At 44.3% G+C, this 72,089-nt stretch overlaps 1 protein-coding gene across 1 annotated transcript; it reads right to left on the bottom strand.

Annotated features, from left to right (window-relative positions):
• Nucleotides 1-13,727: 13,727 nt before the first annotated feature.
• LBHD2 (LBH domain containing 2) lies at nt 13,728-63,290 on the bottom strand. The gene is made up of 4 exons (XM_029597998.1): nt 63,271-63,290; nt 50,882-50,969; nt 29,386-29,584; nt 13,728-14,187 (listed from the first exon to the last, which is right to left on the bottom strand). Exons 2-4 carry the CDS (start codon nt 50,966-50,968, stop codon nt 14,111-14,113), a joined length of 363 nt encoding a protein of 120 aa, XP_029453858.1. The 5' UTR covers nt 50,969; nt 63,271-63,290; the 3' UTR covers nt 13,728-14,110.
• Nucleotides 63,291-72,089: the final 8,799 nt, after the last annotated feature.

Genomic DNA, 72,089 nt, shown 5'->3' with positions numbered 1-72,089 from the left:
CCTCTGAAGACTCGCCATTGCCTGGAAGCGATCGCAAGAGACGGACATTGTGAGTTCTTATTTCAGACTACAGACAGGAACCGGTACTCGCTCCTTGCGGACCTATGTTCCTGAACACTCTGAAGTTTCTCCTTGCCCAGAAGCCACCGCAGGTACAGACATTGTGAGTTACTATTTCAGATGGTATATAGGAACCGGTACTCGCTCCTCGAGGGCCTATGTTCCTGAACACTCTGAAGATTCTCTATTGACTAGAAGCTATTCCAGATACAGATTAGTGTGAGTGACCACCGCTTTCTCAGAGCTTCCCTGGAACCAGGTACTCACTCCTCGAGGGCCTAACCCCTTTCTAACTACTGAGCCATATCAAGACTTTGTGTGAGATATCATCTAGTACTGGCTATGTATATCTGCATATCCTGTCTATTCACTATCTACAGTCTCTTTGCAGCTCAGCAACCTGGGAATCACAGTTCTAGTATCTGAGGGACTTCAGCCCTGCCGGGCATACCAGCTCACTACTGCTACCTCTGGTGGTTATACTATTAATCAATTTTAATCAATTTTACTTAGGGAATAGCCACAGCTATTAATTGCATCAGTAGCATGGGATCTTCTTAGTGTTTGGGTAATTGCCAGGTTCTAGTGGCCTGGATTTGGCCTCTGTTGGAAACAGGATGCTGGGCTTGATGGACCCTTGGTCTGACACAGCATGGCAATTTCTTATGTTCTTATGTAATAAAGAACTATCTGTGTCTGTCTCCATACTCCAGCCTAGCCGGTGGTCCATCTTGGGACTCCCTCCTAGGGCACTGTCATCTGCCATCGGCCCAAGGATTCACCTATTTACTTTCTGTCCAGCTGAGCACCATCTCCAGTACTCCGCTAGTAGAGATTGCAAACTCTACAGTCTACATTTACATTGCCATTCCTTAGCAGACCCATAGGAGGCAGTTCACTACAGATTGCTATTCCTCCCTTAGGGGAGGGACTTCCATCAGACTGCTATTCGCATCTGCTCGCTCCTCCCATCCGCATCGCAGACCCTGCAACAGATTGCTAACCGCTTAGCAGTATTACAACTGATTGCTGGCTCCTCCCCTTGTGGAAGTGTCCAGCAGCAGGATCCTATCCGATTGCTCTCTCTAGCAGCCAATCCCACAACAGATTGCTAACTCCTCCCTTTACAGAAGCATCCAGCAGCAGTTCGCTAATAGATTTCTAAATCAAGCAGCAGATCCCTAACAAGTATATCCAGTGCTTTTGGCAGCTAATGGATAATGATTGAATTTGGTGCCTCTGACAATCAATTAGATGCCATTTCTGAAGACTAGTGTTCATCCAAGAGTATCTTGGTGCTCCACTAAAGGAGGAAATGTAATTTATACATTTGAAGCAGATGCCTATGGGTCGAAACACACAAGATATTCTTTGGCTCAGTGTGCTGCAGCAGTCAAAAAAGCAAACAGAATGATAGGAATTATTAGGAAGGGAATGGTTAACAAAACGGAAAATGTCATAATGCCTCTGTATCGCTCCATGGTGAGACCACACCTTGAATACTGTGTACAATTCTGGTCGCCGCATCTCAAAAAAGATATAGTTACGATGGAGAAGATACAGAGAAGGGCAACCAAAATGATAAAGGGGATGGAACAGCTCCCCTATGAGGAAAGGCTGAAGAGGTTAGGGCTGTTCAGCTTGGAGAAGAGACGGCTGAGGGGGGATATGATAGAGGTCTTTAAGATTATGAGAGGTCTTGAACGAGTAGATGTGACTCTGTTATTTACACTTTCAAATAATAGAAGGACTAGGGGGCATTCCATGAAGTTAGCAAGTAGCACATTTAAGACTAATCGGAGAAAATTCTTTTTCACTCAACGCACAATAAAGCTCTGGAATTTGTTGCCAGAGGATGTGGTTAGTGCAGTTAGTGTAGCTGGGTTCAAAAAAGTTTTGGATAAGTTCTTGGAGGAGAAGTCCATTAATCAAGTTTACTTAGGGAATAGCCACTGCTATTAATTGCATCAGTAGCATGGGATCTTCTTAGATTTTAGATAATTGCCAGGTTCCTGTGGCCTGGTTTGGCCTCTGTTGGAAACAGGATGCTGGGCTTGATGGACCCTTGGTCTGACCCAGCATGGCATGTTTTTATGTTCTTATGATTAGTTAGTGAATTCAGAGACCTTAAATATCCGGTGCGGATGACGTCATCTCAGGGGACGCCCCTGAGGTTCGCACCTCTGCTGGTACTTAAGTCGGGGCCGCGCCACGCGTGCGCGCCCTTAGGCTTCTGGGAAACATGGCGGAATGCAGCGTCTTGCCGGTCCGGGGACGCCGGAGGAGGGCGGCAAGATGACGCCGCGGCAGCCAAACATCCAATAAGCACAGAGGGAGTCGCCACAGAGGTAAGGTGGGCGGGGTGGAGACGACGGGCAGCGACGGTCGCAACAATTCTTTCTTGTGTCATTTCTGTTTTCCTATTTCCTTTCCCTTTTCAAAGGTTTTATGCTGAACGTTCCTACGCCTGTTTTTCACAGCAGGAAAGATGTGCAGGCTAAGCACACCCCCTTGTCCTGCTCTTTTTAAATATTCTGATTTTCATGAGGCACAGCATCACGCGCAGATCTTTTTTTTTTGCCGCCTTGCTGTAAACTCGTCTTTCCTGGCCATTTCTTCTGCTGCTGAGGTGGATACAAAAGTTGTTGCCCAGTTTTCTAAAGAACTGTGCTTTCAAGAAGGTCATTTTTAAAGGGATTTTGGCAGGGAAGGCGGTGCTTCGCCTGCAGAAACAACGCTTTAGAAACCTGCGTGACTGATAAACACATGAAATGACTTCCATGCAAACCATGTGCGTGCACTTTGCCATGCATAGGGGAGCGGTTCAGAGTATGGAGTCTGGGCAGGCTTGGGCCTTCCACATGTAGATTTTGATTTTAAAAAAGCATGCGCCTAAATTCTCTCTGCAAAACTACTCACACCAAATTTTTTATTTATTTTCATTTTTGAATTTACATCTCAAGAACCATCTTGAATACAGAATGTTGTATAATGTGATACAGAAAGTACAAACCTCTTACAAAAAAAGAAAATCAGGCAAAATAATTAAATACACTTCTACATTTTAAGTCCAAAATGTGGAGGATCCAAGTCGTGAATTGCTAACATAAGTAAAGAATAAAAAAGAATAGGAAATTCATCGGTAGCAAGCTATGGGGTCATCCCATAAGAGAGAAAGAACAATCCCAGACATATTGGGAGATTCAGAAAAATTACATTAAGCGATACTTCTCTTAACTTTTACTTTTATCACACAAAAAATTGCATTAATTGAGAAGGAGAATAGAAAAGGTAGGAATTCTCTTTATATTTAATATAGCATTTACAAAGGAATTTTAACAAAAAGCAGGCCCCAGTTTGTAAAACCCTGGGTCTAAGCAACAGGAATTACTTTTGTGTTATCTTAAGAATACGTCAGGAAAAATCCTAACCTGCATACCCATGAAATATTCTAACCGATGTTTAAAAAAAGAGTTTTAACACCCATTCTTTATCCGGTTCCAATGCAAAAGTCACTATCATAGTTGCTGGCGTTGCTTGCGCTGCATCTGATGTTTCTAGGACTTCGGTAATATTCAAACCGGGGGTAGCCATTTCTGCCCCTGGATCTTCTGGAGGTTCTGGAATATTACTCTTTTCTACCCCGTCAAGATTTTCTCTTTGTGACTTTTTCCCAAGAGGTATATAAAACGCCCGTACTAACAGTGGTATAATTTCTTCCCTTACTTTCAGTATCTCCGTTAGATATTTATTAAACATATCTTTAGGTGGTATATGTATTATTCTTGGAAAGTTCACATAACGGAGATTCCTTCCTTTCAGGGTGTTTTCAATATTTTCCATTTTACGCAACAAAATTGCATTATCTTTAACATAAGAGTCCTGTATAATTTTACTGGAGCTCACGACAGTCTTAATCTCAGTTATTTGCTGACTGGATGCTTTAACTGTATTTTCCAAAATTTTTATACGGCTATCATGATCCTCCAGCCTTTCTGTTAAAGGATTAAATTGATTAATGATCATATTTCCCAAACCCTCGATTGCTTCCCAAAGCGATTCAAACGTTACCTGAGTCGGTTTTGCAAGGGAAAATCTTAGACTTAGCTTTGAAGGTGATGAAGACCCGCCAAATGTTTTCAGACTGAACTCTCCCACGTCAGGGCTGCCGGTCAACTCATCGTGCCCCAACGGCACGGAGTCCGTGCTCTCTCCTCCCGGGGACGAACTCCCAGCCTGGTGCCTCCGTCCGTCTGCAACTTTGGCAGGCGACTCCACCAGGTTCACATCTGGGAATCTGAGCGTGGCAGGGTTCATCGGTGCCTCTCTCACCACCGGGGACAGAGATATTTCTGAGTCTGGCAGGGAACTCTGCTCCTCTTCTGTGGTTCCCTGCCCCTGCGACTCCACTCCCGATGTCAAAACCCCTCGAAAGACGTGGGCATCCATTGGGCCAGTCAAAGGTGTCTCCAGAGCAGCCCAGGGTAAGCTTTCTCCCTCACTCGCCTTTTTTCTAGCCGAATGGGGCATTTTCAACAATTAATTCCAGGAAAAACCTCTGAGGTAGTGTCTCCACGGCATTCAGTGCTTCCGTACCGTCGCCATCTTGGATCCCCCTCCCGTAAGTTCACTTTGAAAACTGATGTAACTTATGCGTGTTGGTTCAAATTTACCCCTTAACGGGCTAATCTTTAAACCCTGGAGCGCACCAATACCGGGAGATATGTGCGCGGGCGGCTGCTCGCACATCGTGTGCATTTTCAATGCAACCTGACCACGCTCGCATCTCCTGGTACGCACGGAAGAGCTGGGTTTCAAAAAAAAGGGGCGGGGTGTGGGAGGGCCGGTATAGCGCCATTAGGTGCTGACCTGGTGAAGCGCGTGCTGGCAGCCGGACAGCGCGCGGAACTTACTGCTGCTCGAGAGAGCAGCAGTAAGTTCAAAAACTTTTAAAAATTAGGTTAGATGGGGAGGGGGGGGGGTTTAGGGGTCGGGGCAGGGGGGAAAAGGGAGGAAGGTTAGCTAGGGGGTTAAGGAAGTTCCCCTCCCAGTTCGCTTTTTTATCGGAGCAGACTGGGAGAGAACTGGGGAAGGCCCGATCGTGTCACCGCGCGCTTCTAAAATCCCCCCTTGAGCGTGAGAGTCGGCACCCGCCTGCACAGGCGTGTCGATATAAAATCGGGTGCATGTGCGTACATGTGTGTGCAGATTATGCAGTGACGCGCACATGTTATAAAATTGGTGCTTCCCTTTTAAAATTTACCCCTCTTTTCTGAAGATGTAAAGTTACAGCAACTTGTTCTCTGAGAGAATTTAGACTGGAGCAATTGGAAAGTGTGAATCTTTCACTTTGATTGCCTTCTGTTGTCAAGTCTAATCTATTTCCCTCCCCTGTAGAGGATAAGCCAGGAAAGCCTGCCTGCTCTGTTTCATGTGTAACAGATTTCCTTGAGGAGGAACTGGCTCCACATTGCCTTTTTGATACCAGGGTCTGACTCTCTTTCCAGAGAGAGCACAGGGGCCCGCCATAACCTTTTTATTTAAACACAAAATAAAGGAGGGGGTCTAGGGAGGGAGCAGGTTTCTCATCACCGTTGAGCTACATCTTCAACACCTGCTACACTTTCCTGAGAATCAGAGATTCCTTATGGAGAGACATCTCTCACATAAAATACAGAACCCCTCCCTGCCCCCCAACACCTCTGATGGCTGAAAACGAGCTACACAATCAATGCAATGATGTCTTCTTGAGGTTTTCGCTTTCTCGGCCATTATAAAACAGATGTTTGGTGTTTTTCTGTCAAGGAGGACAAGGTTTTTCCCAGGCCCCAGCCACGATGGCAGCTAGCCGACCGAGACCCGTGACGTTGCGTGAGGACCGCTGGGCAGGGATGCAGCTCCGCTCCGTCCACGCCAAAACCCAGAAGCAGCGGTTCATGGAATTCACCTGCCACTATGCAGTCTTCATGCTCTGTACGCGAGCTGCTGCAGAAACTTGCTGTAATGAGTGTGAAATGAGTCGTCTGACCATCCCAGAGAGCAATGAAAAGCGTTGAGTGCCGAACAGAGCTATCGCCGTCCTCAGCCAATAGTGCTTTACAGTCCAAAACAGTGCACAGCGATCTGTACTGCGAGCAGCAGCAAAATAGCAATGGGACAGCATTGAGAGCAAGACAGAACAAACACCTACGTCATCCATACAATGTTATCCCGGAAGATAAAATATTAAAATTGTGTGCCCTGGATGGTGAAAGTGGTAAAGCTCAAATTCCATCTTAAGACTTGGTGGAGACCAAACTCTATTTTGCCTCAAAGCAAAACATGCACAATTGCTCTCACAGAAAATATTGTATATGATGATAAGTACCATTTTACTTACTGCTAATATAGGGCCGGATTTTAAGAACTAGGCGCGGGCGTAGATTTGTGCGTGCAACCCGGCGCGCACAAATCTATGCCCGATTTTATAACATGCGCGCGCATGTTATAAAATCCAGGGTCGGCGCACACATGGGGGTGCACAATTGTGCACCTTGCGCGCGCCGAGCCCTAGGGGAGCCCCGATGGCTTTCCCCGTTCCCTCCGCCCCCACCTTCCCCTACCTAACCCACCCCCCAGTCCTATCTGAAACCCCCACTTACCTTTGTTAAATAAGTTGCACCTGCCTCTGGGCAGGCATAGGTTGACGTGCCGGCCAATTGCTGGCGTGCGATCCCCCGGCCTAGAGGGCCTTCGGAGCCCTCTGGCCACGCCCTACCCCACCCATGCCCTGCCCCCTTTTTCCGAGCCCTGGTACATACGTGCGTCCCGGGGCTTGTGTGCGTCGCCGAGCCTATGCAAAATAGGCCCGGTGCGCGCAGGAGCGGGTTTTTGGGGTTACACGCGGAATATACGCGCGGAACCCTTTGAAAATCCGCCCCAATGTTTCTTCAGAAACGTGGAATTTAGTTGCTTTTTACTCAGCATTTATCTGCAGTACCGAGGTTCATAGAACTGCTGGGGACTATTGGTCTAGGCTGAAATTGTAAATGGTAGCTCTAAGGCCAGGGACTTGCTCTGCTCCCCTTTATTAATCAGGGCAACATACGTGACTGAAGCTTCTTCACATTATTTTGTCTTCCTTTAAATTAATACAACCAAATAAATAATTGTCCAAATGCTTAAGAAACGTCAGCTTGACAGACTGATGTCCTCTCTCAACCAGACTAACACAGGACCATCTGCTGAAACAGGAATTGGCAATGCACCCTGCTATTAATAGGGATCTTTTGTGAAAGGAAGAAAGGGCTCTGCTAGTAAAAGTTGCATTGTGTCAGTACAAAAAGCAGCGCTGAACATCCACAACTGTGAGGAAATATGACATTACTAGTGAGGGCTGACAGGCAAATTAAACAGGAAGATAGTGGGGGGCATAATTAGATCGGGGCGATATTATTAGAAAAATATACACAGCATCAGGTTATTACAGACGTGCTCCTTTCACCCTTATAATCAGGACAATGATTACCAAATATCAACTTCCCCTTTGGTGATCAGCAGATTTGGGATTACAATTGTTGTCAAATGGTCTGTAATCAGAGTCAGTACATACGGCTCCTTTTTATCTCTTCATATGGAACTGGGGACCGGGGGCGATTAAAGAAAACCGTGCAGGGTCTACATGCTGAGGTTTAGTGTGCATGTGCAGGTCGTTTGGCATGCAGGAGACACGGCGTGCTGTATGCTATCGGCTTAGCGTGCGTGCTAATCCGAGCCCCCAACGTAACGACAGGAATGTTCTGTAACTTGCAAATTAAACAGGGCTTTAGCATCTGCAAAGGAAATACGCAGTCCTCCACTTGTCACCTCACGAATAAAATGTAAAACTTGCCTCAGACCAGGTGTTACGTTTTTAGGGGCAGATTTTAAAAGGGCGCGCGCACATGGACGTGCCGATTTTATAACATGCGCGCGAGGCACACATACGCGCCAGATTTTATAATCTGCGTGCGTGTGTGCGGACCTTGTGTGCAAGGGGGGAGGGTAATATTTTGCAAATTAGTGTGGCAACTAGATCGGGGCTCCCCCAATTCGCTCCAATTTAGGAGCGGACTGGGAGAGAACTTTCCTACCCCCTACCCTAACTTCCCTTCCCCTCTCCTCCCCACCTTCTAAATCCCCATTTTTTTTTACCATTTCTCCTTCAAGTTACTTCAGGGCCCGATGAATAGCATTGTCCCAGCCACCCCGCTCCACCCCCCTGGACCGCCCATTCCCGTCCTCGGCCCGCCCACTTGTCAGGACCCAGCACTTACGCGCGTATTGCCAGTTACGTGCGTGGCCGGGCTCTTTTTAAAATGCACGCAGCGCACGCAGGGCCCGGCCACTCGCATAAGTGCCGCTTTTTACGCGCCCAGCAGATTTAGAATCCGTCCGCCGGTGCACATGCTGCATCTCGAAATCCCAAGAGAAAGAGCCAGTTATAACAGGAGATTAAATCCCCTAACCCTTAGCACAAGCAGTAAGGAGCCTGCAGCCCCAACGTAGCACCCGAGTCCCCCAACGCACACACACAAATGAAGATCGGGTTTTGTATACAGTGGTTACCAAAAGCCTACATCCCCTTGAATAATTTTTCACATTTTGTTTTGTCAGACTTGCATGCATTTAAAGGAGCAGGGGTTTTTTTCCCCACCTACCAGCAAACTATACATATCTTTTGAGGCCAAATATGTTTTATTGGGTTACAAAGCATATAAGTATCCAAAAAACAAAACAACTAGATAGGTTTGCCCTCCCTTGAATCAATACTTGGTGGAAGCACCATTGGTAGCAATTACAGCTGCAAGGCTGCTGGGAGAGGACTTCACCAACTTTGTACACCTAAGGTTCTCAATATTCTTCTTTACAAACCTGTTTGAGCTTTGTCAGATTTCTTGAGGGCACCGACGGTCAGCAATCTTCAAGCCCTGACACTGATTTTCGATTGGCTCGAGGTGGGTGCTGTGACTAGGCCACTCCAGGACATTTATCTTTTGTCCCTTAGCCACTCCAACCTAGCTTGGGCCGTGCGCTTCAGGTCACTGTCATGCCATAAGGTGACCTTCTATCCCAGTTTCAGCTTTCTTGCAGAAGGCAGCAAGTTTTCCCTCAAGAACCTTCCTGTGGCTTTCTCCCTTCGTTGTCTCTCCTGTTCCGTCAAGCATTCCAGCCCCTGCTGATGAGAAACATCTCCATGACGCGACGCTGCCGCCCGCCATCAGGCTTCGCCGCAGGGACGGCGGTTTGCGGGCGATGCGCTGTGTTCAGTTTGTGCTAAACGTAAGGCTTTGCATTCAGACCAAAATGTTCTCTTTTAGTTTCATCAGACCACAAAACATTTTATCAACATGGCTACAGCGCCCTTTACATACTTCAAAATGGGATTCAAAGTGGGAATTGTTTTGAGTAATGGTTTCCTTCGTGGCAAAATCCTACCATTCAGGCCAGATTTGGTGCGTGCCTGGGATATTGTTGTTACTTACACACACACACAAACACACACACACACACACACACACACACACACAGTCTTTGAGTAGCTTTGGCCACAGAAACCTGTAGTTCTTTCGAAATTGCCGTTGACCTCTTGGTTGCCTCCCTGATCAGTCTCCTTGCTTGGTCAGCCAATTTGGGAGGACGATCTGAGTTAGGCAGGGTCTTGGTGTTACCATTCATTTTCCACTTCTTAATTATCATCTTGACCATGCTCTGAGGGATATTCAAGGATTTTGCCATTGTTTTATCCCCATCCCCAGATCTGTACCTTTCCACAACTTTGAACCATCCTTTCGACAGCAACCTGGTGCTCATGGTTGAGTCTTTGCACTGCTCAGCAAAGAAAACTGAGAGGAATTGCAGAATTTATCCTTTCATCGTGTGAATCAGTACAATTTGCTGTGTGTTCCTGAAGGCCATTGGTTACACCAGAGGTTTAAGAATTTAGTATTGCTACAGAAATACAAGGGGTGCGTACACTTATTCAGCTAAGTCATTTCATGTTTTATTTCTACCTCATTTTCTAAGGAATTCTGGGATATATTTTTCACTTGGCAGTTGGGGGGGATAGGATTTGTGGATATGGAACAAACACTGTTTTAATGCATTTTACTTCCGGGATATATGGCAATGTAAAGCAAATATTTTGGAAGGGGTTTTAGACTTATATTAACTGCTGTATACACACACACATGAGAACAAGTGGGCTTGGCAGCCCCTCAATAACATTGCACACACACACATACACGAATGACAGGGGCTCAGCAGCCCCAACATAACACTCTCTCCCTGGCAAACAAGGACAATGACAGGGGCTTAGGACCCCCACTATAACACCTTCCACCTCCCCCGAACCAGAGATCAAGAGACCTCCCCACCCACTCCTACAGCAGATCCCTCTCCCCCTCCACCTTGTCCTAGCCCTTCCAATGAGCTCCCAGTGGAGACGGGGGCAGAACAAGCCTCCTTTTGCCCCCATGGCAGCTAATCTAACAAATGGCACCAGAGGAGCCTCTCCCATTCCTTCGCCCTGTGCACACAAAGTAGCGTGCGAGCCCGGCTGTCACCGTTTCTGAGGTCAGCCACGGCAGGTTGGGAGGGGAGGGCTTGCCGTCTTGTACTCCAGCCTCCACTGGCGCCTCACTGGAAGGCACAGGATATAGGGGGAGGGGACATACCAGATGGAAAAGAGTGAGGGGCACAGGAGGGGTGACGCGTGCCCCGACTCTTGTGTTTGAGCTTAATCCTGGGGTTTGGGACAAGGGCTGCTGTGAGTGTGGGGAGTGGAGTGTTATAATGTGGCGGCTGAGTTCCTTAACATATTTTACCTGGGGTTAAGGGGAATGAAAACCCCCATGCAAACCATACACTTCACTTTGGACAGGGGGGTTCTGGGATCCTTTGTGTGAGCGCTAATCATTAATTTTTCTGCAGGTGTGCATCGGAATTTAGTGCATCACCCATTAAGTGGCATTTTAATGTGCATGTTCTGTCAAATGTTTAATGCACTCACACAAGAAGCTTTCCAGCTCGAGTTGGAACAAAGGGGCCCTTTAGCTTTAAACTTAAATAAGGAGGATATTCAAAGGCACAAGATCTAAAGAATAAAAAGGCAGCGGTGAATATGGAATCATCTTCCTGAGAAGCAGTCCTAGTTAGCAGAGAAAATGGGCAGAACGTATTTGAAGCAGTTTAGGAAACAGGAAATTAACAAATTAATTAATTAGGTGCTTGGATCAGTTTGCACAAAGTAAAACAGACCACTGGCAGTACCAGGCCTTTGACTGAGAGGACAGATTGCAGCTCCCTTCAGAACCCAGAAGCTGTATGTCCTCCAGTCTGCCAGTAGGTGTCACTGTTTGCACGATGGCAAGGATTACCTCCCACTCTCCTCCCAGGGTCTGTGAATGCTGCCCAGCTGGCCCAAATCACAGATGACAGGTTTGGGAATCAAACCCAGGATTCCTGGTCAGCAGCACCGCGGAGCCATTGGGCTGACCTCGGCCCCTCCTCCAACACCTCCATCTTAAGCAAATGCCATCAAAACTGTAGTAGAGGATAATGCTGTCACTTTTAATTAGGAAGACTGAATAAATAGCTGTGGTGAAGTGGCAAAGAGTCTGCTTCAATCAGCTGGTAAAAAAAAAAAAAAGTACTTTATAAATATCAAAGTGAGTACAGTGAGTTCTATTAGCTCTTTAAACCTGTCTTGGCCTTTCAGTAGTCTCAGAGTGTTTTCAAATAGATGTAATTTGGTGCCAGGCACAAATAAGACAACTGCTAACATAGCAAGAAAAAAAAGAGCCAAAATACTGAGCAAAATGAAGCAAAGGTCTTATTTCAGAAAGCTTTGTTCATCTACAGACAACATGAATGAAATACAGATTTGATATACTTCAAGCTAGCCTAGAAAAATATTGCTATTAATAACTTTTTAATAGTTCTATAAAGGTTTGTTTTTTTTCATCCAGAATAAAAATACTGAAAACAAAGGATGGATTTCAGATTGACACCACTAATGCCAGATATATATATATAGAAAAACCGATCACATCTTCAGATTTGCAACATAAATAGGGTTTGTACGTATGAGAACTCTCATTCATCCTCTTTCTCTGCCTCATTTGTTCTTTTCGCTGCTTTCGTACATTTTTAAGTACAGGTTTACTTTTTGGCTTTAAACGAATGACAATCTGATGGCACCAAGGTTTTATGGACAAAAAAAAAATAACTTTACATAATTTTCAGTATATTTAAATTCAATTAAAATTCTTAGGGGAGCAATACAAAAAGAAAGAGAAAACTCAGAGAAAAAAACATTTGTAGAAAGTTCAGAAAACAATACTTAATCAAGACATCGGTAAAGAGCTGGACACTGTTTACAGTGCCTCCATGCAACAAAGGCAAATTTTTTTTTTTTTAAATAAAAATGCTGTACAGTATTTTACCAAAACCCCACTAACCTGTCTTGTCTTTTTTACTTTTCCTTGCCCTGAGCTCTCTCCTTTATAGTAAATCATTTTCTCAAACGTCCCAACTACAAATTCTGGCTTGGGAAGGGATCCAATCAAAGAGGAGTCCACAGATGTCCCAGGGTGAAAGCCCTAATTCTGTCCTTCTGATATTTAAATGAAAAAATGAAAGTAAAAGCGAAAATTAGAAATTCTTCTAAAGGCAGCTGAGTTAATCAGCTCTAAGTGAAATAAACATTAATCTACAGCCACCCACTACACAGCTATGCCCCTAACTCTAGTTTAGGATACACATAGATATATATATGCACACAAACACACACACATACATACACATAAACAATCACACACACACACACACACACACACACACACACATATATATATATATATATATATATATATATATATATACACACACACATACATACACATATACACATTTATACATGCATACACACACGCATATATATATACATACACACGCATACACATACATATATGCATTCACACACATACATACACATATAGCATACACATATAGCATACACACATACATACACATATATGCATACATACAAACACATATATGCATAAACACATACACATATACACATACATACATACATACATAAACATATACGCACACACACATACACACACACACACAGTATCCATGAAGCATTCTCAGCACATTATGATGGAGAGGAACTAGTTAGTCATATTGGTCCGGGAGAAATCTGAAGCCTTGGTGGGTTGTGATACCTTTCAAAGGACCAACAAAGACATATTGAAATATGTAAGATCTTTCAGGCCCCTTTCTTCTCCAGCTCTGCCGTCACATCTGAAGGGATCGGTGTGAACTCTCAGAAATTCATGTACTATAACAATTTTTTTGTTGGTCCTTCAAACGTTTTCACAAACTAGAAAGACTCCAGAGCATTATAAAGGCAGGCAAGACTAGGGAGGCATCAGACTGGTAGGAAGCTGACCAGGGCAAAACAAATGAAAATAGAAGATTCATTACATTACAGTCTTGGGGGGAAGGGAAGGGGAGGGGAGGGTTTGTAAAAATTGCTGTTTCTTGTTGACTTATGTGTTTATTTTTATTTTGCTCATGTACAAATGGTTGTAAATTTATTGTATAATGAGAGCACTATATAAATTTTTTCTCCATAAAACATGTGAAAAAAATCTTTATTGTACACCTAGTCAAAAACATCACAGTGCTATTTTTAAGTAGCTAAGGAAAAAGCAAAGGGGTCAGGGAGCGGAGGGAGGAAGTCGTGAACTTTGTCAAGATGCATTTTTTTTCTGTAGTTACTACAAACTGCTTTCAACATCCGACCACTGAAGCCGAGTCAGAACATTTTTTGCGATTTCATTATCACTGGAATGTAATTCTGTACTTTTGTTATATCTCGGTAGTTTTCTAAGTGAAACTAAACTAACCTATATACAGTAAGGATCCCGTTCCCAAAGCTTAAAACATGAAAAAGGAACAGCATTATAGTCCCCGAACCTCCTAGCATTTGCTAACACCGTGACCCTCCTGGGTTTTCCTAGTCGTCATCTCCGGCTGTTCTGCTCCCAGCGCCGCCTGTTTTATCTTCCCCGTGAAATGGGTGTGGCAAAGCACCTGAAGGCAGAGAGAGAGAGAGAGAAAAAAAAAGAAGATTATGCACATTACTCACATTAAAAACATTTCTCTGGGGAAGATTGTGAACTTTTCCTGCTCTCTGGTTATGCCTTCGGAGATCTTAAACCTGCAATGGAAGTCACACCCCCACTTTGAAGACCAAGGTGCTCATTTATGCACAAAAGACTTCCTAGGTAATTGGGTATGCACAGCACAGAAGTGTGAATCCTAGGGATTCTGATTTTATCCTCCCCCCCCTCCCCCCATCGTGTTGCTGAATCCCTCCGCGCTCCAACGCTATACTGCGAAACTCTTTCGGCAGAAACCTTGTCAGCATATTGCTTTCGCTTGTTCAGTACGGTGCACAACGACAGCAAACTTCGACACAGCGGCAGAATTGCTAGGTGCCAACAGCAAAAATGGGAAAGCAAAGGGAATAAGGCGAAGCAACAAGCATTATTCATGTTGTGCACGTGTAGGAATACCAGGTTATATGTCACTGACCAAACAGCGGTGCCGTGTCAGGCAAGCAGAAGATCCCAAGCCTGCTGCTCCCTGTGAGGAACAATCCAGATGCAAGGTGTACTGCACGAGTCTTGGGACAGCTGGAATGACCAAAATCGAGGCAATAGAATGCAGTCAGCTGTTAATTATTAGGGATGTGCAGTCACGTGGCCATTCATTAATTCATTTCGCGGCTAAGCTCGTATCTAACGAACGGACAAAATGGACACACAAAATGAATGGCATGCGTGTATGTGGGGGCCCATAGACGTAAGCGCCCACCATTTGTTTTGTGTGCCTAGCGACTATTTGTTAAATACATGCTTAGCACGCGAATGGACGCACAAATGCACATCCCCATTAATTATGTCTCAGTAGTTATCATAATTTGCCCCAGGCACCAAAGCCTACATCTAATAGATCGCTTGCTTTATACTGTTTTATAATTTTAATGTTGTATTTATTTTTTAATTTTATTCGGTCTTATGGATTTATGCTTAGACATACTGATAGGCGGTATAAAAATCTATTAAATAAATACATGAGAAGGTACAGAGAAGGGTGACCAAAATGATAAAGGGGATGGAACAGCTCCCCTATGAGGAAAGACTAAAGAGGTTAGGACTTTTCAGCTTGGAGAAGAGACGGCTGAGGGGGGGGGATATGATAGAGATGTTTAAAATCATGAGAGGTCTAGAATGGGTAAATGTGAATCGGTTATTTACTCTTTCAGATAATAGAAAGACTAGGGGGCACTCCATGAAGTTAGCATGTGGCACATTTAAAACTAATCGGAGAAAGTTCTTTTTCACTCAATGCACAATTAAACTCTGGAATTTGTTGCCAGAGGATGTGGTTAGTGCAGTTAGTGTAGCTGTGTTTAAAAAAGGATTGGATACGTTCTTGGAGGAGAAGTCCATTACCTGCTATTAATTAAGTTGACTTAGAAAATAGCCACTGCTATTACTAGCAATAGTTACATGGAATAGACTTAGTTTTTGGGTACTTGCCAGGTTCTTATGGCCTGGATTGGCCACTGTTGGAAACAGGATGCTGGGCTTGATGGACCCTTGGTCTGACCCAGTATGGCATGTTCTTATGGACATTTTTAAAAACTCAGAATCTAAAATTCCATATGGCCTTTTTTAAATTAAATCTGGAGAAAGCAGGAATGATAACATTGTCCTGATTTCTTTTTTTTAATGAACAGGCAAAGCTAATGCCAGGACTCCAGGTACAGCATTAACTAGGCTCTGAGAAACTGCCAGCAGCCTGCGGTGGTATCTCTCATTAAACCCCTGTGTTGCTCTCTCTCAGCTCTTCCTTGATGTGGGATAAGAGGCGCAGTTGCCACTGTGGAATTTCTGAAGGCTCCGCCTCTTGACCAATCATTGAGGAGGAGCTCAGACAGAGAGATGCAGCTGCCAGACTCCTACTGCACTTCCAGCTCAGTTAATTCTGCAACTGGACTCCGGGGTTTTAATTTTGCAGTTCCATTTTTTTTTTTTAAAATAAAATAGACTTAGCATGTTGATTATAAAATCTCTACGTGTGCCGCAGCCGGGAGACTTGCGTTGACTCGGCGCGGCACGCACCGTGCGGATTAAAAAACCCACGTGAGTACGCGCGTATCTCCCACTATGCGCACAAATGATAAAAACAAAAACGGGGGTGGGGCATGGTCAGGGCGGGGCTTGGGTGGGGAATGGGCGGGTCGGGTATGACGCATGAATTCTGCAGGAAAGGATTTGGTGCGCCGGGGTCCTGTGCCGTGTAAATTTACTTCTGCTTTGGACAGCATGTAAGTAATAAAATAAAATAAAAACAGGCTAGTTAGCGAAATTTAGATGGCCTGGGCTAACAGGGTAAAAGGTAGGCAAACTAATGGGGGGGTGAGGAAGGCTGATTGGTTAACTGGGCAAACTGGAAACGAACTGGGAAAATGGGCTCTAGCATCAGCCGCTCGAGGCGGCATTTGCGCACACATGTGCGCGTCATTATAAAATCGTGTGCACATGTCCGCATGTACGGTCAATTTTATAACACATGCGCTCATATGTTCTAAAACTGCGGTGTCCATGTGAGCGCCCCGGCAAACGCGTGCAGAAATGAGCCCACGCGCGGGTCTTATAATTCACCTCTAGATGTTTTCATTATTCTCTTTCCTGTTCTCAGTTCTCTTATTTGCTGCAAATTTAATTCTGGAGTTGATAAGGAGGTACTGGCTGCTTTACCTACTAAAATGAACGTTTCAGTGAATTGTTTATATTCTGAAATAATCATACCCCTTGTCTAATATAAATTTTCAGACTTTCAAGTCTGAATTTGGAGCTTTGCATATTTTAGAGCCTGCAACGGAAATAAGACCTGGGATCAGTTGCTACCTGTCAATGAGAGTTCCCACAGTTTTAACTTTACAGAATCAGCATTTTTCTACTCTCTCCTGGAAAAAAACAGAAATATCATCCAGTCCATTACATTTCAGGGAGGCTTTATGATTTGACCCATGACATTAGCCATATCTGTCTGGCAGGCTATATGGGGAAGGGGAGGATCTAGGAGGCCAGATATTTGGGCAATGGTCACACCACATTAGTAATGGTAGCTATTTGGATTATTACAAGGCATTGTGGTTAGACATGGGAAGAAAGGATATGAACTAAGCAGGGGATCTTTTATGTTCATCTGCCAAAATTAGAGTACACATGAAGACAAAAAATCTCCCTGGATACAAAGAAATATCTCGCAGGCGGTCATGCTCTATGGCTGACAGCTGAGATATATCCTTAGCAGTGTGGACAGAGGAATAACAGAGCAGAAAGGATGGGCCGGCTAGTCATTGTTTGCTGTCATCTAACATACTACTAAGCTATGATGCTCCAAAAAAATGCACTATAAAACAGCTTTTGAAGTTTGTCAATCCACCATATATATATAAAATGAGATTTCTGGGAAGCTCACTGTGGGCCCAATGTACTGTGCTCTTTCCCTATAGACACAGAATGGGAAAAGGCCTTAGTAAATCAGGCCGTGTATGTAACAAAGCTAAATGCATATTAGTCTTTAATTTGTTGTATAATGTGATTTGTGCCTCGCACAAAATTGTAGATCCCTCCCTCGTCACCATTGCCTTCAAGGACAAGAATATTACATTTGAAGCAAGGAATATTGGATGTTTACGTATGTGTTGATTTAAACTATGCATTTTATTATAGAGGATATGCTCAACAGAATTCTCAGGCTGATTCCAAGTAATCTGATTTCTTGGAACTGAAGACATTAATGCTTTGGAATAGGAATACGCAACCTGAGGCTCAGAATCCACGTGCAGCTCTGAAGGACCCTAATGTGGCTCCTTTACATACATGCATTTTTTTTTAAGAAAAAACAAACAACACAGCAACAAATGGAATTTATACTTAAAATATTAAAGATCAGAAACAAAATAGCCTTGCAATGTCTCGCTGAGATAGCAGGTCTCATGGATAACAAAAGCTCACATTTACAACTCTAGAAATGCCTTTTTTCAATTGATTCAAAATGTTGGTATTGTTGGGTATTGTTTTCTAAAAACTGCCATGGAATGAGCCTAAAAATTAAGATATTTTCAGTTAGGGTACATTGCCAGTGATCCCCCTCAGCAAAGGCAACTTACAATCAGCTGCTAATCTCTGTTGAACTTCTTTGGCTTTGCTTGGGCCTATTGGCAGGGCCGGCGCTTCCATTAGGCAAACTAGGCGGTCACCTAGAGCGCCAAGATTTTGGGGGTGACAAAGTCCTGCCAGTAGGATATCTAGAAGGGTGCTGTACCAAAGTCAATATGTATTTATTTATTTATTTGTTGAGTTTCATATACCGTCATTCGGTGAAGCCATCACAACGATTTACAAGATTCAAAAGGTATTTTCTTAACAATTGTGAATTAAGGTATAACAGGATGGAGAGTTGTACTGGCGCCACTGCTGCCAGTAGTTGAGTTAGGGGAGACGGGAATGAATGACTGAAGATTTGCCTAGGGCATCAAATATGCTTGCACCAGTCCTGCCTACTGCTTTTTTCATACAAGGCATTAACTGGCAGAAAAAAGCTCTGTTAACTGGGGATTACTGCTTAATTAAACAGTCAATAAGTTGCTGACCTCATTTGACTAGCTTCCTAGTGTTAAATTGTTAATTACATTGTATGAGTGTTCTCATTAAATATCTATTTGTCGTACACAGAGACTGCCGGGTGATAAGTAGTTTTTTTTCTCATACATTGTGTCCCTTCCTGACTTCTCCCACACAGGAAGAATGAACGGGGGTAAAAGTCAGCAGGCTGCAGGCCTGCATACTTGTTTTACCTCTGGATATGGTGCAGAATTATTTCGTGGTAGGCACCGGTGAGTCTACGTAACAAGAAAACCAGTGTGGAACTAAAGGACCTAGTCCAGTGCTCCCCTCTTCCGTTAGCTGTACAGTGAAATGGCCCCCATGCTGTTTGCTAAGTTTCCTGCTGGGGGTGCAGGAAGCTAGCAAAAGGCTAGCAAGATAAAACCAAGGATCTCCGAGGTACAAGGAGGACAGAAACAAAGGAGTTTATACATTATTTCAAATCTTCCAGAATTGAAATGAAATCCTGAAATGAATGCCATGAAACACCCCCCCCCCCCTCACACACACACACTCTCTCTCTGATGTGGGTTTTGATGGTATTTCGTTTTGCGATACTGTAAGTCCCGGGATTGTGTCAAATCTCCAATGGTTCTGGAATAGAGAGAGGCCTGGCAAGCACAGCCGTAGACTAAAGAAAACATTTTGGGGTAGATTTTATAAATGTACGTCCGCGCAAACAAAAGTATGCCGGATTTTAATAGATACGTGCGTAGCCGTATCTACGGCTTCTAGAATAGAAGAGAGTCTGTAAAGGATTCCAGGAACATGGGCCCTCGTGAAACGAGTACCGGTTCCTAGCTGTAATCTTGCAAAATGTAACTCACAATCTCCTATACCTGCGATAATGTCTAGGACGGAAGGGAGTCTTCAGAGCTAAAGGAACGTAGGCCCTCGTGGAGCGAGTACCGATTCCTATCTGCAATAGAACTCACTGTGTTCACGTCTGCGATCACCTCCAGGCAATGAAGAGTCTTCAGAGTATTCTGGCAATCTGATATCAAGAAGAGAAAGTGGAGCCCCCCCGTGGAGCAGGTACTCCTGGTAAGTTTGAAAAGGCCGAACAGTGGGGAAAGATTCTCCTTGCTGACTCGGATCGTTGTTGCAAGTATCGTGGACTGCCTAAGCCAGTCCTGTTGGAGTTCCTTGCTAACTCGTTAGAGGTTAGCAAACAAAGACCTTTTAAAGTGGAAATGGATGACGTCACTATGGGGGGACGCCCCCGAGGTTCGCGCCCTTGCTGGTACAAATTCTGGAGCACACGCGCGCGCCCTTACGTCATCAGGAACATGGCGGATCCGTACCATCAAGCCAGCCCGGGGACACCGGGACCAAGAGGCAGAGAAAAGCCGCGGCTGCAACTGTCCATCAGAGCCGAAGGGAGTCAATCCCAAGGTAGAGAGGGTGGAGCGAGGGGCAAGAAGAGGCACGAATGCAACAAGCCCTAATGGAATGAGCCCTAACCTGACTAGGTAACAGCTTTTCAGATCCACATATGTAGCTGTGACTACCTCCTTAATCCAGCGAGCTATTGTAGCCCGCGATGCCGGTTTGCCCTGTTTCCTTCCACCATGAAGAAGTAGCCTAGTGCTTAGAGCAGTGGGTTATGAACCAGGAGAGCAGCATTCAAGTCCCACTGTTGCTCCTTGTGACCTTGGGCAAGTCACTTTACCCTCCATTGCCTTGGGTACAAACTTAGATTGTAAGCCCTCTGGGGACAGGGAAATACTGACAGTACCTGAATGTAATCCTGAAAAAAGTGTGAAAAGTGGAATATAAAATATCTAAAAAAAATAAATAAAATAAACAGGTGATCCATCCAAGTAGTATTCCTCCACATCTCTTTCCTTATCCAAGGACAGCAAGGAAATGGCTGTACCACTCCTGGAGCCACCTGAAGGAATGGCTCCCGGCAAGACAAGGCCTGCAGCTTGGAAATCCAAAGCACAGAACAAATCGCCAGCAGAAACACCATTTAGCCACAAGGAAAAGCTACGCAATGGTTTTGATATAGGGCCCGCCAGGAAATTGAACACCAGGTTAAGACTCCACAAAAGAACTGGTAACTGCAAGGGAGGACGAAAATGTTTCACTTCCCTCAAGACACAGGCCACATCAGGATGAGATGATAAGGATTCCCATTCACCTGCCCCCTGAAACAGGTAAAAGCCACAACCTGTACGTTCAAGGAATTATGGGCAAACCCTTTATTTAACCCATCCTGCAAAGATTCCAAAAGGAGCAGGAACTTAACTGAATGAGAAAGAACACCTCAACCTTCACACCAAACCTCAAACACTCGCCAAACCCACACATAGGCAAAGGAAGTTGAGAACTTTCATGACTGTAGCAAGGTGGCAATCATCGCAGTAGAATATCCATGCTTCAACAAGCGAGCCTTCTCAAGGGCCATACTGTAAGACAAAACTGAGTCGGATCTTCATGAAGGACGGTTCCCTGCTGCAATAGATTCCTGTGCAGCACAAGACAAAGGAGGGTTTCTACCAGGAGACTTCACAGATCTGCATACCATGGTCTTTTGGACTAATCTGGTGCTACCAGAAGCACTGTCCTCCTGTGGTCTTCAATCCTTGGAACTATTCTTCCCACCATGGGCCACAGGGGAAAGGCATACAGCAGCTTGTCTTCCAGCCCGACCTGCATGCCAGCATCGATACCCAAGTACTTTGGATCTCTCCTGTGACGGAAGAATCGAGGAACTTTTGCACTGCAAGAAGTCGCCAGCATGTGTAGAAACAGAAGGCCCCATTGATCCACTATCAGCTGGAACGCCTCCTCTGACAATACCCATTCTCCTGGATCCAGACTCTCCCTGCTGAGCAAGTCTGCTCTGACATTGTCTTTCCCTGCAATGTGCGAAGCTCAGCTCTCCTAAAGATACTCTTCTGCTCATTCCATAAGTTGGTCTATCTCCTGCGATACTTGCTGGCTCTTGGTTCCTCTCTGCTGATTGATGTAATCCACCATTGTTGCATTGTCAGAGATTATTTGGACCACTCGACCCTGTAGCCTACTGCTAAACTGCAAGCATGCCAACTGGACAGCTCGGGCTTCCAGCCAATTGATGTTCCAAAGAGACTCCTCTGTATTCCAGCGCCCTTGTGCCGTTAGTTCCTGACAGTGAGCTCCCCAACTTTGGAGGATTGAATCTGTCGTGAGTACCAACCAGCCAGCGATGTCAGGGAAACTCCCTTCCTCAGATGATCCACTTGCAACCACCACTTGAGGTGAGAGTAGACTTCCGTCAGCTGGTGGAGCTGAATCGAATAATCCTGATATTGCAGATTCCATTGCGACTGCAGGAACTACTGAAGTGGACACATATGCATCCTCACCCACAGTACCACTTCCAGGATTGTCGCCATCAACTCGAGTACCTGGAGATAGGACCACACTGTTGGGCATATAGTGCTCACCAAGAGACACACCTGAGACATCAACTTTAGAATATGAGCTCCTGGAAGAAAAACTTTGTCCTGAGGTAGCCAACTGAGCTCCTGTAACAAAGAGATCATCTTGCGGGTCACCAGATGACTCTCTTCCAGAGACTTGGCCTGAACCAACCAGTAGTATAAATACGGGTGTACCAGGATCCCATCCTTTCTCAGAGTCCAATTGGATAGGAATATGGAGGAATGCTTCAGACAGATCCAAGGAAGACAGAAATTCCCCTGACTGGTACTGCCCTTATCACTGAGCGTATTGTTTCCATGCGAAAATGAGTCACCCGCAAATGATAGTTGACCCCTTTGAGATCTAGAATGGGGCAAAAGGAGACCTCCTTCTTGGGCACAATGAAATAAATGGAATATTGATCAGTATTTTCTTGAGATGTGGGTAGTAAAACCACAGCCCTCAGACTGAGGAGCCTTGACAGTGTACACTCCACCACCTGCTTCTTCTGCAGGGAGGGGCAGGGAAACACCATGAATAAATCCTGAGGAACACTGCAAAATTTCAGCACATATCCTTTTCGTATCACTTCCAGGACCCATTAATTTGATGTGATCTTGACCCACTCTGATAAAAGAGAGAGAGAGGCATCCCCCTATCTCTTCTTTCCAGGGTGGGTTGGCAAACTTTCATTGGAAAGGTTAGGAGGTTGTACTACTCAAGCCCCTGCCTTGCTTGTGCTGTTTGGGATGAAAGGATTGAGATCTTCCAAAAGGCTGAGTCCTCTGAAAGGTTGTCCCTCTGTAGGGATGAAAATGCTTGGCACCTCTAAGTTAACTCCTCATACCAAAGGGGCACAGCAACTGCTTCTTATCCTCCGGCAACCATAGGAAACAGAAATTCACCCTACTTACTGGCCAGCTTCTCCAATTCGCTCCCAAACAAGAGCGAACCTTTAAAAGGTAATTTCATAAGATTAGTTGTGGATGTCGCATCAGCCGACCAATTCCTTATCCATAATTGGTGTCTGGCTGCTATTACCAAAGCCGCTCCTCTGGCCAAAGTGCGGACAAAATTGCAGCCCACATCTGCTAAGAAGGCAGCGGCAGAGGGTTCCATAACTGCCTTGAAGTCACTAGAGTCATTAACCTCCTGAGAAAGAAGTAAACAAGAGCAGCCACCAGGGAACAGCAGGAAGCTATCTGCAAGATCATTCCCACTGCTTCACATGCTTGCTTAAGGATGGTCTCAATTCTCCTATCGTGCACATTCTTCAAGGCCGCTCCTCCCTCTATAGGGATAGTAGTTCACTTAAAAACGGCACAGCAAGCGCACCCACTTTCGGGAAACGCAGATGCTCTCTCGCCACTGGATCCAGGGGGTACAGGCCTTCCAAGGTCTGACCCCCTTTAAAATTTGCCTCCGGGGTATCGCTCCTTGTGACCTTGGGCAAGTCACTTTACCCTCCATTACCTCCGGTACAAAATGAGATTGTAAGACCTGTGAGAATAGGGAAATACCTACAGTACCTGAATGTAATCTGCTTTGATGTACACTTTGAAGTGCCGAAAAGTGGAATAAAAAAAGAAAAAAATCAATCAATTCTTGAATGGCCTCCATAACCAGGAAAAAAGAAGAGGCTTTATGCAAAGAAACCAAGATGGGATTTTTCTTCGGCTCAGACATGATATCTGCTCCAGGAACTCCCAGCATCTTCAACGTCTGGGAAATCAGGCTTGGCAATTCAGCTCTATGAAAGAACTGCCACCAAGTTCTATACGGTTCTAATCCCGGAGGAATTTCATCATCCTCTAGAGAGTCAGGATCCGCCTCAGTAGCCTCCGGATGCCTGTCAGGGACACCTGCCACTCGAAGTGGGCCTTGGAGCTTAAATGCAATACCAGAGGAGGGAGAGGCCATCGCCTGAGGAACTGAGCTGACAGGATTAGATGGGGCTGAGGACTGAGCCTGAAGAAAGGATTGCAATCCCTGAAAACATTTTACCCAAGAAAAGGCAGAAGAATCCATACCAAAAACAGGAGGTACTTGTGCGGTGCCCACTGAGCTGCCATCCTCTGCTGAGGAACCAGTCAAAGGAGTTCCAATATCAGGCGTTTCTCCTGACACATCTTTAACCCATGAAATCATCAGGCTGGGAAGAACCAGGCTTAGTAAAATCAGAGAAAGATAATTCTCCCTGAGCCTCAAAACAGCGCTGGCGCAAGTTAGAAGGGACACCAGGCTGAGACGCCTAAATATGACAGGCGGCGCACAAGGCAAGGTGCTTAGCTTCTTAGCTATAGGCGCCATTATTATTATTATTATTTTATTTGCATCCAAAATTTAGAGATCCAAGAACTAGGCATCCAAAATGTAGGTGTCAAGCGCACACAAACGTACACCTAAATGTGCGCACAGTCGGGCGGATTTTAAAAGCCCTGCTCGCGTAAATCCGCCCGGATTTATGCGAGCAGGGCCTTGCGTACTGGCGCGCCTATTTTCCATAGGCCGCCGGCGCGCGCAGAGCCCCGGGACGCGCGTAGGTCCCGGGGTTTGTCGAAGGGGGCGTGTCGGAGGCATGTCTTGGGGCGGGACCCGATGACGCTGCGTTTCGGGGGTGGGATGCAGCGTTTCGAGGGCGGGACCGGGGGCGTGGCGCCGGCCCGGGGGCGTGGTCCAGGCCTCCGGACCAGCCCCCGGGTCGGAGGACGGCGCGCCAGCAGTCTGCTGGCGTGCGTAGATTACGTCTGCTTCTCTCAGGCGTAAATCTACGGACAAAGGTAAGGGGGGGGTTTAGATAGGGCCGGGGGGTGGGTTAGGTAGAGGAAGGGAGGGGAAGGTGAGGGGAGGGCGAAAGAGAGTTCCCTCCGAGGCCGCTCCGATTTCGGAGCGGCCTCGGAGGGAACGGAGGCAGACTGTGCGGCTCGGCGCGCGCAGGCTGCCCAAAATTGGCAGCCTTGCGCGCGCCGATCCAGGATTTTAGAGGATACTCGCGGCTAAGCGCGTATCTTATAAAATCCAGCATACTTTTGTTTGCGCCTGCTGCGCAAACAAAAGTACGCGATCGCGCTGTTTTTGAAAATCTACCCCAGTATAAGCACGCACAACCTTGATGCACATCAGGACACACCGCTGAAAAGACGTCCTCTAGAGGGCAGATGAACGCATAGGCAAATCACATGAAAAACACTGTTATGGTCTACCACATGGCATACTGTGAAAAAGCCTCGGAATGGGGCCTAGCCACAAGAGGCTGCTCAACCCACCAGGCTGCCCACTGTCCCTGGACCTCCCTCGGAGCGGAATGTCAGAACAGCAAGCTGAGCTTGGAGACCAGGAAACATCCCTCCTTCGCTGTCTCTGTAAGATATCTCTCTCTCTTTTTTTTTTTTTTTTTTTAAATCTTACCTGAGCTTAGCCCTTCCGAGCTGAGCACAGTCGATATCAGGCTGCAGGGGAAAAGGGCATATGCCGTCACCACCGTGCTCAGCTTCGTGCACCCGCTGCCTTTAAACTGTACAATCAGCTAAATCCATGCTGGCTGAAAAACCAACTACCAGACCAAGGCACACATCTTAGGGCTCACGGAAATCACCTCAGGAATTCTCAACTGGGGAGGAGGGACCATTGGGTATCACCACAGGAGAGCACGGCAATCAAGTTTCCTTTTAATTTCTCCTACATTCTCCTTCTAAAATCTGAAGCAATCCCCAGTAGGGAGATGCACGTCCACCATCTGCTGGAGACAGAGAATACTGGCAGGCTGATGTCACCACAGGAGTATTTATACTGTGATGTTAGTTTGCTCCGTCTCCATCTGCTGGTAGAAGTGTAAAAGAACATAAGAAATTGCCATGCTGGGTCAGACCAAGGGTCCATCAAGCCCAGCATCCTGTTTCCAACAGAGGCCAAACCAGGCCTCAAGAACCTGGCAAATACCCAAACACTAAGAAGATCCCATGCTACTGACGCAATTAATAGCAGTGGCTATTCCCTAAATAGAACTCACTGGTTCTGGATTCAACTGTCTGGACACTAAGAAAAATGACAGCAATAGCAGAGTTAAAGCTGCTGAGTAGATGTGCAACTCCCTCGCTAGTGCTCATTGGATCTTAGGGATGCAATCACAGTCACCCTTACATCTGCACCATTTGTTCAAGCCAGATATAGTGAGCAATCAATAATGTAGAGTACTAAAACCACTCAAAATTAGGTTTCATAAGGTGAGGGAGGGAGGGATCATCTCTCTCCTGCTTCTCTCTGCCGCAACCTAATAAATCTTCTTTTTTAAATTTTAGAGCAAATATTTTCAGAAGGAATTTATTCAGGTAAATAGGCACTTCCCTGGGTATCCCTGTATCCATCGCAACACGGATTTCGAAAACACTACAGCACGGAGACATTGCTCCTCTCTCTAACAGATAACATTCTAAGAGGCTTTGATAGCGGTAAACACTATATTCTAATAATGCTCGACCTATCGGCAGCCTTCGACACAGTTAACCACAAAATACTACTAAATAGACTAGAAGAAATCAGACTACAAGGCAAAACATTAAACTGGTTCAGCTCATATCTAAAAAACAGGTTTTTCCAAGTTCAGATCAATAACACATTATCAGAAAAAATCAACCTCAAAACAGGAGTTCCGCAGGGATCAGCCCTGTCTGTGACCCTTTTTAACATATACATGCTGCCATTATGCCACTTACTGGCAGGACTAGGAATTATACATTACATTTATGCTGACGATATCCAACTAATTCTACCTATAGATGACACAATAGAGAAAACATTAAATCTAGCTAACGTGTACCTAAGCTTATAAAACAACTACTAACACAAATGGAACTTGTTATTAATATTGATAAATCAGAATTTCTACACCTAGAACGGAAAAATACTGAAATCAGCCAAACCTCAATAATCCTCAAAGACAACCAGAAAATTGAACTAGCTGGAAAAGTACGTAACCTTGGAATAATAATGGACCCTGAAATCAATCTAAAACAGCACATATCACTAAAAGTAAAGGAAGGATATGCAAAACTCATGGTACTCAGAAAACTAAAACCACTACTAACTCAAAATGACTTCCGAACAATTCTACAGGCACTAATTTTCTCCAGCACGGATTACTGTAATGCCCTGCTGCTAGGACTACCAAATACTACGTTAAGACCACTTCAAATACTTCAGAACACAGCAGCTAGAATACTAACTGGAAAAAGGAAGAGGGACCATATAACCGAAACCCTAGTGGAACTTCATTGGTTACCGATTGAACACAGAATTAAATACAAAACCCTATGTACCATCCATAAACTAATTCATGATGAGAAATCAGACTGGCTAAACACAGCATTACGGGTACACGTCCCACACAGAAATCTTCAATCAGCAAATAAAGCACCCCTAACCATCCCTTCAGTTAAAACAGCAAGACTAACCCAAGTGAGGGAAAGGGCCTTATCATTAGCAGGACCCCCAATTTGGAACACAATGCCTCCAGAGATCAGATTACAAAGTGATCTCAAGGCATTTAAGAAAAGTTTTAAAACATGGCTTTTTAAACAAGCATTTAACAAGGCGACAGGAGAATAGAAATTATTCAGGAATAAGCAGATAAGCACCGACACACAGTACTTAGGACGATACAGTAGAGTAGTCTATGAACCCCACATCACAACTAGCATATTGATAACACTATGTATGATAAATTTACCCGTAAAAGTACCTTTAGTACACTCGGTCATGACCCACTTCTCTAAAAATTATTTTGTCTAATGATATATTGTAACCGAACCTTTGACGGCACCTGTTAGAATGTACTATAGTACACTTTTACCTACATTAAATATGGGCCTACATGTAAACCGTTGCGATGGTATATAACTTAGCGACGGTATAGAAAAGATTTTAAATAATAAATAAATAAATAAATAAATAGATTGTTCTGTTAAGAAATTGTCCCACCTCCTCCATTCAGAGTGACTATTTATTTGCGGGGACTTCTAGCCCACCATATTACCAATAACATGTTCATGGCAGATAACAGTTCATAAAAATTACTCAATACTCAAATAAAAAGTGTGCGTGAGCTATTAAAGCGATGTACTTTTAGCCAAATTAAAAAGAGGCGCTCTGGGCCAGCAGGTAGCTCGCAATTGTGCTGTGTGCTGCCAAGTCAAGAGCCATGAGTTGGATTCCTGACTCAGGTCTGGGCTAAGGATACTGGAACGGCAACGTTCACTGCCCTAGAGGGAGAGGGAATGATAGTCATCGTGCAATGGCGGCACCTAGTGGCCAGACTGAGGATCCATGATAGCAAGGCTTTGGCAATAGCCCCGGTGCATGGCCCCTGGTAAGGACTGTTGCTGTGGTGACTAGACTAAGTGAGTTGGGAGGGGGATAATAAAATGGGTGAGAAATTCCCAGATACTTGCAAATGAAGGCTCTTGGCATCACATCCTAGTTCTGGTTCCAATCCAGCTGGAAGCCTAAAAGAACAGGAGGAAATTGCCAGATGGGACAAAAAAGGGGAGGTCGAAGAGGATTTTGCGCAGCCTTGCGCGCGCCGACCCTGGATTTTATAAGATACGAGCGGCTACGCGCGTATCTTATAAAATCCGGTGTACTTTTGTTTGCGCCGGGCGCGCGTACTTATTTAAGATCTACCCCAAAGTGCCTAGAGAAGAAGTCCATAAACTGCTATTAGTCAATAAGGATTAGTAGCATGGGATCTATTCATTTAGTGTTTGGGTACTTGCCAGGTACTTGTGACTTGGTTGGCCACTGCTGGACACAGGATACTGGGCTTGATGGACCCTTGGTCTAACCCAGTATGACATATCTTACATTCTTATGTAAATGCACGTCAATGTGCTAGGCCAAGATTTGCTTTCCGCATCCCCTCTTTCAGGCTCACATATTAACACAAAAAGGTGATGTGGTGTCCCCTCCGGCTTGGCACCCAGGACAGTCACCTTTCTTACTCTGAGGTGCTCCGTATGCCCCCCCTATCATCCCAATAACCCTAAGTTCCCGCACGTAGTATTATATGTGGCTGAAAAGTTTATAGCTTGTTATTTCAGAAATGATAACCTTGGAAGAGCCCATGAGTGCATACTTTCCAGATCTGTTTGCTGCTGTTGAGCTGATGTCGATCCTCTTTGGACACCAGAAGGATTTTTGTCTTCCGATTTGAGGTCCTCTGGTGGCCACCGCAGTTCACCGCTTTCCACGTCTCCGGACTCCGTAGGTTCTACCACGATCGAAGGCAGTCTTTTGGTCAGCTTCGGGAACTTCTCACGTTTATCTGGAAAAGCCTAAGAAACTGTTCTGTTACACGTTTGTCAAAAATGTGCTTATTTATTTATTTATTTACATTTTTAAATGCAAGCTTTTCGAAATCTAGCAAGCTCTCCCAATGAACTGATGTCAGTCTTTAATCTTTTGGAGAAACAATTTCACACTGTTGAAATATTTTTTTTGTCTTTCGCTTACATTTTCTGCATTGGATATGTTATTGTTGATATCTGTTTGTCTTGACGACATCTGTAGCTCACTGTTTTTCATGAGTTATTTTTGACATGTATATTCCTATATTTATCCACTGTGACTGCAAAATAGCATTTGTGAAAATCAAGAATAGTCTGTATTTTATCAGAGTTTGGTAATATGGTTTTGATAAACATCAATAATGAAAAATATGTCATACCATCTGTTTCATTAAAAAAAAAAAAAAAAATCCATCACAAAAGCTCCTGTATCCTCCTGCAATGATCAGAACAGATGTATTTCACAGTGTTTAAGAAAGATTAAAAAGAAAATCTCCTTGCAATACAGTTGGAAGACCGCTAGCAGAGGGAAAACAGCTTCTCTTAAAAACTGGATGCAGAGAAAGGAGGCTTTCAGTAAACTGGAAAGCAGCGTAATGACTGGGATAACTTGAGCAGAATATTCAGCGAGACAAGTTACCTGCTATGAATACATTCAGCTAAATATATCCAGCTAATTTCTGCCACGGTGCTGAGAACAGAAAGCTAAAGTCACCCGGGTGAGTTTTAAGCTAATCAGCTACGTTCTGAATACAGCACATTAAAAAGCAAGTTAAAAAAAAACCAAACCATGATAGGCCAGCAGCAGCCCTGTCCCCAGCAAAAAAAATTATTCTCCTGGCCTCAGCGGCCCTAGGATGCCTCCTCCTGCTTTAAAATGAAGACCAACCCCCACCCCTCCCCCAAAGCTTTCTTTTCTCCCTACAGGAGGGGGAGAAGTTGGTACCTTCCACCCGTGATATAAAATAGTTATAGCAGAGGAGCCGCCAGCCCACCTGGCATCACCCCCTTGCAGTGCATGCCGGAAAGACATGTATGTCCCAGAGGAGCACCCTCTGCACATCCCCCCTCCCTCCCACTCGAAATGGGAATGGCATGCGGTGGCAACACCCTCCTACCCAGCCGAAATAAAAACCATTTTCAAACACACGCGCACAGGAGGCCGGTGCTAGCTTATTTGCTGCCCTGTGTGAACAAATACTGTGCTGCCAACCCCCCCCCCCGTTCATTCATTCTCTGTCCTGCAACCACCAAAAAAAACATTATATTTACATGCACTACTGTGATGTCAACCAGAAATCCCTGCAAAAAAGACACCTGGAACCCTTATGGTATTAGGCCTATTGTCGGGCCGATATAGTAAACTGCGCGGGAGAGCCGGCGAGCGCCCACTCTCCCGACGTGCGCCCAGGCCATTCTCCTGGGCGCGCGATTCACTAAGCAAAGGTATGCAAATTAGGGCCCACGGTAATAAGGAGGCGCTAGGGGCACTAGCACTTCCCTAGCGCCTCCTTATTGACAGAAGCGGCGGCTGTCAGCGGGTTTGACAGCCGACGCTTAATTTTCTGGCGTCAGTTGTCAAACCCGCTGACAGTCAAGGGTTCAGAAAACGGACGCCGGCAAAATTGAGCATCCGTTTTCTAACCAGTGGGCAGATTTTTTTTTTTTTTTAGATTTTTAAAATTTTTTTATTTTTGGGGCCTCCGACTTAATATTGCTATGATATTAAGTCGGAGGGTGTACAGAAAAGCAGTTTTTTCTGCTTTTCTGTACTCTTTCCCAGTGCCGGCCGAAATTAACTCCGTGGTATTAAAATTTGGGGGCTTCCAGTTCCTCTTTGCTGATCTCGTACATCGCGAGATCGGCATAGAGAAAGTGCTACTCTTGCACATTTCCAAAGATAATATATGCCAATCACTAAAAATTTAAAAAAGATTTTTTTTGTTTTACCTTTGCTGTCTGATCTTAGTTTTCTAATCAGTTGGTCACAAGCTTTTTTTTTCCCACCTTCCCTTCCCTTGGTTTTTTGCCAATTCCTTTTACAGGCTCTCTTTTTTTTTTCTGTTTCACCTCTATCCACCTGTCTTTTCCTCTTCTTCCTTAAAACACACACTCAGGTTCTCATTCTCACATTCTGTCTCTCTCTCTCACACATACACACACACAGGCACAAGCTCTCACTCTCACATGCTGTCTCACACATAGCTCTCACTCTCAAATGCTTTCTCTCATACATAAATACACACTCTCTCTTTCACATGCTCACTCTCACATACACCGGCTCTCTCACTCTCACATGCTCTTAGACAAACACAAGCTCTGTCACTCACATGCTGTCTCACACAAACACAGAGGCTCTCACATGCTGTCTCACACACACACACACATACAGAGGCTCTCAGGCTCTCACTCCCAAACACAATCTCTCAACTCACTCTCTTTCACACACAATCTCTCAACTCACTCTCATATACACACACACATATACATACACACACTCACACTCTATAGAGCCTCAGCTTCTCTCTCACCTTTGGGCCTCCTCTTTGTGGGTCGCTGCGGGATGGGCTCCTGTTTCCTCAGGCAACAAATTCCACAGCTTAATTGTGCTCTGAGTGAAAAAATTCCTTCTCCAATTTGTTTTGTATCTGCTACCTGTTCGTTTCATGGAGTGTCCCTTAGTCCTTGTACTATCTGAAAGAGTACAAGGACTTTTCCAGCCCGCTCAGGATTTTAGAAATCTCTATCACATCTCTTCTCTTCTCCAGGTTAGAGCCCCAGTGTCTTCATAAGACAGCCATTCCATCCCCTTTATCATTTTTATCATCTTTCTCTGTACCTTTTCCAGTTCCGCTATATCTCTTTTGAGACTGGGCAACCAGAAATGAGCGCAAGGTGTGGTTACACCACTGATCCATACCGGAGCATTATAATATTCTCAGTTCTACTCTCTATTCCTTTCCAGAGAATTCTTAATATTCTATTTGCATTTTTAACTGCTTCTGCACAAGGAGCTAAGAATTTCAACATATTTATTTACTTTATTTATCTTCTGCTGTTTGTCACTTCAAAGCAAACTACATTCAGGTACTTCCCTGTGCCCAGAGGGCTCACAATCTAAATTTGTACCTGGGGCAATGGAAGGTAAAGTGAACTGCCCAAGGTCACACGGAGCAGCCATGGGATTTGAACGCTGGTTTCCCAAAGACTCCAAGATCCTTATCCTGAGTGGTGACTCCTAATATGGATCCCAGCATTGTGTACTTTTAGTTTTTGAATTATTTTCTCCCTAGTGCACCTTTGCACCTGTCCACATTATTTGTAGTCTGCCATTCAGATGCCCACTTCTTGAGTCTGGTAAGGTCCTTATGCGGTTCCTTAAAGTCTGCTTGTGTTTCTTTACTACTTTGTTATCTGCAAATTTGATCACCTCACTCATTGCTCAGTTTTCCAGATTATTATTATTTATTTATTTATTTTTAATTTTTATATACCGAGGTTCTTATAGAGACTACAAATCACTCCGGTTTACATATAACGATAAACTGCCCAACAGAGATAAGGGGCTTTACATAGAACAGTGGCACATATGGAACAATATAACTGGATGACAATTTAACATAATGATAATAAATAATATAGTATAGTTTAACATTGTAATTAATAAAATTATGTAATATAATCTGTATAATTTAACTATTTAACTTGGATATAGTGACATATTAACCATGCCAAATATAAATAATAAGATAAAATGAATTTTTGAACTTAGAAATTGTAGTCCAGTTGCAGAGGAAAATATAAATAATAAGATTAATTTTATAATTAATATTAATGAATAAACTGAACACCCATCCCAGTACAGCTCCCTGGGGCACTCCACTGGTCTCTCCATTAGGAAACTGACCATTCAATCCTACTCTTTGTTTCCTATCTTTTAACCACTTACCTATCCACAGTAATACCCACATGAATATTTTGTTTCCTGAGATCCTCTTGTAAGGGGCTTTATTTATTTATTTATTTAAAAGTTCTTATATACTGTACCCTCCATACACTGTATTCCTACCTTCAAAGAATTCAAATACATTCTCCCTTTGATAAATCCATGCTTATCCATACGTCTAGTAACGACAAGGCACATATTCAGAAATATTTAGAAGATAATTCAGACGTTATCCAGCTAAATGAATATTTGGGCACTTAGCCGGCTAGAATTTAGTTGGCTAAGTTAGGGGCGTTGCAGAGGCATAACTGGGAGGGGCTGAGTTAGCCGGCTGAGAACCCCGCCTAACTCTGACATTCAGAGTGACCTGGCTAACTAACAGGGAGATGCATCAAGGTCATTATCGTGCACTAAAAGGTCCCAGTTTCTATTTTTTAAAGGATGCCTTTTTGGCCCCATTCAGCCATTGTAGCAGATGCTTATTTTTCTTTTGACCTTTTCTAATTTTTAACTGTTGTAACTTTTTGATTTCTTTCTAATAGTCTCCTCATTTTATCATAGTCACACTTTTAAAATCATATATTATTGCAGTAGTTTTATTTATCATTTTCCCTCTGGTTGTTATCTCGAAATTTGAGAGCATTATGGTCACTATTTCCAAATGGCTCCACCGCCATTAACCTTTGCACCAGATTCTGCATTCCACGGATAACTAGGTCTAAAGTTGCACCTCTTCTTGTTGGTTCTAGATCCAATTGTTCCATGAAGCAATCATTTACCGCATCTAGGTACATAACCTCCCTGACGTGCCCCAATGAGACATTCACCCAATTGATATTTGGGTAATTGAAATCTTGTTTGTTTAATTAAAAAATGTTCTCTCTCACAACTTTACAATATATGTCCATTTATTGTGTTTCCATATTTGTTATTCTATCTAATGCCCATTAGCATTTCACAATCTGTTTCACCATCCTGAACAGGGGGATGGTAGTAAATCCCCACTGTTATACTCCTCCCTGACACTCATGGAATTTCTATTCATAGAGATTCCAGAGAACAATTTGCTTCCTGCAGGATTTGTATACTATTCAACTCCATGAAATCCTTTACATATAGGGCCATGCTACCACTATTTCTGGCCACTCTGCACCCTGGTAACACTATGTTCCCTTAGTTGTCCTTTTTCCCCCAGGTCGCTAGAGCAACGCTAGACACTGGAAGGAATGTGTGCCCTTAGCCTCCCTTCTGTATTCTTTTATCTGACTTCAGTGAAAGGAAATGGATATTGCTTTTGAAACATACATACTATTTATGTCACTCTTGGTTTATCACTTGTGCTTCACATCTTTTTATCAGCCACCCAAATAGACTCCGAATCTAAGAAAGCTGCAAGAAGATCAGCTTATCATTCTTATTAATCAGTAAACCCCTGAGAAGCAAGGATTCTAACATTTCTCCAGAGCTTACTCACACCAGGAAAGAAATACACTCGCCATGAATTCCTGCCTCCTCTCCTCACCCAATAATTTGTTTTGAAACTGGGGGGGAGGGGGAAGAGGGGGCAGATGAGTGCACTTCTGCCCTGGCAAATGCACATTCCTACCCCCCCCCCCCCCAATCTCCATGATTAGGTATGGGAAATGCAGGGTACTGGAGGGCGCTAAGTGGGGATCTTATATGCCTTCCGACTCAAAAATGATAGAGTACAAAGAAAGAAGACAAAAAGACAGTACTGGGCAAGAAGAAATCTTGCAGGTAGTCACACTCTGTGGCTGGCAGCCGGAATGTATCATTGGCAGCGAGCACAGAATAACTGAGCAGACTGGGATGGGTTTTTTCTGTTGCCATCTACTGTGTTACTATGTTACAAGAAGGCCCCCCCCCCCCCTTCTCTCGCTCTCTCCTCCTCCATTCCCCCAACCTTCTCTTCTTCCAGTCTTCATCCTCCTCTTTCACCCTAACTCCTCATGCTACTCTTCTCCTCCTTTACTCTCTCTTCTCCCCCACCAAGCCCTCTCACTTTCCTCTTCTACCCCACTCCCCACTGCAGCCCTCTCCCTGTCCTCTTAGGCCCCAGTGGGGGCCAAAGATACTTTCTGCTCCAACCGGGCCCTGACTGGAGCCACCACCACTTCACAACAAGAAAATCCACTTGCCCCTGGCAAGCAGGAGAGTGGATATTTCAAACTTTGCTGATAAATATTAAACAAGGACATGAACTATTGCTCACATCTTTTTCCTAAGTAACAAGCAATAATGCACATTGGAGACATGCAGTAATGCCCACAATAGCTCATTAGTCATTATGCCAGATGTTTATGTTATTCACTCAGAAATGTATTAATTTATTTATTATTTATCATGTGCCTTTCCAAGAATATGCTCAAGGCAAGTTACAACAGAATATATACAATTAACAGAATTAAAATTCAGACAACAATTAAAATACAATCCAATATCAGGAATAATAAAATTAACTTACTAGAATAATACTCTAGTGTTTCCCAACCTTCTCGTGGAGGCACACCTATCCAGTTCAGTTTTCAAGATCTGCACAATGAAAATGCATGAAATAGATTTGCATACCCTGGGTCTCCAATGTATGCAAATCGCTCTCATGCATATTTATTATGGATATCCTAAAAACCTGACTGGTTTAAGTGTGCCTCCAGGAGAGGGTTGGGAAATACTTTAATACACTATAGCAACTCATATATGGCAAAAACATTAGATAAGAGGGCAATTTTTAAAACTGCATCCAGGCAGGAGGGCTTTCAGAAAACTGCCCACCCTCTTTGCATGTGTTGTGCCACAGTACCCATACCTTTACCTGCCTATCTGCGAGGCATTCTTAGGGCAGGGTTAGATTAGGGGAGAAAACAATGCTTATAGTTTTGGGGGGCAATATTCAGTGCTGAGCGGCTTGGCTAGTTAGCTGGGTAAACAAATCCTGCTAACTAGCAAGGTATATTCAGCAGCATGGTCGCTGCCCCCAGAATGCCCTCAACTTACGCAGCTAAATTCTAGCTGGAGAAGTCTTTAAATATGCAGGTTTAGCCATTTAGACGGATAACCTTTTCAGTTATCTGTCTAAATGGCTTTTGAATATCGACCTCTGGATTTTCAAAACTATGTACGTTGCCTTGGTCAAAACAATTATCCGCAGAAAAAGCGAGTGCAAATCTCTGGAGGTACTTTATTTTGTAGGCAAGTTTCAAAGGGAAAGCATGTGGGTATTTACTCTTTGAAAATTGGTGCAGAACCTGAGGCCCACATACTTTTCACCGGCTTGCAGCTTTGAAAATTGCTCCCATCAACAAAATTTACCCCACAATCTAACATTAACGTGAACATATAAAATAAGCAATAGCACCATAAATTATAAGGATCTGTGAGAAGTACCAGGGGTAAGAACATAAGAACATAAGAAGAACATAAGAACATGCCATACTGGGTCAGACCAAGGGTCCATCAAGCCCAGCATCCTGTTTCCAACATTGGCCAATCCAGGCCATAAGAACCTGGCAAGTACCCAAAAACTAAGTCTAGTCCATGTTACCGTTGCTAGTAACAGCAGTGGCTATTTTCTAAGTCAACTTAATTAATAGCAGGTAATGGACTTCTCCTCCAAGAACTTATCCAATCCTTTTTTAAACACAGCCATACTAACTGCACTAACCACATCCTCTGGCAACAAATTCCAGAGTTTAATTGTGCATTGAGTAAAAAAGAACTTTCTCTGATTAGTTTTAAATGTGCCCCATGCTAACTTCATGGAGTGCCCCCTAGTCTTTCTATTATCTGAAAGAGTAAATAACCGATTCACATTTACCCGTTCTATAATCTCATGATTTTAAACACCTCTATCATATCCCCCCTCAGGTAACTCCAGTCCTCGAGTGCCACAAAAACATCTGCTAACATCATCCCTACAGTAAATCATGGTGGTGGCAGCATTATGTTATGGGGATGCTTTGCATTGGACAGGATAAGGAGTGGAGGAGTAGCCTAGTGGTTACAACAGTGAGCTGCAAACCAAGGAAGCCAGGATTCAAATCCCACCGCCATTCCTTATGACCTTGGGCAAGTCACTTCACCCTCCATCCCTCAGGTACAAATGATTTGTAAGTCCTCTGGCGATAGAGAAATACCTATAGTACCTGAATGTAATCCCCTTTAAAGTGCCAAAAGGAGGAATATAAATCAGATAAATTAATAAAGAGGCTTGTACAAATCAAGGGAAAGATAGATAATGCAAAGTACAGGCAGATCTTGGAGGAAAATCTGTTCTAGTCTGCCACAGACCTGGGACTGGGGGTGAAAATTCACTTATCTGGCTATGTTGTAGGAAAACCGCTATTTGGCTGGATAAGTCTTAAAAGCGCCACTCATCCAGCTAAGTACCTGATTCACTAAGGGTTTTTCCCATAGACACAAAATGGTACAAAAGCCTTAATGAATCTGGCCCTAAGTCAGATAGACGGATAAGTCTGAAAAGTGTTACTTATCCGGATAATTAGCTCTGTTAGAGACTTATCTGTCTATCTGACTTAGGGCCAGATTTATTAAGGCTTTTCTACCATTTTGTGTCTATGGGAAAAACCCTTAGTGAATCAGGTACTTAGCTGGATGAGTGGCGCTTTTAAGACTTATCCAGCCAAATAGCGGTTTTCCTACAACGTAGCCAGATAAGTTGGAATTTATCTGGATAAGTGCAATATGTCCTATGTATTTGCCCATTTTTTTTTTACATGTGCATGCATGTTGCAGGGTACATTTGCGCATATTTTATAATCTGTGCACCTCATATATGCACAGATTATAAAATACAGGACAGCCGAAAAAAAAACCATCTGGACCGCGGGAAACGGAATTTCTCGCAGGTCCACGATACCGAAACTGATTCTGGCACCCGATTCACATCTCTATAAAACAGCAACTTGCACGTATAAATGCTGACGTCCTGGAAGGCTCCTGGCCCCACTCTTTTTTTTACACACGCAAATTTACTCATTTATGTGTGTATGTTTGAGGTTTATAAAATAGCAGATACCCAAGCATGTGCTACGCACATGCATGTGTGCTGATTTTAAACTAGTTACAGCCATTGTGGACGTGATCAAATCCAGGGATGTGCATTTGTTGAAAATGAATGGCACATCCAAACTGAAAATAGTTTTGTCCGAAAATACCACAAAAGTTTCTGGTATTTTTCAGTTCATTTAGAATAATGGCTTCCTCAGGCCCTTGCCACCTCTTCCCAGGGGCTCCTGAAGCATCCCTAGACCCCTCTGACCTTACCTCTCCATTAACAAGCCAAGGCCTGGGCCTTTCAAGCTGGGCTGAGTCAAGCCCAGCTGGGACCTCCTTGACCCTTACTTATCCCTTCCATGGGGGTCTTGCAGGAAAACGCTTACAGAAGCAATCCCCACTTGGTCTCTTTAAAAATGGCCCCAGCCACTCCCAAGACGGATGCCATTTTGATGTCACTTTAGTGCTGGTCTCAGGGATCACCAGCACAATTTTTAAAGAGATGTAGTGGGGCAAAAATAAGAAGGGATTGCTCCTGCCTCTTTCTTCCTGTAAGACCCCAGACTCATTTCCAGGGGATGGGGTGGAGGGGTAAAAGGGGCCTGGGGAGGCTCCAACTGGGCTTGGCATGACTTGTCTAACTTATTGGCAGCTCAAGGTGGTGGTGGCAGTGGTGGTGGTGGTAGTGTGGAGGGGCGGGGGGGTCGGAGGAGCCTGGGGAGGCCCCGAGAAGTGGCATCAGAAGTCCAAGAGAGGTCCTTTCTTTTTTCTGTTTGTATGAGATTTTTTAAAATGTTTATTTCAATTCATTAAACAAACTGAAGCAAAACAAAATAACAACATAAGACTTGAAAACTGGGTTAGACCAAAGGTCCATCAAGCCCAGTATCCTGTTTCCAAGAGTGGCCAAGCCAGGTGACAGGTACCTGGCAGGATCCCAAAAGATGGATAGATTCCATGCTGCTTAATCCATGGATAAACAATGGAATTCATCAAGCCCACCTTAATAATGATTTATGGCTTTTCTTCCAGGAACTTGTCCAAAACGTATTCTAAATCGAGTTACACGAACAGCTTTTACCACATCCTCTGGCAACAAATTCCAGAGTTTAATACTCATTGAGTAAAAAAAATATTTTCTCCTATTTGTCTTAAATGTATTACCTAGTAACTTCATTGAATGTCTCCTAGACTTTGTACTTTTTGAAAGAGTAAACTGATTCAAGTTTACTCATTTCACTCCATTCATTACTTTATAGGCCTCTATCATATCTCCTCTCAGCCATTTCTTCTCCAAACTGAAGAGCTCTTTTAGCTTTTCTTTGTAGGGGAATCATTACATCCCATTTATCATTTTGGTCATCCATCTCTGTACCTTTTCTAAGTCCGCTATTTCTTTTTTGAGATGCGGTGACCACAATTACTCAAAGTATGTTCTCAACATGGAAGGATACAGAAGCATGATGCTATTCTCTGTTTTTTCTCCATTTCTTTAATTCATAGCATTATATTTGCTTTCTTGATCACTACCACACATCGAGTAGAGGATTTCAACATGTTATTCACAATGATGCCTAGATCCTTTTCCTGGGTGGTGATTTCCAATGTGGAACATTGCATTGTGTAGCTATAATTTGGGTTGCTTTTCCCTACTTGTATCACGTTTCCTTCTCCACATTAATTTGGAAGCCCAGTCTCCCAGTCTCACAAGGTCCTCTTGCGATTTCTCACAATCCTCATGTGATTTAACAATTTTGAATAATTTTGTATCTTCAGCAAATTTGACTACCTCACTCATTGTTCCCTTCTAGGTCATTTATAAATATATTTAAAAGATTCCTAGGTCACTCCACTATTCACTATTCTCAATTGAGAAAATTGACCATTTAGCCATACTCTCTGCTATTTATCATTTAACCAGTTCTCAATCCACAATAGAACACTGTCCCCTATCCCATGACTTTTTAACTTCCTCAAGAATCTCTCATGAGGTACTTTGTCAAGCACTTTCTGAAAATCTAGCCAATTGGTAAGACAAGACTTTCCTTGGCTAAATCTATGTTGGCTTTGTCCCATTAAACTATAACGCTCTATATGTAAAAGATTGCAATGATCACCTTTAACCTTATTTCCTATGATGCTTCACCCTGGAAAAATGCTCTTTTACGGCTTTATTGTCCATCCCATCAGCTCCGCTCCACCCAACGAGGTGGAGCGGAGCTGATGGGAGACTGCGCCTTCTCTGTGGCTGCCCTAACTATCTGGAATTCTCTCCCAGAAGCCCTACTTTCAGCAGTGTTAAGACTTTTAAGACCCAGCTAAAAAGAGAAGGTCTTTGTATTTTGTCTGCAATCTTTTGTTTGTGTTGATTTTGATTTGGTTGTGTTTTTATTGCTGTGTTTGTTTTTATGTACATCGCCCAGGATATGGGCGATTAACAAATTCAATAAAAGATAACGATAACATAATTTTGTGTTTTATATTAGTGTCAACCATTTTTCCTGGCACTGACATTAGGCTCACCGGTCAGCAGTTTCTAGGCTCACCTCTGAACACCTTTTTAAAAACTGAAGTTACATTGGCCAACCTCCAGTCATCAGATGCCACAGCTGATTTTAATGGTAGTAAACAGATTGCTAATAGTAGGTCTGCAATGTCATTTTCAGTTCTTTTAGCACTCTGGGATGTATACCTTTTGGTCCAAGTGAGTTGCTACTCTTTGGTTTCTCAATTTGTCCTATTACATCTTCATCATCTTTAAATATCACCTCTGGCATGACCTTACATCATATTAAGTAAAGACCAAAGCAAAGAATTCATTTAATCTCTCTCCTATGGCCTGTGGTCTTCTCCTCCCTTAGTATCCCTTTTACCCGTCGATCGTCTAATATTCCAGCTGATTCCCTCACAGTCATTTTGCTTTGAATGCACTATGAAAATGTTTTTATTATGAGTTCTTGCTTCCACAGCAAATTTCTTTTCAAATTCTGTTTGTTACGATTTTAACTGCTATGCAGCCTCATCGTACCCTGATTATGACACCTCCCTACCAACAGAAGCCCCCGATGAGCTCTGCTCAGAACTATCCTCACCATCTTTTCCCTGGTCTCATGACTCAGCCTGTCTTGCAGCCTCTCCTCCACCAGGGGACCTCAATGAGCATACTCTCCAGGCTGGCCAAACTTCTCTGCTCTGTTCTCAGCTCTCTAATCCAGCCCTGCCATAGCCACCTCGTCGATTCATGGAGTTACCTTTGGCTCTTGTCTTGGCTTCTGTCTTCTTCGCTCTTGTTCTTGCCTTGTGGCCCCTGGGCCTTCTAACACCTTGCTTTCTCACTACTTGTTCTCTAGCTTTGCCTTGTTGTCTCTGGGCCTTCTACTCCTTGCCTTGCTTATTTTGTGGCCTTTGGGCCTTCCGCCCCTTGCCTTGAGGCCCTCGGACCTATTTTATCTTGTATCCCACCTTGAGGCCCTCAGGCCTTCTGCGCTGCCTTGTGGTCTATCTGGTCTTATTCTACTACCTAGTGACCTACAGCCTTCGGTCTAGCTCCCTTCAGGCATATTCGTTCTGCGTTTACTTGCTCAGCCCTTGCTCTGTCTAAACTTGTTCCGGTTCTGTCCTGTCGTAGTCCAGCCCTGTCCTTGTCTGATGTTGTTGTGTCCTGTCACAGTCCTTGTCCTGTGCTTGCTCCTAGACCCAGTCTTGTTCCAGGCCCTCCCAGTATGTCCTTAGCCGCGCCTGCTCCAGCCTATCCGCAGCTTCACCTGACCCACCTTGTTCACAGACTCACCATATACTGCCACCACACTGGAGTCCTACTGGACCTAGCACCCCAAAAGCACGAACTGTGGCAAAAGGAGCTAGCTAAGCAGAAGACTTCCCTATGTCCCATTCTGCTGTCTTGTTCTACCCCTCGAGCGATGTTTCCTGAATATGGAGAGCTTAACACTGTCTTTGCCTTCCGTACTGACACTTTAAAAGGAAGTGAAAATAAATAACCACTGCCCCCTGCCCCCCTCCAAAAACAAAAAAAAAGAACTCTAACAAAATTTGTCTGCTCATCCATAACAGAATCTTGTTTTTGCAAGACTTCTTAAAGATGTTTTTCTTTTTTTTTTGCTGTGAAGGTAGATCACTGTTAATGTAAATATCATTTAGTACAGTGGCTTCCAAATTTGTCCTGGGGGACGCCCAGCTAGTTGGCTGTGGGTCCCCCGGACAGGCTTGGGAACCTCTTATTTAGTAGATTATGCCTATTTTTTTGATGGGTAGGCCTCACCAAATCTGGGCAGCAATTTAAATAGATCTGCGCTTTCTCCTGGCACTACCCCCATTTTTCTTTCCTGCTTCAGCCTTTGTTGATTTATCTCCTGAATCATTTGTCAGGTAAAAACCTCAAACGGCGGTCCCGCCCCAAGCAGTGATGTGGATTTGCTGCCTTTGGTGATGGTGGCACGTATGAAGTCTGCATTATTGCAGAGCAAAGCAGACAAACTATTATTTCAAGACAGGTTGAGTGGAGAAAACACGTATCATCCATTTCCAAGATTTCAACGTTTTCCACAGTAGTTAGTGCACTAAAACCATTAAGTCTTATGTTCTCTTTATTTGTCTGATATTCCAGTAGGACGCCATCATTAACAAGGCATTCGAGGAAACCTGGGCCTCCGGGAGATGCAAATAGCTCTTTTCTTCTTATTTATTTGCATCTATTTATTTATTTATTTATTTATTCTTACCATTCTATCCTTCATTAAATCTTGTCCACAGGGACGGTAACTTTCAAACTGGCGCATGTGCGCACATATGTCGGCTCGCACCCAGGGACGCAGCTGTTTTGTAACTTGTGCTCGTATTATAAAACAGCCTGGCCGTGCACACATTTTAAGTGGGCAAGTGCATGTGCGTGCAAGGGCTGTTTTGAGCGCCTAAACCGGGAAATGTTAAGAGGTGCGCGGTCGCTATTCCCAGATTTACCACTTCATCCCCAGTTTGCCCAGTTAAGAGAGAGGTCCTCCAAACACCCCCCCCCCCCAGGTTGAACAGCCTTCCTCCCCCCCCCCCCCCCCCCCCCAGTTAGCCCTGACCCTAAAACCCTGCAGATCCACCTGGTTTTCTTTCTTTTTTAACTTACACGGCATCCACAGCAGAAGTAAAGTCATGTGGCGGGGGCCTCGGCACGAGCTGGGTTGCGTCGGTATTTACACGCATATTTTGGGGGTCGTGCTCCGAAACACCCGCGCCCTGCCCAGACCACGCCCATCCCCCGCCCCCTTTTTAAAACTTGCGAGATGTGCGCGCTGCGGGAGATGCGCGCGTTACCTCGGTGGCTTTTAGAATCCGCTCGGCACGCCCAAGCCCGACTTCTTTGCACGTGCCCTAATTAATGTGCGCGTCGGACTTTTAAAATTCACCTCACAGTGAAAGGAGACACACATAAAAATATCAAAATATCAGAGACTTAAGCAGAGGGAAAGGACTCTAATACTATACTTGCTGCTTTGCCTTTGTTTAGTAAAGATTTTCCTAAAAGCACGGTGGGAGAAAACAGTAACTGGGGGTCTCTGGAAGTATGATGTTAGTTCCATCTAAAATGCTTCTCTTCAAATATTTTTAAAGCAGAACATCATCACAACTGAGTCAGCCAGCACTGACTAATATGTCGAAATGCTTTTGCAGAGGTGTACCTTGTAATACTGTACAAGTACTGGAGGCAAAACGTAAGCTTATCACGTTCTCTTCCTTCCGACCTCTGAGCTGAAATATGTTACAAGGATTGTTTGTTTGTTTGGTTTTTTTTTCTCTGGTCTGTACTGGTCTCCATAATGGGGCCCAAGTATGGCCAGCATCATCTTGGAAGGCTTGGAGGGGGGAATCAAAACAGCAACACAAAGTGAGGCACCTAAAAATGGACCTAAAATTACAGAAGAATAGAGCTCTTTGATTAAAAGCTATACTGTTTTTATGGACTGCTTTATGCACTCTCCTCAACAGTAGTACCACTATACAGTCATGAAAAGCATTTCTGAATAGTCAACTTTCCTTGTAGATGTGCTGAAAGGCTACTTTAAAGAGGCATCTGGTTTAAAAATGCTAGATAAATGAAGCAGAGAGCAAACACATTATTAGAAATGTTACCGTCTTCCCCTCCCCCCAAGGCAAGGTCATCAGATACTATCAGATCACTTACTACTCGTATACTGAGGACATTCAGCTATTGGTCCCTCTTGGTCCAGACCATGACAACCTGAATAAATGTCTCGGAAAGATCTCAGATTGGCTACGCCAAAATAAAGAGACTAACTCCACAAAGGACAGAAGCGCTGTGGAGGGGGGAAAAGACCTTGGCAAAATGAACTCTGAGGTCATCAGCTGTCAGATTTGCTCCAAATTCAACGTTCTTTCAGCTACGCCAGCTTTTTTAAAATTTTGCCCCTTCTTCTATGGTTTTGCATTTGCCACGGTTTTCCAGTCTTGTGTAATATCCTGCCTGGATTACTGCAACTTGCTCTTCATTGGGATTAAAAAAAAAAAAAATCCCTCAATCAAGTACCTGCAATTTATACATAACACTGCAGCTTCACTCCTGCTGAATACAAATAAAATTGAGAGGATCATGCTTAGAGTTCAAATTCTGCACTAGCTCTCAATGTTCTACAGGACCCTAAAGAACTGCTCACTGCCTTACTTGACTGCCAACTCATCCCACGTGTGCCCTTCCCCTCCCCGTGTTCCTGGTCCCAAGCCCACCTACAAGGGCCTATGCCTGGGAATTATGCCTCATGACCACCACACAGAGAGCCTTCTCTGATTCAGCGCCACCCTTTTGGAATGATTTGCCACCCAATATCAGACCGGCCCCATATCTGCTAGTTTTCAGGAAATTACAAAAAAAACATGGCTCTCTGAGGCAGCTTCTGGGTCACGCACGAATCTAAGCTGACCTATTCCTCAAGCTATGCTCACTGATCATTAAACTACTGCAGGAAAATGATCCTGTAAGAGGCTGTGAGGCTTCCGTAAAACTATAGCCATACAGGAATTATTTGTAAAGGAACAAGAGACTAAAACAGAGACTATCACAATGCCAGTGGAATCGCATGCTAAGTACTGTTTGCAGTCACTACAGTGCTAGTCACCCCCATCTTAAAAAAAAAGACATAGCAGAACTAGAAAAGATACAGAGAATGGCAGCAAATATGACAGAATGGCTGCCCTGTGCTGAAAGGCTACACAGGTTCAGGCACTTCATCTTAAAAAAGAAGATGATTGAGCTGGGATAGGATAGGAATTTATAAAATCATGAGCGGTGTGGAAAGGGTAAACAATACTAAAACAATGGGACATCCCATGAAACGAACAAACAGCAGATTTAAAATTAGAATCGTATTAGGAAGTATTTTTTCACCTGGCGCGCATCACGCTGCGGAATCCGTTGCCAGAGGACGCGGTCAAGGCGACCGGCACCGCTGGGTCTGAAAGAGGTTTGGACAAAGTTTCCGGAGGAAAAGTCCATAACACATCATCAGCCAGGCAGACTTGGGAAAGCCGCCACTTAACCCGGGAAGAGAGCAGCGAGACCTAGACCGACTTTTTTGGGATCTGCCAGGTACTTGTGACTCAAACTGGCCCTCTTGCTGGAGACAGGAAGCTGGGCTGGATGGACCTTGGTCTGACTGAGCATGGCACTTTTCATGTTCACAGCACCGTATTTCCTTATTTCTTCACGTCACAGTACCTTTCTCTAATGTACTCCCCCTGATGTATGTTCATTGATTTCTCTCTTTTTGAATGCCCACCCTGCGGGGATGATGGGAGACAAAAAACAGGGACTGGAATTCAAAAAGGCATGGGTTAAGTACAAACGATCTCTAGGAAGCACTGGGGTAGCCTGCATGGAGTAGCAGAAGCAACCGTAGAAACCTGGCTGGGCAGATTGGATGAGTCATTTGTGTCTTTTTCTGCCATCTGTTACTATGTTACTGTGTTATGATGTATCCCTGCGATGACTATTGTGCTTTTATTTACTTGAGATATTAAGAATATAAATGTTTGACCTGTTGTAACATGCTTTGAGCTCTCTACTTGGGGAAAAGCATGAAATAAATAACAGATGATGACGACGATGATGATTAATTACTGCATGCAAATAAAGGTTAACAAACAAAAAACAAATAAATAGAAGGTGTTACCTTTAATTGGACTAGCTTAATAACAATTCTCGACCTGCTTCCAGGGGATGACATTCCCTTCTTCAGGTCTGAGCAGAATGAGCAAATGACGACAAGTGGACTAACACAGCAGCCACACGGCTTTATTGATCGATGATCACCGTGCCCATCTCTTTTTAATACATTCAGAACTAGAATGGGCACAGCGGTAGGAACCTCGAGGGTACTGACATAAGGGCACTCTCCTCTCCTTTGCCACTATTCCAGCATGGAGAATTTATTTATTTATTTATTTATCCATGATTGCTAGGGACCATCGTTTTCAGTTTTTATTTCATTATCCCTGAGATCTTCAATGTTGTAACAAAAACAAACGAGTGGAAAAATAGCTTTGTTATGACAAACAGGAGAAAAATCAGTGGAAAAGTAATGTTTCCGCTGATTTATTTTCGCTATGGCATTGAAATTGCCGTGAAAAATAAAAACTGAAAACGAAGGTCCCTAATGACTGCACATATATACAGATAGCTGTGGTTTGCCCAGGGATTGTCTCATTTTATACCACCGATAAATAGGGATGTGCACGCCCAATAATTTTGTTCAGGTTCATTTCAGAAGGGTTTCTGTTTGGTTCATTTAATGTTTGTTTGGGTTTTTTTTTTTCAGTTTGATTTGTTCTCCAAAACAACAAACCCCCCCCCCCCCCCATTAAATCTTCTCCCCAAGGCCTTCTGCTCCTATCCCACTCTCCAACAAAGACTTGTGGCCCAGGCCAAACCCAGCTGGGACCTGCCCAAGCCCCTCTAACCCCCCCTTCCCGTCTTGCAAATCTAGGCTCAGGGCCGGGCCTATCTGACGGGGCCTTATTGAGCCCAATCAGGGCTTCTCCTGACTTCTCTAATAGCCAATACAGTATGCGCAATGCCAAGGAGATTCCCAGCCCCTACTCACCCCTTCCATTGCACTGCTCCCAGAAAGAGGCAGGAGCAAGTCCAATTGCTCCTGTCCCCGAGTTAGCCCTTTTAAAAATGGCAACAGATGCCTGGAGGATGGCGTTGAAGTGATGTCACTTTGGTGCCTGTCTCAGGTGCAACTGGTGCCGTTTTTTTCAGGCAGGAAAACAGCCCAAAGTTTGGAGGTATTTTCATGCAAGGCCATTTTCAGTTCATTCCATTTGGAACAAACCCAAAATGGCCTCATTTGTCCCTTTTTTTTTTTTTTTTTGCATTCATTCATAACAATTGCACATCCCTACCAATTAATATACAAAAAAAGGAGGCCAGGCTTTGTGGTTCTTGAGAATATGCCACTTTATTCACCATCATGTTGAGAAACGGCCACCAAATAACACTGAAGCCTGGGTACCTAGCCCTACAAAGATAAGCTAGTTTTATCATGGCATAAACACTTAATGGCCCCTTCTGCTTTTATCTAGGTTCTTCTGCCTTGACAGCTCCCAGATACAAAGCTTTAAGGCAAATATATTGCACCTACATGCTAATTATTTCAGACATTCTTGGTCCCATATAAAGAAAAATAAAGCTTTTTTGTCACGTATCATTAGTTCATGTGTCATATGAATCAGTAGACATATTGATTTTAACAATTACTCTACCAAAATTAATAACATTAAATTATAAATTATATTTGTACCCCCACCGAGTAAATGAGAATAAGAGAGAACCAATTACAATGAAAAAATCTTAATTTACTAGCAAGTACTTTTGTGATGTATTCTTTTTTTGAAACCGGAGGCTTTGTTCGGATCATAACCTGATATAATGGCATAAGTACTGTACATGAGTACAGCAATAAACTTACATCATGAAGTACCCTACGTATGATACATCCAAGTCTATATAGTCTATAGTAGGGCTTCCAGGGGAGCCTGTCCTGGGGATCCCATGGTCAGTCTGATTTTCAGGGTATCCACAATGAATATGTAGGAAGCAAATCTAAATACATTAGAACCCAACATATACAAATTTATCTCGTACATATTTATTGTGCATATCCTGAACACTTGACTGCCTGTGGGTTCTCCAAGACTGGTTTAGGAAGCCCTGATCTAGATCATTCCAAAATAGCCCATTATAGATATGAATACTAAGGCTTTATATGTTAACAGCTTATGGTCACATTATAACTGTTACATTTGTTGGCGCACAGGACGTCCCACGAGCCAGCGCACTCACCCCTAGTTACTGCTGGGCCGCCCTGACCCCATGCTTCCATTTCGCCACTCAAATGCCGCCGCTCCTGCGCACGCCCATTGGTGCAAGCACACCTCTTCCTGATAAGGGCCCCGCGGTGGGAAGCTTGAGTCAGCGTAACTTGATATCATCGCGGCTGAGCAATTTAAACCCCAGTCGTGCTCTCCATTAGCACCTTATTCCTGCTCCATCACCTTGTCTCCCTGCCTTGTCCTCGGTATTCTGTCTTGCCTTGCCGTGCCCATCCTGTTCTGTCTTTCCTTCGACTCTTGCCTTTCCTTGGCCAATCTCTCCAGTTCTGATCCTGTTGCGACCGTCGGTCTTCGACGGCTTCGCCCCGCCTACCTCTCACCACTTGCGGCTCCTCCCGCTCACCTCAGACTAATGGCCGCAGCGGCATCTGTCTGCCGTCCTCTCCGGCGTCCCCGGACCGGCTTTGCTCCTCCAAGGTACCTAGGGCGCACGCACACGCCGCCCTCATCTTTATTCTCACGTTGGCGCGAACCTCAGGGGCGTCCCCCTGATATGACGGCACGACTCTTGGATATTTAAGCCTACTGTGTTTGCTAGCTCACCAAGTTAGCAAGGGATTCCAATGGATGGGATACGCCCTCCGTACCTAAGCTGCTCTGCCACTCCAGCACTTCTGGAACTCTTACACCCCTCGGGGTTACTACAGGATACCCACTCCTCAGGGGCCTCTTCTACTTCTTACAGGTACTATCAGGAAACCGGTACTCGCTCCTCGAGGGCCCATGTTCCCTGAGTCACTGCCTGTATCACCAAACCTTCTACTTGGAAGACTTCACCTACAGCTTTCCATCAGTGAGTACAGATACCATCTATTCCACAGTACTGTTTCGCTGGAACCAGGTACTCGCTCCTCGAGGGCCTGCCCTCCGCTCCAGTGCCAGACCTCTCGTCTAGTGGAATCTCTGTTACTGCTATGTGAGTACATTACAGCTGATTCTCTCTGCTCTAAGGGATCAGGTACTCGCTCCTCGAGGGCCTGCTCTCCCTGTCTCGGAGCTTCTCCTATTTCTACCTGGGACTCTGTATGCTTCTCATTGTATACTCATAACTCTCAGTCTCTTTCCATTACAGCACCAGCCTTGCAAAGGATTCGCTGCTCCAGTGTTCTGTGGGAGATCTACCCAGCCGGGCTCAACATCCACTACTCACTACTGCCACCTCTGGTGGTTTCCAAAACTGTTTAATAAAAGATTCAAATCTGTGTTTGTGTGTCCAGAGTCTAGCCTGACACTGTGGCCCCTCACGGGACTGTCCCCCGTGGGCGTGGTCAGCTGCCACAGTGTCCAAGGATCCACCCAAACACCATTAACCATAACAGATCCCACCTTAGACTTAGACCTATCCTTTGCTCACCACCTGGACCTGACCTTTGCCTTGAACCTTGACTGTCTTGACTGCTGCCAGCTCCAACTCTTGCCCTGTCTTTCTTCTCTCAAACCACCTAAGTCCTGCCGGCCACTGAAAGCCAAAGGCTCAGAGGCAGCTGGTACAAGTGAATCTCTAGCCTGGACGTGTCATAGCAAGTTCTTCCGCTGCCGGCCTCATGGACTCGCCCACAAAGCGGTGCCAACTACGCCGCCACGCGAAGGACTTACACTCTCTCCACTCCTTTCAATAAATTTATCATCCAGTAATATATCCATGACTGTCAAGATCTACAGTTGCATTTGATTACATGCATTAAGTTTAATTTTCACACGTAACCTTTTTCCTATTAACGCAAATATATTTTTAACAGAAGCAACAAGTATTATGAATAAATGTGAGCTGGTGTAGATTTGGTTAGTGTACTACATCTTACTACACTGTGTTATATTAAAAAAAAACCCCCAAATCTTATTTTGATATTGGTCTATAAAGAAATTAAAATGTAAACTTCAAAATGTACCTGGGTAGGAGAGCCTCCTTCTTCTGTAGATGGATTTAATGCAAATTCTTCCATGGCAGGTTCACATTTATTCAGTACTTCTGTCATGCTGTAACAGTAAGAACAGATTTGTGCGCTTTAGCAGCAAATTCACTTCTCTTTCTTTAACAATGAAGACCAAAGGGTTCAGGTCAGTAAGTGATCTCCCGCATTGTGAGCTATGAATAAAGATTCTCTGGATTCCAGGGAAGGTTTCCATAGCAAGGAGGAAGCATTTTCTGAAATCATTTTTTTTAAACAAATATACTGTATATACTTTCATAAAGCATAACAATGAAGAGACATCTTCATGAGAACGCTGACATATTTAAGTCAGAATATGTAACACCCGCAGTCCCTTGGCTAATTAGTTTGCTGCTGGACAAGAGAGATTTGGTAAACACTTCTGGAATGGCCCCGCAAGAAGCAGCTGCCAATGAATCACGCCTGCTATGTAGAGGTCAAATGGGCAAGAGAGGAAGAAGACCAACGACCAAGGATTCTATGCAAAGATTTTCACTATTGCTTGGAGGATAAACATAGTGCATCCAATATGAAGAAATAAAGTATCCTAGGTGATCAAACGAGACTGCTGCAGCATCTGGCTTATTGCACCGTTTTCTTGTTTTGATTCCTCACCCTTCTCAGAGCTATGAGTCGAGCAACGGAACAGTAATTACTGGTCAAAGCGAATGTCAATCAACATTACCAAAATTTCGCCATTACAGAACGTTATCATTGTCACAGAGCGGTCATAACAAGCCCCTGGTAAACAAGCAGGGGAAGCATGGAGAGGCATGGCTTTGGGACTGTTTTGCAACATAGATTTGTAGAAACGGTGATAAGGTGCTTACAATTACATACTGAATGCATGGTATGTTTCAATACGGTTTGCCACTTGTTGCAAACATGTGATAAGAGATGGGGAAGCAGAGAGGGGGCAGCAGTTTGGAAAGCACCTTTGAGTGTGTGTGTGTGTTTGTGTGTGGGGCCTTAGGTAGGATCGTGCTGTTTATGGAAGGCAGTTAAATGCTGTAGATTGTTGGCAAGGTCTTCTTTACAAAAGCCCCCTATTTCTAGCAGCTTGGCTCACAGGAAGACTAAAACAGGACCCCAATTTGATCAGCCATCACAAAATAGTCCGGTCTAAATTCAAACTCTGAAAAATAAGCAAGGAAGAATGGGCTACATGCATACGTCATCCATACACACACAGAAACAGTGCTAAATCTCAGATGTGTCACATCTGTCTGTGTACATGCATGTGTAAATGTGTGTGTGTGTGTATGCATCTATGTCTCTGTGCAAGTGAGCAGTGTGGGTGGGTTGTGTATGGAGGATAGGTGTGTGTAGGTTTCTGTGTGGGGAGTATGGGAGTGTGTGGGTGGGTGGTGTCAAAGAGGTGTGGGAGAGCTGTTTGTGTGTGGGAATGTGTTTCTAAGGGTGTATATATGAGAGGGGAGGTATCATCCTTTGCCAGCTGCTTCAGGTTTTTTTCCCCATCTGTCAAACTTCTACACCCTCTAACTGCCTCCTGTAGTAAAGCAATAAGGATATTTGGGGAAGGTTCATTCTTTGAAAGTACTAATGTGATGTTTTCGGTTTTTGAATTTATCCAGGATATTCCTATTTTCCTCTACTGAGCCAAATAGTGACTTTCCATCCTTTCTTTGGAGAGTTAATTTGTCCACAGACAGATCCCAAACCCCTTTTTACATATGTGACAGAAGCCCTAAACTAGGCCCAGGGTCACTAGAAATGTGCCCTCAGGGAAGCCACTTAACCTCTACTGTTGTGTTAATGTGACCAGGGATAGTTCTATAATGAGGTAGAGTGAGGCAGCTACCTCAGGCTGCAAAATTTTGGAGCAGTAAAAGTGCCCCAAAAAATGCTGGGTGACTGCTTCATCTTGCTGCCAGATTGGTTAGCTAAACGTTGGCGGGGTTCCCAACCCCCACCAGCGATGGAAAAAGGAGGCCCCATATGCCACTGTCGGAACCCATCCTGCTGGCAGCAGGAGGAGAAGAAACTTGTGCCTCGTGCCACCATCAGAGCCCATCCTGCTGGTAGCAGAAGGAGAAGAAGCTAGGGCCTTGTGCTGTCAGTGGAGCCCACTTTGCTGGTGGCAGGAGAAGGATGAGCTCGGGCCTTGCACCGCCAATGGAGCTCATCCGCCAGCAGCAAGAGGAAGATGAAATCAGGCCTTGCAGAGCCAGTGGCAGAAGTTGAAATGGAGGTCCCGCCAGCAGCCAAAAAGATAAGAGCACATGTGAGTGAGGTAGAGGGAGTATACGTGTGCTTGTGTGTTTGAGAGAAAGCATGTGCGTGTGGGTGAGACAGCATGGGGCCCAGGCAATAAATCCGAGCGGAAAACGGGCGCTCACTGTTGAGCGCCCACTTTCCTAACGCGCACCCAGCCACCTCTCCTCGGCGCGCGATTGGCTGTTTAAATGAGGGGTCTCGCTAAAAGAGGTGCTAGGGACAAATGCGCGTCCCTAGCGCCTCCTTGGCAGCGGGTGCCTGGGAGAAGTGGCTGTCAGCGGGTTAGGAAGATGGACGCTGGTTAATTGAGCGTTCCTTTTCCTAACCTGACCGCCGACACACATTTTTTTTTTCATTTTTAACATTTTTTTAAACATTCTGGTCCTTTTGGTCCTTCCGAATTAATATTGCCATGATATTAAGTCAGAGGAAGTACAGAAAAGCAGTATTTTCTGCTTTTCTGTACACTTTTTTGGGTTGCTCAGAAATTAACGCCTGCTCTGGGCAGGCGTTAATTTCCGAGGATAAAAATGTGCAGGTCAAGCACACATTTTTTTTTTTTTTTTTAATCAGGGGAGAATAGCTATTAGCTTCGCGCATGTGTCTGTGTGGGGGGATTTGATGTGCATTTTGGACGCGCTAATCTCCTTATTGAATAAGGGGTTGTGGACATGCATCCAAAACTCGCATCCAACCACTGGTTAAACAGTGCGCTCGGCTAAGCGCACTGTATTGTATTGGCCCCCATGTGTTTGTGTGTGTGTGTGTATGAAAGAGCATGTGAGCATCTGTGTGTCAGAGACAGTGTTTGAGTGCATCTGTGTGAGTGTGTGTGTGAGAGACAATAATGACAGGAATCGAGTGGCACCTTATAGACTAACCAATTTATTAAAGCATGAGCTTTCGAGATAAGAGTCTCCTTCCTCAGTTGCATGAAGTGATGGTTACAATATATACAGAACAGAGAGGAAGCACTGAATTAGGCAGGACATGGTATGGAGAGAGTGTTAATAGCATCATAGTATAGCCTACTATGATACATACAACTCTCGTTGTATGTATCAAGTTGTTATTCTGTAAACCGGAGTGAAGGCATTTTTTGCTATACTTCGGTATAAAAAAGACTTTAAATAAATAAATAAATAAATAAATAAATACTGACAACTGAGGAAAATGTGAAAAGACAGAATGATCTGCTAACAGTTCAGAGATAGTTGTAGTGAGTCATGAAGCCATTGTCTCTGTTTAGACTAGGGTGATGGTGTTAAGTTTTTTAATGAGTTCCAGTTCAGCAGTTTCACACTGAAGTGCTCCTTTGAAGTTTCTCTGTAGGAGTATGGCAACCTTAAGGTCAGAGAGAAAATGTCCAGGAAGGTTGAAATGTTCTCCTACTGGATTCTGAATGTTGCCGTTTCTAATGTCAGATTTATGTCCATTTATTCTTTTCCTTAGGGATTATCTATTTGTCCCTTGTAGACAGAGGAACATTGCTCGCAGGTGATGGCATATATTTGACTGGAATAAGAGCAGGTGAATGAGCCCTAGGTGTTGCAGTTGATGTTGTTTATTTATTTATTTTAAAGTTTTTATATATCACGTCCTTGAAGAAATATTGTTTGTTGGGTCCTGTGATGGGTCCTCTGGGACAGAGTTGGCATTTGGGTTTCTGGCAGGGTCTGGTTATATAATGTGTGTTTGCTGGTGAGTATCCATTCAAGGTTGGGAGGCTGCCAGTAAGCCAGGATAGGCTTGCCACCCTCAGCCCGTGAGTGGGTGGTATCATTGTCCAGGATGGGTTGCAGATTCTTGACAATAAGTTTCAGTGGTTTCAACTGGGAGCTATAGGTAACCACCAGAGGTATTCTGTTATTTTCTTTTTTGGGATGATCCTATATCAGAGTGTGCCTGGGTATTAGTCTGGCTCTGTTCATTTTTCTTCTTATCTCATTGGGTGGGTACTGCTATTTCAAGAATATCTATTGTAATTTCTCCAGATGGGAGACTGTCTCTGAGGAGGCAGAACAGATGTGATTGTACTATAGGGCTTGGCTGTAGACAACAGACCTGATGGTGGTGTTGGGTGGAAGCTGGAGGCATGTAGGTATCTTCATTTCATGCATCTGACAAAATGGACTCCATCCTTGAAAGCTCATGCTGTAATAAATTGGTTAGTCTATAAAGTGCTATTCAACTGCTGTCATTTTTCTACACCAGACTAACATGGCCTTCCCTCTGAAGGTTTTTCACCACATGTGTGTAAAAGAGCATGTGTAAGAGTAAGAGAAAAACATGTGATGGGCTTGCCACCCTCAGGCCGTGAGAGGGTGATATCATTGTCCAGGATGGGTTGCAGTCTGTGTGAGAAGGAGCAGATGTGAGAACATCTGTATGAGTACGAGTGAGAGAACATGTGTGAGAGCATCTGTGTGCATGTGTGTGAGACATCATGAATATGTGAGTGTGTATGTATGTATGTATATAAAAAAAAAGGACAAAGTTCATCCCCCCTCCGTCCCCCAGCAATAATCCATAGAAATCTCAGGGTGACTAGAAATCAAAAGTTCTCAGGTATGGAAAGTAGGGATTTTTTATCCTTATTAGTTTTAATTATTGGGTGTTATTTAATGTCTGCTATTTTGAAATATTATTGATGTTTGGGAAATTTTATAATTTGTATGAGTTTTTTTATTCTATTCATCCACTGTTTAGAAATATTCTTTTTATTAGCATGTTTTTACTATTATTTTATTTATTATTATTTATTAAAATTTTATAGACCACTTAGTGGTTAGAGTGGTGGACTATGAACCAGAAGACCAAGGTTCAAGCCCTGCTGTTGCTCCTTGTGACCTTGGGCAAGTCACTTTACCCTACATTGCCTCAGGTACAAAACTTAAGGCCTGGATTTATCAAAATGCGGTAAGTACCGCATGCGATAGCAAAAGGGGTGTGCTTTATGCTAATATAGTATTTATCACAATTTGCAATAATTACCTGTGTGAAGAGCTAAGTTAGTGCACATTGCAATACCATGTCAGATTCTGTGATAAGTGCCAAACCTGATGTATGTCCTACATTCAACCACTGGGGGACTAGTGTTTCAATGAGAGAGAGAGAGAGAGAGACTTGCTATAGGGTCTCTTCCCTAGACAGCTATTTGTATCCCTATGAGAAGCTCACCTAGTAACTCGAGGTGGGGATTAGGTATGAGTGTAGGGGGTTGGGGGCCACTTTCACATTCAAAGTGAGACGTACGAACAGAACAGTGGTCTCTTGTGAAGATTTGATGGCCTTCGGAGTGAGGAAACTCACTCCAAGATGAGATTTGGGCAATGTTCTCTCAAACTAGCTTGATGGCCACTCTATCTGGGCAACAACAAGCTAGTTTGAGAGAACATTGCCCAAATCTCATCTTGGAGTGAGTTTCCTCACTCCGAAGGCCATCAAATCTTTACAAGAGACAACTGTTCTGTTCGTACGAAACTAATAGCACCCACAACATGCAAATGCATGTTGATGGCCCTATTAGTTATTCCCGCGCGATTCAGTAAGTAAAATGTGCAGCCAAGCCGCACATTTTACTTTCAGAAATTAGCGCCTACCCAAAGGTAGGCGTTAATTTCTGCCGGCACCGGGAAAGTGCACAGAAAAGCAGTAAAAACTGCTTTTCTGTGCACCCTCCAACTTAATATCATGGTGATATTAAGTCAGAAGTCCCAAAAGTTAAAAAGAATCAAAAATTTAAAAAAAAATAATTTAAAATCGGCCCGCGGCTTGAAAACCGGACGCTCAATTTGAGAAACGACGCCGGCAAAATTGAGCGTCAGCTGTCAAACCCGCTGACAGCCGCCGCTCTTGTCCAAAAAGAGGCGCTAGGGACGCGCTAGGGTCCCTAGCGCCTCTTTTTACCGCAGGCCCTAATTTGAATAATTTCTTTTTCTGAATCGCGCACACAGGAGAGTGGCCTGTGCACGTGCTGGGAGAGCGGGCGCTTGCCCGCTTTCCCACGATTTTTACTGTATCGGCCTGTTTGACAGCTGCCTGTATCCTGCCAGGAAAGCCTGAAACTCGTTTTCCGCATGACCTACAGGGCCTAAAATACAAAGGGCCTAATTTATCAAAGACTTTGTTCTCACTGGGCCAGATGGTTCTGTTGGGATTTCCCCCATTTTGGGTCTATGGCCCAGTGTGTGCTTATGGGGTCACGTCCTTTGAGACATCTGGAGCACCGCACTGTGTTTTCACTGAAGGCACATGATGCCACATTTTTAATCTTGCAAACTGTAGCATGCAAGTTGCCCTAAAGTTGAAAATTTAAAAATCAAATCTTTCTGCATTCTTTTTTTTTTCTTCAGGAAAGGTAAATAGTAAAAGTTATTGTTTAGTTTAAAAATGTGTTTTGCTTTTAACTACAATGCATTTTCTAAGGGCAAGGAGCCAGGTGCGGGTGTACTGGAAGACTCGGCATTGTCCTGGCGTGTGCGGTGGTGCTTGATCTGCCACGCACCCTGCCAGGGCTCTTCATGGGCTTATTCCAGCATCACCGTTTCATTGGGAGGTGAATTTTAAAAGCCAGGGCGCGCGCATCATTCGGGGGATGCGTGAATAAGTCGGGCCGAAGCTCGCCGACCCTATTTTAAAAAGCTCCCAGATACGTGTGCAAACCCCCCCCCGTGCGCACATCCGAAAAGTTTCCAAAAAGGGGGCGAGGCGTGGTGGTCGTCTGGGTGGGCATGGGTGTTTCTCGGGGTCCGGCCATAAGATGTGTACGTAAATACCTAGCTGCTGTCTGAGTGAACTGGTGGATAAACTGGCAAAGGTGTGGGCGCCCACCCCTTTTAAAATCCCCTGACTTTCGGGGTAGAAACGGGATTTACGTTCTCATGCACGTGCCCGCTTAAAGTTAGGCACACGTGCTCGCGCTCAGGCTATTTTATAACATGCGCACATACGTGCGAGCAAGTTATAAAATGACCGCATCCCTGGGTGTGCCAATGTGTGCCCATGCACCGGTTTGAAAGTTACCGTCCCTGGTTATTAAACTGCACTAACCGCCTTGCTACCAGGAGCTCTAAAACACATCCCAGACAATATACTGGCAGATGATTAATATCCACAGTACCAACATAGCACAATCGCAATTAAACCCACTGAGCGTTGTGTACTCAGAGGATATGTTTGGCTTTAGAAAACGTTGAGCAAGTTATTGTTGCTCATCCTTCGTCTGGTAGTCAACCACATACCAAGATATTTTTCTTACTTTTTCAGGTCACAATCAGATTATAAACCATGGCGGTGCACAATGGGGTAAATTTTAAAACATACGCGGGGGCGTACATGTGCACACGCTACCCGGCGCGCTCACATGTACGCCCGATTTTATAACATGCTCTATAAAATCGGGGGTCGGCGCACGCAACGGGGTGCACACTAGTGCATCTTGCGCGTGCCAACGCCCACAGCCTTCCCCCGTTCCCTTCCCCCTAAACTAACCTGGCACTTTTAAGCACATTATGCTTTAACCTGTCTTTCTCTTTTATATTATATCTATATTAATACCTGCTTTAACCTCTTTCCAGCTGTTTAAGCTTCCAAGTTCTTACTCCTTGTTGAATGTAACTTTGCCTTTCCACTTCTATTGTTTAATTTACTTTAGTTGCCGCTTCAGTTTTACCCTTGTTCGATGTAAACCGATCCGATATGGTTATTACTATGAAGGTCGGTATAGAAAAGTGTTAAATAAATAAAATAAATAACCTTCCCACCCCTTCCCCTAACCTATTCCCCTCCTAAACCTCCCCAAAATTATATTTTACTTTCTGCGCCTGCCTCTGGGCAGGCACAGGTTGCGCCTGCTGGCATGCGATCCCCTGGCACAGCGTCAAATGGCCGCTGTGCTGGAGGCCTCTGGCCCCGCCCCCGAACCGCCCCTTTTGTAAAACCCCGGGACTTAGACGTGTCCCGGGGCTTTACACACATCGTCGGGCATTTATAAAATAGGCCCAGCGCGCGTAACCCGATTTACGCACGTAGAGGTTTCAAAATCCGGCCCAATTTGTTTTGTTTTTGTATTCCTTGAAGCTCACCGGGACAGACAGTAAAATGCATTCATTTAGATTGTTTCCATCTTTGTGTGGCCCAACGTATCACTAAAAAGACCCCTTTACGACCATAAATACACAAGAGACACAATGTAGTCCATTCTCTTTCAACCCTATAAACACTCCAGAGAGATGCCAGTTCATATTTTATCAGCACGCTATTTAAAAACAGTTTTCATGCGGGCACTAAACTATTTTATTTTGGATATTACAAAACCTGAAAACAGGAATTAAACTTGTTCTTGCCATTAAATTAAAAAAAAAACAAAAAACCACCAACTGAAACTGTTTGGGCAAATTGCTTTCACTTTAATGAAATTGCACTACGAACAAATACAAAAGGAGTTATGTGTGTAAATGTAACACACTATCCTAGCAATTTTCAAAAGCCATTTACCCAAATTAAAACGGGAAAAAACTATTGAGAAATTAATGTCATATATTGTAGCAATTTTCCAAAGCCCAATTACCCAGGTAAAGTACATTCACATGTATGAAACCTAGTTGTGAGCAAGTAAACGCCTTTGAAAATCAGGGCCTGTATGAGCCCAGTTTCATAACGCAGCGCTCAGGGCCGAAGTTCGCATATACAAAGTGCATGCGGAATTCAGCCACAATTTGCAACGTGGGCCTGGAGCTCATAAATCCCCTCTGATGATTTGGTGGGTGCACGTGAACCCTCGCGCAGCACACGTGCGCACATTTCTGCTTGCACGGCAGCGGGTGCAAGTGTTTGCACGTTCAATAACAGGGGGCACACTTGAGAAAAAAAAATTTGCATGCATACATGGGAGCCCCCGCCCTAACTTCACGTAAACGTCCACGTGAAATTGATTTCTGCACATTCTTTTACGCATACTGCCCCCGGGGTAATTCTCCAAAGGCCTACGCATGCGTTTAAAGTGACTGTCTCCTCGGGATTAAGAGCAGCATTGGAGCCCAGGCAGTGGAGGAGGAAGGAGTGGCTGATACGCCGACGCCGCTTTTCTCCTCCTCTTGCCGCCCGATCTTGAAGAGAAGCCTGGGGATCCTTGTAGAAACTAGCAGACTGTCTAGAAACTAGCAGACTGTCTCTTCTGCCGGCCCCCCCCCCCCAGGAGAGCATGGCTGCCCTACTAGCAGGAGCTTCACGCCAACGTCTGTTTCCTTTTTTTTTTTTATTACTTTGAGGATCCGCAAAAAGCAATTAAAAGCTCAACCTTCAGAGAAAAATAAACTAGCCGGTTCTTTTATTTTCTACCTGGGAGGGAGAGAAGAGGGAGTAACGGGACTCTGCGGGGGTAGCAGGGTGAGGGAGCCTGAATGAATGATGTGGGGGGAATTGGAGGGGGAGGGGAGTGAGGGGAATCTGAAGGGTTGCAGAAGAGGCAGTGGGAGTGGTGCAGGGGGGGGGGGGATTGGAGAGGTGGGAGTGAGAGGATCCGAGGTGTGGTGGAGCAAGGAAGTCTGAGTGAGGGGTGCAGAAGGAATTGGAGGGGAGATAGAGTGGATCTGTGGGGTTGCGGGGAGTGATGGGGGCAGAGGGGACTGGGTAGGAGGTTTGAGTGAGGGGTTCGGAGGAGATGCAAGGGTAAGTAAGGGGTTCGGAGGTGCTGTGGGTGTGAGTGAGGGAATCAGAGCGCCAAGGTGGTGAAGTGGATTACAAACTGGTTGACAGATAGAAGACAGCGTGTAATGGTAAATGGAACCTACCCTGAAAAGAGAACAGCATTAAGTGGAGTGCCATAAGGATTGGTGTTGGGACAGGTTCTGTTCAATGTCTTTGTGAGCGACATTGCAGAAGGGATAGGAGGTAAAGTTTGTCTATTTGCGGATGATACTAAGTTCTGCAACAGAGTGGACACGCCAGAAAGAGTAGAGAGAATGAGATGTGATTTAAGGAAGCTTGAACGGTGGATGAAGATATGGCAGCTGGGATTCAATGCCAACAAATGCAGTCATGCATCTGGGGTGCGGTAATCCAAAACAGCTGTATGTAATGGGGGGCTGAAAGGCTGTTGTACACGGAGCAAGAAAGGGACCTTGGGGTGATAGTGTCTAGCAATCTAAAGATGATGAAGCAATGTGAAAAGGTGATAGCTAAAGCCAGAAGAATGCTGGGCTGCATAGAGAGAGGAATAACCAGTAAGAGAAAGGAGGTGATAATCCCATTGGACAGATCCTTGGTGAAGCCTCACCTGGAGTATTGTGTTCATTCGGGAGATTGTATTTCAAAAGGGACAGAGACAAGATGGAGGCGGTCCAGAGAAGGGCGACCAAAATGGTGGTGGGTCTCCATCAAATGACTTATGAGGAGAGGTTGAAAGACCTAAATATGTAGACTCTGGAGGAGAGGAGATGCAGGGCAGATACAATAAAGACCTTCAGACTCTTGAAAAGTTTTAATGATGCACAATCGACAAACCTTCTCCACTGGAAAGAAATCAGTAGAACTAGGGGTCACGAAATGAAACACTAGGGTGGATGACTCAGAACCAATGTCAGGAAATATTTCTTCACGGAGAGGGTGGTGGATGCCTGGAATGCCCTTTCGGAAGAGGTAGTGAAGACAAAAACAGTGAAAGATTTCAAAGAGGCATGGGATAATCACTGTGGATCCCTAAAGGCTAGAGGATGGAAATGAGGAAAAGAGTACATGGGGGGAACTTGCTAGTGCGGCGGTTAGTACCCTTAACCAATAAGCCTTCATACTGTTGATGCAACTCCATCATTGCTCTCTGCTTCAACAGCAGGGGGAAAAGGGGAATTGGATTCAGACAGCAATCAACAAGGACCCTGACTTTTACGGTCTGGGGAAACAAATAAGCATGAGGGTAACTTGCTGATGCGTCTTTTACTACCCTTAAACAATAAGCCTGATATTTTTTATGCAACTCCAACACTGCTCTCTGCTTCAACGACAAGAGATAACGGGGAATTGGATTCAAGACAGCAATAAACAAGGGCCCTGTCTTTTACAGTAGGAGAAACTAAGTACGGGGGTGACCTGTACAGCACGGCGGGTGCTACCGTGGGCTTCCTGGGCAGACTGGATGGACCGTTTGGTCTTTTTCTACCAACATTTCTATGTTTCTATGAGTGTGCTCTGTGAATGAGGAGACTGGAAGGGGAGTGGGGTTATGGGTGATAGGATCATTGTCTGGAGGAATGGTGTGAGCGGATTATTCCTTCCTCCTCTGACCCTAGATCCCCTCTTTCTCCTTCCCTCCTCTCCATCCCTTTCCTTCTCCTCCCTGGGCCTCTATTTTCCTCCATCCTTTATCCCTCTAACCCTCCTGCCTGAGATTCCTTCTTCATTTTCCTCTTCTGAGATCCTCTCTCTCCTCCTGCTCCTCTCTAGATCCCTTCCGTTTCCCTTTCCCCTCCAGCACCAATCACAATAATCTCTTTTCTCTAATGAAGAACCAGACAAATTAACTGGACACAGAAATGTCAAAAAAAGATTTTATTTTTATAAAATTTAAAAAAAAACCACATTAATATGCAAATACATGCAAAGTTTCCACATAAGAGCTGCAGACTATTGAACAATCTACCAGAGAAATTAACTCTTGCCGTGGAACCTTGAAACATTTGCCGCAGGAAACCGAGAGCACCGGCTACATCCGATCCACATCGGAGAAGATTACAACAACCTGGAAGAGGCCACCTGAAAATCGGTGAGTTCACAAATCAGCACACCGCGTCTCATATTTGAGTAATCGGCTGTTCAGACTCTAATCCAGAGCTCTGATATATATATATATATATTTATTATTTTTATATACCGACATTCATCTCAATTGAGATATCACACCGGTTTACATCCAGGTACTGTAGGTATTTCTCTATCCCCAGAGGGCTTACAATCTAAGTTTTTGTACCTGAGGCAATGTGGGGTAAAGTGACTTGCCCAAGGTCACAAGGAGCGACAGTGGGACTTGAACCTTGGTCTCCTGGTTCATAGTCCACTGCTCTAACCACTAGGCTATATTAAGTATAATAATTGGGATGCCAGCACATACTCACTTAGTCTGAGGATCCTGTGTTGATTGATCTGAAAAGATAAATTAAGGATAAAAGATAAATTAAGGATAAAAGAAAAGATAAATTAAGGATCTGGACTTACGGACAGTGAAGTCTGTTAAGTTTTGAAAAGATTTTGTGTGGAAAGTGGCACCAAGCAAGAAGAAAAAATAGTAATGTACCTGTTATTTGTTTCAAGTTCTTTCTTCTTTCTGTTAATCCATTTTTTTTCTTCCAGGGTTAGGAGAGTGAAATAAAAAGGCATCAGATTTAGTTTTGGAGGCTGGTTCTTGAAACAGATGCACAAATACCGTCCTCCTACATACAAGGGGGAATATTGTTTGTTTGAGTTTCTAGCCTCCTCTCCACCTTGTGGGTGGGATGATCCATTTCTTAAATTACTCTGCATCAGGGAAAGGTGGTAGGGCCTTGTCCCCATTCAGGCCAATACAATATCCGCGTGGGAAAAACGGGTGCTCATGATTGAGCGGCCGCCTTCCTAACCCGCGCCCATCCATCTGTCCTGGGCACGCGACACAGTAGGCGCTGGGGGGAACTGTGCCTCCCCCCCCTCAGCGCCTCCTCGGCATCGGGCACCCAGAAGTCGCTTTCCGCGGGTTAGGAAAACGGACGCTCAGTTTTGTTTTCATAACTGGTGCACAGTCACAGGTTGGGAAAACGGTTGCTCGTAAATCGAGCGTCCGTTTTCCTAATCTGACCGCTGTTGAGGCATTTTTTTTTTTCACATTGCACCTTTCTGTGGTTCCTCCGACTTAATATCACCACGATTCACAGGTGATAAGCGCTATTAGCTACGCCCTGGTTTAGACGTGCGTTTTGGATGCGCTGATCCCTTTACTGCAGCAGGGGTTTACGGACGCGTGCGGGTTAACCTGTCTGCTGGCCTGAGCGCACGGTATTGCCTTGGCCTGACTGTGCCCAGGTTATCTCAGGTTCACAGGGAAACAGTTACCTCGCTTATTCCTTGGCACCTTCACATGCAGGGAGCTCCTGTGTTGCCCTGAGGGGACAGGGTCACATCAATGTCACGGATCAGTATTTGTAACATCCTAGCCCTTCTCATACATATTAAATTAGAGTATTGCAAACACTGGGCTATGAAATCACCAGACAAATTAAGTAACGAGAGAAAGCTTTAAGAAAAAAAAAAAAAAGATCTTCTGTTACCTATGAACACTACAAATACTGATTAATGATAGGGAAGGATGTGCAAACGAGTATCAGGGAGCTGAGGCTTAATGTATTTAAGGATTTTTGAATGCTGCAGTGGCTCTTTAAATAAATCAGATCCTCAAGAACAAACCCAGGAAAAAGAATTCTTAAACCGTTTCTACATGTAATTACGAGAGGCAAAGAATGTATTTATCAAGTCACCTCTGCACACAGCACAGAGATTGCATTTCCTACCCGTTGAAAGATATTAAAGTCTAAGCCAGCTAATCTACTAATGCAACATGATATTATAAAAAGGATTCTGATGCTACCTTTGCTGCTTTCTATACAACAGGAAAGAAACAAACACAAGAAAAGTATTGCATGCCGTCAGTCTCTGTCCAATAGGGGTTTCTCCCTTTCTGCCTCTAAGGCAAAATTCCTTGAGTTGAAAAGCCAACATAAAACAGACAATAATATATTTTTTTAAAGAGTGACAGTATATACAGTTCTGTGTATTTAATCCAGACAGAAAAAATACATATATGCAACATCCAGCTGTTTAAATAAATACAACAGGGAAGAAAGGAAAGTAAGCATGGGAGATCCCTATTAATAACATTTATGGGACGAAAGGATATATTGAGTTTGCGTTGATCAGCGTTACCAAAGCTCCAGCCGTGAAACCATCTATGCAAAACATGTTATCCAACACAAAGACATAACTATGGTAAAAAGAGAAAAAATAAAGGCAGTGGGTAGATTTACACACCCATTGCGCAAGTTGGAATAATAATGCAGAAATTCAAGAAAAAGGTATGAATGACACATTGTGAAACCAGAGGAAGAATGCGAGAGGCCGGGTGAAACGCTCGCGCCAGGCTCAAGTTAAACAAGAGAAACCTTTTCAAATTGCTTTCAGATTAAAGAATTTGGAAGCACATTGGGGACCTTCACAAAGTATTTCTGCCAATAAATCCTGGTTACTACAGAGAGTGAATTGTTCAAAATTTATATCAAATGTCCACCACAGCTGGCTTGTTTCCCCTGTTTGGCAAGGTTTCCTCATCCACCTGGCTCTGCACTAATGCAGTAGGGGCCCAAGATTCAGTTAGCCAAGTAGGTGGACAAGTTATCCCGTATGTTCAGCGGGATAAAGGTCCTGCTGAATAGACTAACCTACAGTTATATGGCCACAAATAGCCCTAACCAGCCAGTGTTTGAGTACGGCTCGTTAGGCCTAAGGTTTTCTGGCCTTGTGTGGCCGGATGACTGGTTACTTACCCGGATATCTTTAAAAGATAAACAGTTAAGTAGCACTTCTTAAATTTAAAAAACAAATATAGTTGCAAGCCTCCCAGCCCATTCTCTGCCCCCTATCACAAAAGTCTCCCTCCCCCAAACCCCTTGAAATTTAAAAAAAGATAATCAGTGTTGATTGGGTCAGGCCCTCCCTCCCTACTAAATGGAGCAAAACATATTGCCTCCTTACTCCCCCCCCCCCCCACCCGGTACCTGAATCACAGCCCTCCCCCCCTGTTTCTATCCGAGCATCATAGTACCATGCGATCTAGGGCGCTTCTGGTAATAATGCTGGAAGCGTACTCTATCAGCGCAGATTAAGTCTGGATCGCATTGTATTATGATCTCAGGATAGGAATGGGGGAGGGGGGGCGAGGGCATGATTCAGGTACCAGATGGGTGAGAGGTCTTCGGGGGGGGGGGGGATAGCAGCACGGGGGAGGTGTTTGGGGGCCGATTTCTTTTGCCCCGTTTGGTGGGAAGGGAGGGCCGGAGGGCTGGGCCCAGTCGGCGCAGATACTTTTTTAATTTTTAAATTTCAGAGCGTTGGTGGTGGTGGAGTACTGGCCAGCAGGTGGGTTGGGATTTTTGTGGTGGGGGGAGTGAATCGGGCCGGGAAGCCTGCGACTTTTGAAGGTATCTGGTTAAGTAGCTAAGTTATCCGGCCACACAAGGCCCAGATAACTTTAGACCTAATTCAGAGCAGGCTTAAAGTTATCTGGCTAGCTTAGCAAGATATAGTTCAAAATTGGCTAAGTTAGCTGGATAATTAATCCCCTCCCAGAAACGCACCCGGAATGCCTCTTCTTTTATCCAGCTAAAAAAAAAAAAGAATAAATATCATATTCTTGTTGAAAATGGAATCTGGTAAAAAAAAATTACACTTTGAAAATCATTTTGGAACGGGACACGGATGAGCAACGTGTAGGATAAAACACTACAGTATCAGCTCGTCGCTATCCTCCATGTGCTCATCTCTCAGGCATTATAGAGCAACTGGTGGCTTTCAGCTTCAGGGCATATCTTGACAGTATAGTCGTCATTTCGTTAGGTATCGTCATCACTTAATTATAGTCCCTGGGGAAAGGACCTCTGTGATCTTGAAAACTTGCATTTCATAAGATTGTTACCTGCACCGTGAGTCACAGTATCCTATTGTCACGTTTACAGTCAATTGGGGTAGGTTCTACTGTTTCGAAATGGATTTGGCCATACCTCACTGATAGAGAACAGCAAAGTAAAAAGCCCTATTTACCAAGCATTTTTCCCACAGACACAAAACGGGAGAAAGGCTTTGGTACATAGGCTGCAAAGATGAGAGGCAACCTCTCATCCTCTGGAGTGCCACAGGCATCAGCACTGGCAGCTGTTTGGTTTACGATATATTTGCAGCCATTGGCAATGCTGTGCAGAGCTTTGGCTGTAGATTATTCCATCCATGCCAATGGCGTTCAGTTTGTGATCCCTTGTGAGGGTGAGGAAGAACTTCTGATCACTTCAGTTGTCCACTATATGAACAGCATGATAGTATTACATTTGAAAAAAAACAAAAGTACTGCGCATTGGAAGAGGCGATTCTGTCAATTTCAATAACTGTAGGGAAATGGAAGAGTAGGACTGAGGAGTCCCAACTGATTCAAGACTGTCCTTGAAAAATCAAGGAAGATTAGTTGTTAAGACAGCATTTTTTTAAAACTGAAGGGGTCCTTAGGACTGTTGTATAGGCTCTAGTTTATTTATTAAAATTTGTAAATGCCAATATCAAATCTATTGTACTCTAGCTCTGAGTAAGATTGATTTTGGTAACTCATTGTATTTGGGTAGGCCTAAGGTATTATTAAGGGTAATTCAAATCTCAACAGCAAGAGTGCTAACAGGGGTCCATTGGAGGAAAAGGATTAGACCTAAACTGGAAGAGCTCCATGGCTCACAGAGAGTCCTATTTGTAGTTTTGACACCAGTTCACAAAATAAGAACATGTGCTGCCTTGCCTACTTCCGGCACCCTTGGCGGTAGTCTAGTCCCGCCTAATACTCATAAGAACAAAAGAAATTGCCATGCTGGATCAGACCAAGAGTCCATCAAGCCCAACATCCTGTTTCCAACAGTGGCCAAACCAGGTCACAAGAACCTGGCAATTACCCAAACACCAAGACGATCCCATGCTACTGATGCAGTTAATAGCAGTGGCTATTAGCTAAGTAAACTTGATTAATAGCAGTTAATGGACTTCTCCTCCAAGAGAGGCAGGACAAGGAGACCACAGGCAAGGCAAGGATACAATGAGTAAGGCAGGTAACAAGGCAAGGCAGACAAGAAAGTGAGGCAAGGAAAGCAACCTGCACTGCAAGGCTGCAGGAGAACCTGTTGTGAGGCACAGAGGAAAGCACGGCTAGGGTTTAGCCAACTGAGTGACATCATCAGTTGGCACTACTTCAGGGCTTTCCCGCCTCGGGGCCTAGAGACAGCGCCAGCAAGCTGAAGGATGGCTATGACTGGTGGTGCCCCTGCCGCGTAAAATGAAGCATGGCGTTGGGGCAGGCTGGCCGGTGTCCTGAGGTGAGTGAGGCTGCTTACGGGGCCCCCCCTGTGACCGGCCAGACATTACAGTAGATCTATTTCTCGTTGTTGTAGGGACTAGCCAAGGTCTCTATGAAAAGAGTTGTGTGCTATTTGAACCAAACAAGATGGCGTCCCAACAACACAAAATGGATGCTACAGAATTACATGGAGATTAAACCTACTAATGCTGAAAAGACTGGACATTCTTTTTCACAGATATAAATTAGCTGGTACAGCCAGACACAGACTTGCTGAAGTTCACATGGTCTTGACAGATTCTGTATCTAACCACAAGGCCCATTTTGGTTAACAATGTCTTTCAGTACACATCACTCACATGAATAAGGTGTGAACATGCTTGCTAAGAAGACACTACCTCTAAACCAACCATGTAATTTATGCAGTTTTATGCTCTTTTCTTAAATTTATTCCTACACCAGTGGACTGTGATATATCCAATCACTTTTGTCTACCTCTGGAACTTGTGCATTTGTATGAAGGACCTGATGAGGCCCAGAAAAACCTTAAAAGTGGCTGAAGACAAGCACGTGCCCAACCTTGCACATTTTCTTCCCAGCCCATTCCTGCCTGCCTCACAATTGCTGAGAGCCCGTCTGTAAGTGCTTCTGGCTTGCTGACCCTAGACTATATGGATGTCATGAACCTGTCACCTGATGAGTTGTGGATGCAGCTTGTACCGTTGATGAACACAGACCAGATATGAAAACAACCAGAACAGCTTCAGAGGGAGAGAAATAGATTGCTTGGAAGTCTCCACTCCTGTCTAACAGATGTTATTCTCTTATGCTTGGTATCTGTATTCTAATGCATCTAGAAAGTGCAAGTTGAGATTAATTTGGCACAAGGTATTTTAAGGAAGTAGGAGAAAGAATGATTTAGATATATTAAACAACAAATTGATCTAATTGTAACTCTTGTAGCTCTAACTGCTATAATAATAGATTCCTATGAACCATGAGAAGTGTGAAGAAATCTAGTCTCCAAGAACTTGGGTTGTATAATCTGAGATCTAAGCAATTTCAGATCATCTGTAGGCATATCTTCTTTACATTGCTCACTCCCAAAGAAAAGTGATGGCTTTCTCACGCTTACCTGGCTAATAACTGTTTACAGGTTTTTCTCCAGGAACTTGTCCAAACCTCTTTTAAACCCAGCTATGCTCGTCACTTTTACCACATCTTCTGGCAATAAATTCCATAGCTTGATTGTGTGCCGAGCAATTTTGTTATGTAAACCGATATGATGGCCATGCTAAATACCGGTATAGAAATTTTTAATAAATGAAATGAAATACTTTCTACAATTTGTTTTAAATCTGCTGGCAGTTAGTTTCATGGAGTGTCGTCTTATTTGAAAGGGTAAATATCCATCCTTTATTTACCCATTCCAGCCCACTCATAATTTTGTAAACCTCTATCATATCCCCTTCTCAGCCATTTCTATTCCAGGCTTCCCAACCTGTGGATCAGGACCCCAAATAGGGTTACCCAACCTTCAACTGGGGTCACAAGTACCTCAAACAATATTAGTAGTGGAAGTCAGTGTAGGATCTGTGAGCCAGCATGCGCTCACAAGCCCTGCAGTGGTCCTGCCCTTGTATGAGTTTCCATGGCAACAGGAGGGATCAGGGCCACTGCAGGGCCTGTGAGCTGGTCCTTGCCCCCAGGCCCCGTGCTGACTTTCATTAGTAACGCTCCTGCTGCTTGCAGATCACTGTTAGGCTTGGGACCAGTCCTGAGGAAAGATGAGGGGGAGAGATGATTTTGCATGGATTGGTTGAGATTGCCACCTCTTTTCTCACCCACCGCTAAACCTACTCAAGAGGTAAAAAGTTACCCCTCTCATCAACCTGCCTTCTCATCCCACCAGATGTCCTCTATCTCTGGCCCAGGGCCTGTAGGAAAATGTTACCACTGACTCTGGCCAGGAGGATGTATGGAAGAAGGTTATTTGAAGGGAGGGAGAAGATGAAGGAGGGGTTGGATGAGAGTTGGACAAGGTGGAAAGGAATTGGCTGTGGAGGGCGAGAGAGAGGGGTATAACCAGGGGCAGCTCAAGGCAATCTACTGCCTGAGGCGAGGAATGAGATGGCGCTCCTCCCCTCCTCCCCCCCCCAAGGCACGGTAGAGGTCAAATCATTAAGAGGGGCAAGGTGGTCTCTTTGTAGTCTGGCCCTTTTGGTGATTTCAAATGCTACAGAAGAGGAAAACCAGGGGTCAGAGTTCCCAGAGGAGTGGCAGATAGAGTGGCAGCCATAGTGCTTCTAGGAAGCTGGCAAACCCTGCCACTCTCCCTGGAACCCTAAGACCTGTTTCCCACCTTTTTCTCCGATATGTTTCCCTGTAGAAATGGGAGATGAGTGAATGGTAGGATCTTTGTGTGGCTCACTCTCTCTGAGCTAGTGCAAGGGCATTAGGCACCCCTAGGCGAGCTTTGCAGCCTTGTGCCCATGCTCCCCTGCCCACACACAATTAAAAATTCTGCATTTATATCACAACCCTGCAGAAAACATATTTGAAATGCATATGGTATTAGTCCTATTGTAATGCACGTTGGGTGTGGACTTTGCCCTCAGAAAGCCCAGAATAAACTGAATTACAATTATAATGTTTGTAAACCTCTCATATTAAAAGAGCACTAACTGCCTGCCCTCAAACAGTAAAAATCCCAACTATGAAAAGGCAATGCTACAAAAATTACACCAAACCCTAAACACCAATATATCGGCTATTAGGAAAACATAACAAGCCAAGCTGATATAGATCCCTACACGGAAACTACAAGGCAGCAGAATGCCTCACCTCAGTCACACATGCAGAATAGAGACAGACCCTCGCCAAATGCAGAATAAAGAGACCATAAACAGAAATGAACTGGAAACCTCAACAAGCCAGACTGAATGCAGAGCAATAATGGAAAAATAGAAATGCCAGCCCTCATCACAAAAAAATCAAGGAACATAAAACACATATCATAACAGTAAAAACAAACGAATAAAAAGAATATTTCAAAACAGTGGATGAATAGAACAACAGGCAATAATTAAAAACCCATAAAAATTATACAATTTCCCAAACAATAATATTTCAAAATAGTAGTCATCAAATAACACCAATAATTAAAACTAATAAGGGTAAAAAAAATTCTCACATTCCATACCTGAGAACTTTTGATTTCCGGTCACCCTGACATTACTATGGATTATTGCTGGGAGGGGAGAGGGAGGCAGAGAGGGTGGACCCTCTCCTTTTACACACACATACACATACATTTATGCTCTCTCTCACACACACACACATGCTCTTACACAGGCTCTCTCACACACACACACACACAGATGCTGTCACTTATGCTCTCGCACATGCATGCAGATGCTCTAACACACACAGACGCAGGCCTGGCGTGAGTAAGCTCTGGAATTTGCTGCCAGAAGATGTGGTTAGTGCAGTTAGTGTAGCTGGGTTTAAAAAAGGTTTGCATAAGTTCTTGGAGGAGAGGTCTATTAACTGCTATTAATCAAGTTGACTTAGGGAATAGCCACTGCTATTAACTGCATCAGTAGCATGGGATGATCTTGGTGTTTGGGTAATTGCCAGGTTCTTGTGGCCTGGTTTAGCCTCTATTGGAAACAGGATGCTGGGCTTGATGAACCCTAGGTCTAACCCAGCACGACAATTTCTTATGTTCTTATGAGTATTAGGCGGGACTAGACGATTGCCAAGGATGCCGGAAGTAGGCAAGGCAGCATAGGGGAACACTAGAGT

The sequence above is a fragment of the Rhinatrema bivittatum genome, chromosome 4 (assembly GCF_901001135.1).
Source record: "Rhinatrema bivittatum chromosome 4, aRhiBiv1.1, whole genome shotgun sequence".
Classification (NCBI taxonomy): Eukaryota; Metazoa; Chordata; class Amphibia; order Gymnophiona; family Rhinatrematidae; genus Rhinatrema; species Rhinatrema bivittatum.
The sequence above is the reverse complement of the archived record's forward strand: the minus strand, read 5'-3'. Positions and strand labels throughout refer to the sequence as shown.

Bases quoted from the DNA above. Each gene is read 5' to 3' on its own strand.
- LBHD2 (XM_029597998.1), bottom strand. From the start codon at position 50,968: ATGACAGAAGTACTGAATAAATGTGAACCTGCCATGGAAGAATTTGCA. The intron at 29,585-50,881 runs GTACATTTTGAA...ACAGTTTCTTAG, and splicing joins AAGGAGGCTCTCCTACCCAG to GCTTTTCCAGATAAACGTGA. The intron at 14,188-29,385 runs GTATGCACTCAT...CTCTGCCTTCAG, and splicing joins GCAGCAAACAGATCTGGAAA to GTGCTTTGCCACACCCATTT.